Source organism: Crotalus tigris, unplaced genomic scaffold (assembly GCF_016545835.1).
Source record: "Crotalus tigris isolate CLP2741 ecotype Arizona unplaced genomic scaffold, ASM1654583v1 scf7180000024297.1652928, whole genome shotgun sequence".
Lineage (NCBI taxonomy): Eukaryota > Metazoa > Chordata > Lepidosauria > Squamata > Viperidae > Crotalus > Crotalus tigris.
Window position 1 is genome coordinate 1,398,621 of NW_024100470.1, and position 72,089 is coordinate 1,470,709.

General features: G+C 37.5%; 4 protein-coding genes and 2 pseudogenes across 4 annotated transcripts in view; all 6 read left to right on the plus strand.

Annotated features, from left to right (window-relative positions):
* Positions 1–4,076, plus strand: part of LOC120299477 (vomeronasal type-2 receptor 26-like) — an 8,786-nt gene extending 4,710 nt beyond the window's left edge. The window contains exons 4-6 of the mRNA XM_039324331.1: positions 1,241–1,468; positions 2,418–2,544; positions 3,172–4,076. Coding sequence (XP_039180265.1) covers positions 1,241–1,468; positions 2,418–2,544; positions 3,172–4,076 — 1,260 coding nt within the window. The remainder of the gene's footprint in view (positions 1–1,240; positions 1,469–2,417; positions 2,545–3,171) is intronic.
* Positions 4,077–7,768: 3,692 nt separating this feature from the next.
* Positions 7,769–18,963, plus strand: LOC120299479 (vomeronasal type-2 receptor 26-like). Its single transcript, XM_039324332.1, has 6 exons — positions 7,769–7,848; positions 7,921–8,212; positions 9,659–10,513; positions 12,820–13,047; positions 13,776–13,902; positions 18,062–18,963. The coding sequence occupies exons 1-6, from the start codon at positions 7,769–7,771 to the stop codon at positions 18,961–18,963; spliced, it is 2,484 nt and encodes an 827-aa protein (XP_039180266.1).
* A 2,910-nt stretch (positions 18,964–21,873) lies between these two features.
* Positions 21,874–29,209, plus strand: LOC120299480 (vomeronasal type-2 receptor 26-like). Its single transcript, XM_039324333.1, has 6 exons — positions 21,874–22,064; positions 22,609–22,900; positions 24,316–25,182; positions 26,387–26,614; positions 27,587–27,713; positions 28,305–29,209. The coding sequence occupies exons 1-6, from the start codon at positions 21,874–21,876 to the stop codon at positions 29,207–29,209; spliced, it is 2,610 nt and encodes an 869-aa protein (XP_039180267.1).
* Positions 29,210–31,964: 2,755 nt separating this feature from the next.
* Positions 31,965–40,787, plus strand: LOC120299481 (annotated as a pseudogene).
* Positions 40,788–43,418: 2,631 nt separating this feature from the next.
* LOC120299482 (vomeronasal type-2 receptor 26-like) lies at positions 43,419–53,878 on the plus strand. Its single transcript, XM_039324335.1, has 6 exons — positions 43,419–43,633; positions 44,891–45,182; positions 46,181–47,041; positions 48,522–48,749; positions 50,665–50,791; positions 52,968–53,878. The coding sequence occupies exons 1-6, from the start codon at positions 43,419–43,421 to the stop codon at positions 53,876–53,878; spliced, it is 2,634 nt and encodes an 877-aa protein (XP_039180269.1).
* A 13,287-nt stretch (positions 53,879–67,165) lies between these two features.
* LOC120299483 overlaps positions 67,166–72,089 on the plus strand; it is a 10,083-nt pseudogene continuing 5,159 nt past the window's right edge.

Sequence of the window (72,089 nt, forward strand, 5' to 3'; positions counted from 1 at the left end):
TTACTCAAGATAACATGAGGGAAATCATCTTGAGGGAGATATTCTTTTCCCTTTGCCATGTCATTATGAGGTTTCAGGTCTTTCAGCCTTTTGAGAGGGATCAGATTAGGGATAGGGTTATAAATATAATACTTTTATTTTAATGTTCCTGTAATAAAATCTTGCAAGTCTGAGTACATATCTTCCCCTGCACAGATTGTCCCTGTGACTATGTAGAGCAGACCAGGAGGAAGCTAACCACCAGATTGCGAGAACACAAGCAGGTGGTCAAACAAGCAGCCCCAAACTCATTGGTAGCCTCACACTGTAATGAACAAGGTCATACATTCAATTTAGCAGCAGCTACCAAGGTTGTTTGATAAGCAGGCACAAAAACATCCAGGGAGGTGATTGAAGCCTTCATCAGTCAACAGGAGTGCTATTTACCACAGGGTTATCAAGTACTTAGGAGACAAATGCTTGGCAGCACAAGCCAACAACTGCCAAAGATTTAATAGCCAGCCATCAAAACCCCAAATCAATAGCCACACACAACAGGCACTATACTGTATAAATAGCACACAGAGAACAACTCATAGTATATACTCTGCTAGAGAGAAATTCCCTCAAGATGAGCTTCAGCATGAGTCTGAAAGCTCAGAAAACCAAACTTCTGGTCCCGGTGACTGACCCAGATTGGATTCTGCAACATTATCCTGAGACTCTTATATTTCCCTTCATTCATTTCCTCCCATGCTCACTCCTTTTATCTTCAAGAGAGCCAGAGTCATGTCTGAAACACTTTCTTATATTATTATTTTTACCTCAAACTCAAATTTATTTTATCTAACCACTGTCTTGGTTTGGGCTCTTCCTCTGGTTCCTTCAGGATATTCCTACTGCCCATTATGAAGATATGGATATAAGTTAATGACAATCATCCTAGAAAGTCCTAATGTATAATGTATTCCTGCAAAAGTGTTTTAATTCATGCTTCATAGCCATTTCCTCTTTCATTGCAATACCATTCTGATTCGTGTTATTTGGCTTCTTCTTCTGTTTAACATGGAATAGATCTTCTTTAGGGAGATCAAATTCAAATGGGGAAAGATTAATGTCCTTTATTATATACTGATGAAATGCTTCCTTTTCTTTCTTTTCTTTTCTTTTCTTTTCTTTTCTTTTCTTTTCTTTTCTTTTCCTTTCCTTTCCTTTCCTTCCCTTCCCTTCCCTTCCCCTCCTTTCTGTTTCCCTTCTTCAGCTCAACTATTTTGTGAGACATATCTGCTTTAATAACAGTGTTGGGGAAACGCTTTACTTTAATGCAAATGGGGAACTGGAAACTGGATTTGATATTATCAACTGGGTTATATTCCCCAACCAATCCTTCTTTAGAGTCAAAGTTGGGGAGGTACAACCCCTGTCTTCTAACAAAGAAATGTTCACTATTTCAGAGAAAACCATAATGTGGACACACAGGTTTAATCAGGTAGGCTTATGTCACATATTGCCCTATTCCTCATATGCATGGTAATGTGCCTTCCACCTGCTTTTGATTTGGGAAGAAAGTACGTTAAAATAAAAAGTTGTGCTCCCACATTCTACATTTATTCTGACTTGGCAAAAGATAAGTGTTGCTTGACACATGAATTTTAAAGGGAACAACAAGTATTATCTCTTTCTTCTATCTCCCATCTTATTCATGGGAAAACTAATTTTCAGTTGCTCTGCTAGACAGGGATATGAAACATTAGTATATGCTGTAGTCAAAACAAGAGTTCTGCTAAACTGAGGTTATTACAGTGATTATCTCTCCTTTGACAGACTAAAACCAGTGAGCACAAAACTTTATAGCCGCATGAATACAATTTGAATCCTGCTGCTTCTCTTCTTCTGGAGGCAAAAATGTAAATCGTGTTGCATCTTTCAATGTTACTAGGAACAGATTTTTTTTTAAAAAAATAATTGTATAACTTCTATCCTCAAAGAAAAATGTGGTAATCAAAGAAGTATTTAGAAAAATCAGTCAGAGTTCCAGCAAGTGTTTCTGATTACATTCATAGCAAATTCATATAGATACAAATTCATTCCTTCTAAGGAAATTAGAATTTTTTTCTGATTTGGAAAAAAGAGTGATAGAATTGATAGAATCATATATGTGTGATTTTACATTGACTCATTAAAGTTTCCAGAAACATTTGAAAGAGATTTTAATTTTGTATACCAGTGGGATCAATATTTACATTAAATATTATTTATAACAATTCAATATATTCATGAAATTTTATTCTCAAAGACCTTAAATTTGATATTTGGACCTAGAAATTCTAAAAACAAATTCCTTATAAGAAACTACAGACAATGAGAACTAAAAATACAGTTGATGTAAACATTTATAAAAGAAGAAAAAAAAATGTTTTTATGTCTTTTCTGAATAGACACGGCCTTTTTCTCTTTGCAATCCCAGTTGTCATTCAGGCTATAGCAAGCTCAAGCAAAGAGGAAAGCCATTTTGCTGTTATCATTGTATATCTTGTCCAGAGGGGAAGATTTCTGACCACAAGGGTAAGTAATTCCATGGACAGAAATGACTTCTAGTATATGCTCCAGGCAAAAATAAGTTCAAACTTTGTAGACTAAAGATGTGGATATACACTTAGTGAATCTTTAGCACTTGCACAGTTCTCAGAAGTTTGAAACAATCTTAGTTTATCTTCAAATATCTTATTAGAAGAAGTCTATGGTGATTCTCAATCATCCAAGTCCTGGCTGTCCCAAAGGTGCTTTTCAAAAGACAATTGGACTTCTCACCAAGAAAGTCCAGTTGCCTTTTGAAAAGCATTTTGGGTTATGAGAAGAAGCTTTTAATGATAAATGACTAAAATGGAGAAGGAAAGGGGAAGAAAGTTGCTAGATTAACGTTAGATAATTTACCAATCCAAGTAAGGCCATTGATCTTCTTTTACTTATTTAAACTGGACATTCATTTGGTCTGACTGTGGAAGTTTATAAATAATTTGAAACAAAGAGACAAACAAATAAATATACAAATAAATTGCTCAGAATAGAAGAAGGAGGATCAGTTACTTTATTTGGCCCCACTTTGACGGTAAGTGGTATTCTTCAAGATTTTATAAAAATCTGTATTTGATTGGTCTAATACAATGTTCTAGATATGGATTTTTTTTCCAGACATGGACAACTGCTTTCAATGTCCACAAGATCATTATCCAAATGAGGAGCAAAATTTTTGCATTATAAAATATGTAACTTTTTTGTCCTATGAAGAACCTTTGGGGATCACCTTCACCAGTTTTATTATTATTTTTTCCCTCATTACTATTTTAGTGCTCTGGCTGTTCATTAAACACAATGACACCCCTATTGTGAAAGCCAACAATGAGACACTCACCTACATTCTTCTCATCTCCCTCCTGCTCTCGTTTCTCTGTGCTTTACTATTTATTGGTCGGCCTCATCAATGGACATGTCTTCTTCGACAAGTTCTATTTGGCATTATCTTTTCCATATCAGTTTCTAGCATTTTGGCAAAGACTATCATTGTAATTCTTGCTTTCATGGCTACCAACCCAGGGTCCAGAATTAGAAAATGGATGGGGAAGAAACTGGGTGTTTCTATTATTTTTTCTTGCTCTTTTATTCAAACCATTATTTGTATTGTATGGCTATCAACCTCTCCCCCATTCCTATATGTTGACATGTATTCCATGCCAAAAGAAATTATATTGATGTGTAACGAAGGCTCAACTATCATGTTCTATTCGGTTCTTGGTTTTATGGGTTTCCTGGCAACTATCAGCTTCATAGTGGCTTTCCGGGTCAGGAAGTTACCTGACACATTTAATGAAGCCAAATTCATCACCTTCAGCATGCTGGTATTCAGCAGTGTTTGGTTCACTTTTCTTCCAACATACTTGAGCAAAAAAGGGAAATATATGGTGGCCATGGAGATTTTTTCCATTTTGTCCTCCAGTGGTGGACTACTGGCTTGTATTTTCTTCCCCAAATGTTATATTTTAATTGGAAAACCAGAACTGAACAGTAAGGAACAGCTAAGAAGAATAACAATGGAGTAATTGAAAATCTTCTGATTGTATTTCTAAATTAGTGATGAATAAACAACTTGTAATAAAGGGATACAATTTGCAAATACTTTTGTCATTGTTGATGTGGATTTTTTTAAAAAATGATGTTTTATAATTAAATGTCATAAAAAACTAATTTATTTATTTAGAAAATTTATATGGCCACCACTCACTCTCCATGAATCTGAAAGTTTACAAAAAATAAAAATAAAAACTCAATATACAACTATAAGAAAAATAGCCTCCCCCACCAGCAACAACCATCAGTCAAACAAGTCACTTGATGGGCTCCATGCTACTCTGGCTTCCTCAGGTCCATTGGCAAAACCATGTCTTCAGGGCTTTGAGAAAGAGTGTCAAAGTGAGGTGCAGTGTAATCTCCGTGGGTTCCAAAGGAAGGGACCTACCACAGAGAAGGCTCTTCTTCTGGGTCCCTCCAGGTGTATCTTGTCTCTTTTTGAGACACAAGACTCACAACATTCCCTGCCTCCCCACTCTGGTGGATCAGGTGAATGCAACTAATGCCTAATAAAGTATGAGAAAATAGAAAAAAATAAAAGTTCAGAAGCTATAGATAAATAAAAACAAATAAAATAAAAAGTAGAAGAAAAACAACAAAGGCAATAATAAAGCGCTTTCTAACCTTCATTCTACTGAGCATAAGCTTCTATAAGAACTTTTCACCCTCTGTTAAAGCTACTTTTTAATGTAGCTTGCATAAATATTGTGAAGTTCATCCACAAATCCTAACCAGACAAGGTGATTTTTATTCAATTTTTCTTACATCTGTGTTCAAACAAATGTATACTACAAAACAATGTTCACTAGATAAATTCAAGGTAGGAAATATCAGTAAGGTGAGTCTGAGTTTACAGTGGAATGTAGGAGTCACCACAAGAAAGCCAGTTTTTCAGCTCTAAATGTATAGTGACAAAATTTGAGGTAATCTTAGAAGATGACTCACCTTATGCTGATTTCTAAATATGATAGTAACATAAACAAACAATGACACATGTTTTAAAAACAATTTTATTTTCATGGAAAAAGATTTCTGTTATTCAGTTCTGACTGATTAGCCTATAATATTATGTCAAATGTTTCTCAATAAAAAGAAAAGGATAGATGGAAAGATGACATAAAAAGAAAAGGATAGATGGAAAGATGGGAGGGAGTGTGGGTGGGAAGAAGGAAGGAAGGAAGGAAGGAAGGAAGGAAGGAAGGAAGGAAGGAAGGAAGGAAGGAAGGAAGGAAGGAAGGAAATATTATTTTACATATATTCAAAAAGAACCCATAACTACTCAGTGGTATAGACTAATTCTAGGAAGATTACTTTTATAATATCTGCATTAATCTCCCTAATTCCATTATGCTTCTTTTATATTATTTCTCTAGCTTTTTAGAAGTGAGGTACTCTAATACAGTGATGGCAAACCTTTTAGACACTGAGTGCCCCAAAACTCGCCCCACCCCCCCACTCCACTCCTCCACCCTGCCCCCGCTCTGCTCCCCCATCCGCTGCCCCACCTGCCCACAGGACCACTCATCGCCTCCAGGGCCCACCGCAGATTGCCCAGGCAGCCCAGCAGCGCTATGGCAGCCACACGGCCACACCCTCTATACTCTGCAGGATGGGGTGTGAGAGCAAAGTCTTGTCTACGCTTCCTGGCTGCCATGTCCTTGGCTGAACTGCTCCATGTAGGCCACGCTCGAGGGTGACTCTCCTTCAGGGGGGCTGCTGGAGAAGAGGGGGTCACAGGGGAAGGCAAGGCTGGGGCAATGGCACGTGTGCCCACAGAGAGGGCTCTGAGTGCTGTCTCTGGCACCCATGCCAACGGTTCACCACCACTGCTCTAGCATTTTCAAAATGAAATATCTTTGAAATGATCCCATCAGCAATTTCATTTTATAAATAGCTAAATTATTATTTTCGATTTTTTAGGTCACAGTTGGTAATTTGTTTTCTTTCTTTATTCAAATCTGTCAAGGAATCTCAGCCACATAATAATTAATTTTAAATCTTTATTTGAAAACCAAATATATGTACATATGAGTATAGACTAAGGATCATATTGCTAATAAACTAAATGCAGACTAACAACAGCAAATGAATTCTACATGATGATAAATATCCTGGTGATTTTTTTAAAAAAGAAACTTAAATCCTGGCTATATTCTCCAATTCCTTGTAGACTTGCTTTTGCAGGGGTATCAAACTCGCCACGTCACATGATGTGTCGCAATGTATTATAAATTTTTTTTCCCATTGCTGGGAAAAGGACCTATGGGCTTTTTGCTAATCCAGGGAACATGGATGGAGATGGTTTTTGATCAAAGATGATGAATATATTTCTGTGATATCTCATAGAACCTGTGATCTTGAGTAGGTTATTTTTCTGGCAATTATCAAATTAACCCCAATTACTTTTGCTTTATCTCCAAGTCTTAAGGGAATTTCATTAACCACCAGGAAAAATAAAACATTAAGAAAAAAGCAGCTTGTCATTATTTGCTCTATAATATAAAAAAGCGATGTATATGCTGTATATATGATGGTGTTGCCCTTTAACGTATGTTAAGGGTGCTGTAAACCAACCAAGTGGTCATTCACGTTAGGCTGTGCTATTCAGCCAAGTATTTATTACAAGAAAAAAATTGGGCAAATGAAAGACTGAAAACAAGGAATTCCATCATGCAAATTAATGAAGCTTTCTGTATTGTATTAATGCTTTTGTCTGGAGTACTCTCAGAGGTTCCTAACATGAACTGCATTGTTAGTGATCCTGTTCCAATTCTTCATAAATACTATCAATCAGGAGATGTCATTGTTGCTGGTATTTTGTCTCAAATCTATATATTTTCAAACACAATACACTTTCACGAAAAGCCTTCTACTGACCTTTTCTATGATACTGAGTAAGATGCTCATGTATCTAAAACTAATTGTTCAAATATGGGTTTGCTGGATTAGTATTGGTTCTCTATTGTATTAACCCTTTTTCTGTGAAGACTGAAAATGTTTAAGAACATGTTGGATGTAAAAGTCAGTTCAGCAATGCTGAACTGGGAATAATGGTACTATTCAATCTCATTCATATAGATGAATTCATAATTCTGATATATCAGGAGTCCCCTATTCATTAAAAATTATTGGAGCAAATCAGTTTCATGATTAAATACATTTTAATTTAATGAAATGCCTGTATATGTGTGAACATAACAATCTTCCCAAATATTTTAAAATATCTTTCATCTGGTCATTTATACTCAGCTATAAAGTTGCACTGATTTCATTGTTTCTAAAATGAACATCAACAGATTGAATTTATTATTAATAATTTCCTGGAAATTTAATTATTCATAACAATACACTACTTATTTAATTCAGATTTTGTAAGACTTCTATAGCTAGGAGAAATGTTGTTTAGGCACAGTCTTGATTATGATGGCGATGATGATGATAATAAATATTAATTCATGAACTTAATTAAGGGGAAGGGGAGACAATAGCCAGGTGCAGGTGACCACTGAATCTATCACTGAATATAGAATATAGAATATAGATCTAATTGCAGCATGAAGCAGAAAGGTAATAATGATATTGAATTGTGTATTCTTGCATTCTTGGCAATTTTCTGACGTTAAACAATGTTTTTTTAAAGTAGTATCAATATTGGGTGGTAAAAATGGATTTAGATATATTTAACAACATTCATCAGCAACCATATGAGGGAAATTATGAGTATAGCATGTTAAAAGCTGTGAGGTGAGTGACAATGTCCTACATCTCTTTTTCTGAAATCAATTTACTAAAATCAATATGTAATTTTCATTTCAGAGTAGTGACTCAGCTCTACCTACACATTTTGTCTATGGCATTTGCTGTAAAGGAGATTAATGAAAATCTCCAGATTTTGTCCAATCTCACCCTAGGCCTTCATATCTATAACAGCAATTTTATTGCAAGCTGGACATACCATGCCTCAATGGAACTCTTCTCAACACAAGGCAAGCTAATCCCTAACTATAAGTGTGAAACAGAAAAAAATCTGGTGTCAGTCATTGGAGGACCCGATTCTGAAGTCTGTATCCACATGGCAGCCATCCTGTCCATTTACAAGATTCCACAAGTAAGCGTTGCCTCCCAGATTTTAATTCAATCTATATGTTTAGTTACTATCTATCATCTACATATCTATCTTACACTGAAATATGCACAGAGATAGTTTTGTTAACTGGAAATTAAAAATGACATTTGAATAAATAGTTTTATAGAAATAAGGAGAAGTATCATGTTTTTAAAGGACATTTCAAATACACGTTTCTTTCTTTTGAGCCAAATTGTATAACATTATGCCTTTCCTTTAAGTTCAGGATAAATTCTTTCCCTTTTGGAATCAATAGGATAGAATAAAATACAGCAGTTCCATTTTGCTTTAACTATAAATTGGTAATGAAAACCTCTGAAGAACATAAAAACAAAACAAACAAAAAAAAAGAAAACCTCTGAAGAACATAGATTTTCCTTTATTGAGAAATAAGCAAATCTGTAAAACATTGGGGGATATTTTTGTTTGGCCTTAAATGAAACAAAAATATTGCACTATTCCTTTAGAGTATGTGCAATGTTATACTAACTGAACTCCTTCCCATGGCTAAAGGTGGGACCTGAACTCATGATTTTCTGCTTTCTAGCATGATGCCTTCTAACATTTTTTTCTACATTTCTGTCATGTGATCTCATTGATTACATTCAAGCAATCACCACTGTAATATGCAATTGTTCCTGAGACTCTGTATGAGTAAATCACTTTCACTCTCTAATCTCTCTAACCCATCCATGGAGAAAAACATCTGTACCTAAATTGCAGTCATTCAAAATGTTGCTCAATTTTCCACAATATATATATATTTGGTTATTATATTATGACCATTCACTGGACTTTTCACTGATATATGAATTGCTTTTTGGCATAAATCAATAATACCCTCAATGACACTAATTTATATATTCTGATATATTCATTCATTACATTTATGCCTTAATTTCCACAAATGTATCTATTAACTGGGCAAAACTGTCATTCATCTTCACTTTTTTCTTTTATTGTGACAAATAATATATTTATTTAATGTATTTCAGATATTAATTCATGCTCTAATCTTTCATCATAAGTTGGTCTTATATTGACTCTTGTTGGATTTGGTTAATCAATGTATTTTTGGGGTGCTTGTTGTTTGAAATCATGATAAAATGCATTTGCATTGAAGATCACTATAATTAAGCATTTTTATTTGAGGATGTTTTCTAAAAACTTAAAAACACCTAATATTCTCCTATGGCTTATGTAATGATACAAACACCATGAGGAGATAAAATGCCCATTATTCATTCAAGGACTTTTTCAGTAATGTTATTCACTCATAGCAAAACATCTCTGCATGTTTAACCTATAGGACTTTCATAATCTTTTTTATGTAAAAAATAAATTGCATCTCAATCACATTCATGTAAAAATAAAAATAAATATTTATCTAGATATAAATACTCAAATATATTTTTCTTATTTTTATAGTTCACTTATGGTTCTGCTTCTGAGACGAATAGGAAAACTCAAGCTGTTTTCCAGCACCAGCTCTTTCCAGATGTACAAAGACAATATAATGGGATTCTTCAGTTACTGTTGCATTTCCAGTGGACATGGATTGGAGTAGTATATGACAATGATAATAATGGAGAGAGATTTATCCAGGATGCTCTTCCTATATTTTCTCAGAGAGGAATCTGTTTTGATTATATTGAAAAATTCCCAGTAATTACATCAGTTAGTGACATTGATAAGATGGTGACAGAGGGGTTAAACCTGTATGGTGTTGTAATTGGAAGTATTGCTAACGTATCCGTTATTTATGGTGAAATTGAGACCATGATATTTGTCAGACTGTTTCCCATTATATTGAAATATGAGGATGTAACAATACATGCAACAGGAAGGGTTTACGTTATGACAGCTCAGATGGATTTCACATCATTCTCCTTTCAAAAGAATGAAGACATAGACTTTCTTCATGGTGCCCTGTCCTTAGCAGTTCATTCAAAGGAGGTCCTGAGATTCACTGACTTTCTTCAGTTGACAAATGCTACCTTTAAAGGAGAAGATGGTTTCATTCAGGCTTTTTGGGAAGAAGCCTTTGGATGTTTCTTTCCTGAGTCCATGATAAAGAGGCAAGGAAGGGTCTCCTGCACTGGTGAGGAGAAACTGGAGAATCTCCCAGCATCTATTTTTGAAATGAGCATGACCTCCCATAGCTACAGCATCTACAATGCAGTCTATGCTGTGACTTATGTTTTGCACAACATGCTTTCATTTCAATCAAAAAAGAGTGTCCATGAAGCAACCCAAAGCCTACTGGCTCAACACCTGTGGAAGGTAAAGTCCTGGACAATCTAATTTCATTTAGGTCAATTTGGTTCATAGAAGAGATTCTAGACTAACTAGAAAAGACTTATACTTCCACATTTCTTAAGACCGTTTTGTAAAGTAGCTCAAGTGGTTTGAAACTTCAAAAATATGAGGGCTGAGTGGACGCTGGTTCACAAATGTGGCTGGCATCTTCAAAGGCAAGGTAATCTGCCTCATAACAGTTGCCACTGAAACAATCTGTTGTCTAAACCATGGCCCTAATTTTATTAGTTAATTAATTAAATTATATGTCCAATGTCACTATCTCAGGTGACTCTCAGTGGCTTAAAATAGTATAAAAGCATTAATATGTAAACATTAAAAGCATCAATGTTAAGATGAACAAATAAAAGGTGAAAACCGAGAGGAGAGATGGTACAGGAATGGACCTTTTTTTCTCATTCAATCAACCACCTTCAGCATAGCACACCCCCATACCACACACCCCTGAAACCAATTGCCAGAACCAGTTTTTAAGGTTCTTCTGGAAGGCCAGAACAGATCTAACTTCAGGAGGCATGATATTCAAAAGGACAGGGAAATGGCAGAGAAGGCTCTTTCCTTTGACCCCACTAGCTGAAATTCTTTAAATGACAGGATCCAGAGAAGAACTCTTCTGCCAGCATGAGTAAGGTGGGAAATCTCATTAGAGCAAGATGGTGTCTCATGGAATCTAGTCTCATATCATGAAGGATTTAAAGGTGATAAATCAACATCTTGAATTGGACCTGGAAGCCAACCAACAACCAATGCAGCTTTCCTAACAGCATGTTGCATGTGCCACCCTAGGGGCTCCAGCTAGTGGTGGGATTCAAACTACCAGTTCTCTGCATGGATGCAGGCCTCCCAGGCCTAGAATGGATTTCCAGAAGTGACATCCATGCATTTCTGGCAGGCTGTTCTAGGCCTGGGAGGCCTCCTCCAGGCCTCTGAAGCCTAGAGCAGACTTCTGGAAGGGACATCCATGCATTTCCAATGGATTGTTCTAGGCCTGGGAAGCCTCCTCCAGGCCTCCCAGGCCTAGAACGGACTTTTGGAAGCAGTGTGGGTTCAGCCAGTTCTCCAAATTCTACAAAATTTAGCTACCGCTTCTCGCGAACCAGTGTGAACTGGCTCAATCCACCACTGGCTCCAGCTATAGTTTCTGAATACTCTTCACAGATAGCCCCATAATAGTAATCCAAATGGAAGATTACTAAAGCATGAGTTTCCATTTAAGTTTTTTTCAGGTATAACAAAATAGATATAGGCAGAAAACAGGAATTAGAATGGTGTTCTAGAGAAAAAGGAGAAATATCTCCAAGGTCCCTTCCAACTTTACTACTATTACTACTAGGGTCTGACCATGACAGAGGGGATACTGACACAACTCCAACAAATCATATCCAGGGTATGACCACTATCCTGAGTCTACTATGAATGATCTGAGATAGGTCCATGACCTCCATGGTGACCATACACTCCCGAGACTCTTCCAATGTCATCCCCAAGGTCATAAGGCTGGGGAACCTCACCACTCACCCGAAATTGCCCTCCAAGAGCTATGGCATAAAGGTTGCTATGCAGCAGGGAGTCTGGTACAACAGAAAAAGTCCCAACTGATTCTATGAGCCCAGATTGAGGAACAGGATCTCACATTTGGAAACTCTGAAAGCAGAATAAATTTCTAGATGACAACTGCTCTCCCTCCCCTGCCCTGTGTATTTTGCTAGTGCCCAACCACAAACCCTGAAGCCCAACATGACCCAACAGATACCAGCCATGAAAGCTAGTATTGCTTCACAGATTGTCATGTGAACGCTATTCTCACAGTGTATAACATGCTTTTCCTAAATAGGATGCATTCCTATTTAACTCTTCTATAGTAGTTCTATAGAGATTGAAATTGTGATTCCAAGCAGCTTCAGTTTTGAATGAAGAAATCTATCCGAACAGCCATAGAAAGACATTGATGCAGCTTCATTTTATCCAATACTGTACTTCTGATAAGCTATTTGCCTGAGAGGTCCTATGAATTGACACTTAACTATATTGGCACAATTCACATCCAATTATGTATATGCATGAGCTTGCATAGCAACATGTATGAAGCAATCAAAACTTGAGGCCTTTTCAGAAAATGAATTTATTCATCCTAATTTCTCCTTTTTCTCTAGAACACCATTCTAATTCCTGTTTTCTGCCTATATCTATTTTGTTATACATGAAACAAACTTAAATGGAAAAGAGCAATGTCATTAAATATGTCCTGATATCTCCTCTCCTCTCTTCAGCTCAACCATTTTGTGAAAATCATCTCATTTAACAACAGTGTTGGGGAAACTGTTTACTTTAATCAAAATGGAGAAATGGAAACTGGATTTGATATTTTCAACTGGGTAACATTTCCAAACCTTTCATTCCTTAGAGTCAAAGTTGGAGACATACAACCCTTGTCTCAGACAGAAAAAACATTTACTATTTCAGAGGAATCCATAATTTGGCCAAAGTGGTTTAATCAGGTAGGTTCTGTAATTCTTTGTCCTATTCGAGAGTTGTAAAACTTGAAAAGCTTTTAAAGTAACTCTTCTTCAACTATCTCAGAAAATTGTCTGAAAATACAGAGAAAATGTAGAAAGAAATGTCATATAACAAGATATAGGAGAAAGAATCCAACAAAACATGAAATGTTCAAATATATCCTTTTACATAGAATATCAGTATGGAGGAATCATATATTTCAGGATCAGAATGCCATCTCTTCTTGCTTAATACACCCATTCAGGAATGTCAGGTTTATTAGATTGCATTTATCATACCATGGTTTGTCTCCAAAATAATGATTTAGATGTAATTGGAAGCTGTATTCATTTGAGTCATTATCTACAATTGAAGAATTTCTAATAATAAACTTGTTAGAGGAAAAAACAATATTAAACAAAATATCACCAAGGAATGCTAAAAAAATTAAAACATGACATTTAAATGGCATTCAATTCATGCTGACATATGTCAGATTACTTATTTTGTCTCTGACTCACTCACTCACTATCTATCACTCTCTATATGAACTTTTGGATGGACAGAAATAGAAATTAATAAATCATTTTCCCTAAAAGATTCTGCAATAAGTTATCATATATGAAATCCTTCTGAATAATTAACCTATGAAAGCACTTACCACTATAGTCATTTATAGATATGCACATTTGCAATATGAAAAATATTCTTCTCTTTCTTTAATTTTTAGGCAAAGCCTTTTTCTCTCTGCAATGACAATTGTCATCCAGGTTATAGGAAGGCCAAAAAGGAAGGGAAACCATTTTGCTGCTATGATTGCCTTCTTTGTCCAGGAGGAAAGATTTCTAATCAGAAAGGTAAGTGATAATTTCCCCTTTATGGATTACTGCCTTGTCGTGGCGAAGGGGCTTGCGTAACTCAATGAAGCTATAAGCTATGCCGTGCAGGGCCACCCAAGATGGACAGGTTATAGCAGAGAGTTCTGACAAAATGTGATCCACTGGAGAAGGAAATGGCAAACCACTCCAGTATCTCTGCCATGAAAACCCCATGGACAGTACTAAAAGAAAAAAAGATATGACGCTGGAAGATGAGCCCCTCAGGTCAGAAGGTGTCCAATATGCTACTGGGGAAGAGCAGAGGGCTAGTACTAGTAGCGCCAGAAAGAATGAAGCGACTGGGCCAAAGCCGAAAGGACGCTCAGCTGTGGATATATCTGGTGGTGAAAGGAAAGTCCGATGCTGTAAAGATTTTTTCTCCATAGGAACCTGGAATGTAAGATCCATGAATCAAGGCAAGCTAGACGTAGTCAAAAAAGAGATGACAAGACTGAACATCGACATCTTAGGAATCAGCGAACTAAAATGGACAGGAATGGGTGAATTTAACTCAGATGACCATCAGGTATACTACTGTGGGCAAGAATCCCTCAGAAGAAATGGAGTAGCCTTCATAGTCAATAAAAGAATAGGAAAAGCAATACTGGGATACAATCCCCAAAATGACAGAATGATCTCAATTCGAATCCAAGGCAAACCATTCAATATCACAGTAGTCCAAATCTATGCCCCAACCACTGGTGCTGAAGAGGATGAAATTGACCGGTTCTATGAAGCCCTACAGCACCTTATAGAATTAACACCAAAAAATGATGTCCTTATCATCATGGGGGATTGGAATGCTAAGGTAGGAAGCCAAAAGATAACCGGAATAACAGGCAAGTTTGGCCTTGGAGTACAAAATGAAGCAGGGCACAGGCTAATAGAATTTTGTCTAGAGAATACGATGGTCATAACAAACACTCTTTTCCAACAACCCAAGAGACGACTCTACACATGGACATCACCAGACGGTCAATATAGAAATCAGATTGACTATGTGCTCTGCAGCCAAAGATGGAGAAGCTCTATACAGTCAGTAAAAACAAGACCAGGAGCTGACTGTGGCTCAGATCATGAGCTTCTCGTTGCAAAATTTAGGCTTAAATTGAAAAAAGTAGGGAAAAGCACTAGGCCACTCAGGTATGAACTAAATCATATTCCTGATGAATATACAGTAGAGGTGACAAATAGATTTAAGGAATTAGATCTGATAGACAGAGTGCCTGAAGAACTATGGATGGAAGTTCGCAACATTGTACAAGAGGTAGCAACTAAAACCATCCCAAAGAAAAAGAAATGCAAGAAAGCAAAATGGCTGTCTGAGGAAGCTTTGCAAATAGCTGAGGAAAGAAGGGAAGCAAAAGGCAAAGGAGAAAGAGAAAGATACACCCAATTGAATGCAGAATTCCAGAGAGTAGCTAGAAGAGATAAGAATGCCTTCTTAAATGAACAGTGCAAAGAAATAGAAGAAAACAACAGAATAGGGAGGACCAGAGATCTCTTCAAGAAAACTGGAGATATGAAGGGAATGTTTCATGCAAAGATGGGCATGATAAAGGACCAAAATGGCAGAGACCTAACAGAGGCAGAAGAGATTAAGAAGAGATGGCAAAACTACACAGAAGAACTATACAAGAATGAGCTTAACATCCCAGATAACCACAATGAGATGGTCATTGACCTCGAACCAGACATCCTAGAATGTGAAGTGAAATGGGCCTTAGAAAATCTGAGCAACAACAAAGCTAGTGGAGGTGACAGTATTCCAGCTGAGCTATTCAAAATCTTAAAAGACGATGCAGTAAAAGTGCTACACTCAATTTGCCAGCAAATTTGGAAAACTCAACAGTGGCCACAGGATTGGAAAAGGTCAGTTTACATTCCAATTCCAAAGAAAGGCAATGCCAAAGAATGTTCAAACTATCGCACCATTGCACTCATTTCACATGCTAGTAAAGTTATGCTTAAAATCCTACAAGCTAGACTCCAGCAGTATGTGGATCGAGAACTACCAGAAGTACAGGCAGGATTTCGAAGAGGCAGAGGAACTAGAGATCAAATTGCCAACATACGCTGGATCATGGAGAAAGCTAGGGAGTTCCAGAAAAACATCTACTTCTGCTTCATTGACTATGCAAAAGCCTTTGATTGTGTGGATCACAACAAATTGTGGCAAGTTCTTAAAGAGATGGGAGTACCAGACCATCTCATTTGTCTCTTGAGAAACCTATATGCGGGTCAAGAAGCAACAGTGAGAACCGAACACGGAACCACTGATTGGTTCAAAATTGGAAAAGGAGTCCGGCAAGGCTGTATACTGTCGCCCTGCCTATTTAACTTATATGCAGAGCACATCATGAGAAAGGCAGGGCTAGATGAATCAAAAGTTGGAATTAAGATTGCCGGGAGAAATATCAACAACCTAAGATATGCAGATGATACCACTCTAATGGCAGAAAGTGAAGAGGAACTAAAGAGCCTCTTGATGCGGGTGAAGAAGGAGAGTGCAAAAGTTGGCTTGAAACTCAACATTAAGAAAACCAAAATCATGGCATCCGGCCCTCTCAATTCCTGGCAAATAGATGGGGAAGAAATGGAGGTAGTGACAGATTTTATTTTTCTGGGCTCCAAGATCACCTCAGATGGGGACTGCAGCCAAGAAATTAAAAGACGCTTGCTCCTGGGGAGGAAAGCTATGGCAAATCTAGACAGCATACTAAAAAGCAGAGACATCACCCTGCCAACAAAAGTGCGTATAGTCCAGGCCATGGTTTTCCCAGTTGCAATGTATGGCTGTGAAAGTTGGACCATAAGAAAGGCTGAGCGCAAAAGAATTGAGGCCTTTGAACTATGGTGCTGGAGAAGACTCCTGCGAGTCCCTTGGACTGCAAGGCGTTCAAACCGGTCAGTCCTAGAAGAGATCAACCCCGACTGCTCTTTAGAAGGCCAGATCCTGAAGTTGAAACTCAAGTACTTTGGCCACCTAATGAGAAGGAAGGACTCACTGGAGAAGAGCCTAATGCTGGGAAAGATTGAGGGCAATAGAAGAAGGGGACGACAGAGAATGAGATGGCTGGATGGAGTCACTGAAGCAGTAGGTGTGAATTTGAATGGACTCCAGAAGATGGTAGAGGACAGGAAGACCTGGAGGAACGTTGTCCATGGGGTCACGATGGGTCGGACACGACTTCACAAGTAACAACAACAACAAAGTGATAATTTGTAGAGGAATAGTTGTTCACTTGTCATCTGTGATTACAACTGCTGAAGTACTCAGGTTGATTGATTGATTCAATTTTTATAGACACTCAACCCAGTGACTCTGGAAGGCTTACAATTATAAAATTATAAAATAATTTAGGAAACATTAAAATAATAAAAACATCCACAAGATAAACAATACAAAGAGCAGCTGTGATGATTAAACAACTAATGGTAAACCCAAGTAACAGGGCAGCTAACAGGGCCCTTAATAAATTCCACATATATAGTCAAGTGTTTAAAGCTTTACAAGAAGCCAACCGTGTTGGCCCATTCTAATCTCTGAAAGGAGAATATTCCATTAGGGGCTACAGTAGAAAATCTTCTATTATCTGCCAGTCAACACTCTTTGGCTCATGGGATCTGTACCATGCTCAATCTGTTGGATCAAATTGGATAGGTAGAAACCCTTGGAAAAAGACAGCACTTCAAGTAACCCTATCCCAAGCCATATAGGGCTTTAAAGGTAACAACCAGAGCCTTAAATTGCACTGGGAAACACACTGGCAGTCAATAGAACTCAATGAGTAGTGGTCTCACATGTGCCATGTAGCTGGTGCCATTAATTGCCCACATAGTTGCATTTCGTACTGTTGAGGTTTCCGAATGCTCTCCAAGGGCAGTAGAGCACATTATAGTAATCTAAGCAGGAAGTTACAAGGGAATGGCTGATGGCAAGCAAGGTCCAGGAATGGATGCAACTGGCATACCACCCTTAGGTGTGCAAAGGCTTTCCTAATCACAGCTTCCACCTGCTAGTTGCCCATCAAGCGGTTGTGTACATATTTAAATAATTAATTAGATTTCATTATTTCAGTATCATTTTCATAAAAGTTGTTAGTAGAATAGAAGCCTGTTTTTTTTTTTCTCACAGACATGGACAATTGCTTTCAGTGTCCACAACATCATTATCCCAATGAGGAGCAAAATTTTTGCATTCTAAAATATGTAACTTTTTTGTCCTATGGAGAACCTTTGGGGATCACCTTCACCAGTTTTATTATTATTTTTTCTATCATTACTATTTTGGTGCTCTGGCTCTTCATTAAACACAATGACACCCCTATTGTGAAAGCCAACAATGAGACCCTCACCTACATTCTTCTCATCTCTCTCCTGCTTTCATTTCTTTGTACCTTGCTTTTTATTGGTTGGACTCATCAATGGACATGTCTTCTTCGGCAAGTTACTTTTGGTATCATCTTCTCTGTGGCAGTTTCTAGCATTTTGGCAAAGACTATCATTGTAATTCTAGCTTTCATGGCTACCAAGCCAGGGTCCAGAATTAGAAAATGGATGGGAAACAGACTGGCTGTTTCTATGGTTGTTTCTTGTTCCTTTATTCAAACCATTATTTGCATTGTATGGCTATCAACCTCTCCCCCATTCCTAGATGTTGACATGAATTCCGTGCCAAAGGAAATAGTATTGATTTGTAATGAAGGGTCAATCGTCATGTTCTACTGTGTCCTTGGTTTTATGGGTTTCTTGGCAACTATCAGCTTCATAGTGGCTTTCCTGGTCAGGAAATTACCTGACACATTTAATGAAGCCAAATTTATTACCTTTAGCATGTTGATATTTTGTAGCATCTGGCTATCATTTGTTCCAACATACTTGAGCACAAAGGGGAAATATATGGTAGCTGTTGAGATCTTTTCTATTTTGTGCTCCAGTGCGGGGTTGCTGGCTTTTATTGTTTTCCCAAAATGTTACATTATTGTGGTGAGGCCTGATTTAAATAACAAGGAACAGCTAAGAAGGGGAAGAATTTAAGAATTTAACATTAGGTGTAAATAAATAGATTGCATTAAAGATATTTAATTTTCAAATAAACTTCTTATATTTTATAAAGCTTGGTTTATGTGTTCTCATTATATAATCTCCTACTCTAAAACTGAAATCAAATAAAATTTGTTAATTACATGAAAGACATGTCAGCGTTGTTTGGTTCCTTTCAACCATCTATCTGAAAAAAAAATGATAACTCTTCTGTTATCAGTTGACAAGCATCAGCACTTAATCATCAGCTTATGTAGCATAAGTTTCACATGTCCTAAATGACTTGCACCCATAACTGTCCACCCACAACTGTCCAAGTGGCATGAGCTGAAAATGTTTATACTTCCCAAAGATATAGATAGCATTGCAGTAATTCATTGAGGAAGTGACTAAGGCATAAACGACCATGAGCACGGCCTCCCAGTCCAGGAATAGGCATAATTGCTACAAAACACAAAGCACAACTGCCACCTGCTCATCAAATAGGAGCCACAAGTCCAGGTGGATCCCCAGAGTGTGCATAGGTTGTGTCTGGAGCCATTCAGAACAAGAGATGGAAGATTCCCATAGCCAGAGAATCTAAAAACCTCCAAGTTTCAACCTCCACCTCTGAGAATTCAGTACTTAATTCTTTGGAAAGCATATGTCTGTATTGTACACAACTTTATTAACTTTACACATGGGTGACTAGGTGGATTATAATGTTGAAATATCGAAGCTCGCAAAAATGTTCTGAAGAGTCCTCAGCATTTTCTCCCCCAGGGAAGGCTTCAAGCCATGATTTTAAAAAGAATCCCACATTCCATTTTTCACAATCTATCTTCTAGATATGCCAGATTATGGCTATAACTACCATCATGGTATAGCTGTGATAATCTTATTTACTGTACATGCAATAAACATAATTCCTGTTTATTGCCAATCTACATCTCTTTCCAAATGAAATCATTACAATATATACTGCTGATCATTAGTTCATTTCAAAACTGTAGGTTCTTCAAAATGATTGACACCACTAGAAATTTTTTATTTTCATAATGCTCCAATATGCTTCTGCTTCATTTGTACATAGACACATTCTCTTTCTTTGCATAATACATTAACCTCCTTATGGTAATATATTGCCCAACTTTTTTGGCTCTAGATTGTCATCTATGGAGTTTCTCAGTCATCCATGTCATAGTTATCCCAAAGATGCTTTTTCATGAGGCAAGAAGCGGAAGAAGCTTCTTGGATGAGAAGTGAAACATCTTCAAAGCATCTTTAGGATAACAATAACTTTGATGACTGAGAATCTCCATAGACATTTAGCTATGCACTAAAAGCTGAAGAAGCTCCTTGGATGAGAAGTGAAATGTCTTCAAAGAAAAGCAAGAAAGTCCAGTTGCCTCATGAAAAAACATCTTTGGGATTCTAGATTGTTGACTACCAAGCCTAAAATGACAAAATGAATGGAGGAAGTGAGGTCCATTGCATTTTGCTGCTCTCTTTTGAAGCCACCATTTGTGCCTCATAGCTGATCACATTCCCATCATTCCCACATTTTTATAACTACTCAATGTCTCAGGAAATTGTAGCAGAATGCAAAGAAAGATTTAGGACCACATTTTATTGTGTTTTGGGCTTGCTTCATAGACTTTTTGGCCATTGTTGACTTCTTATCTGCTTTTCTAGCCAGGAAATTACCTGATAGTTTCAACATATCTAAATTCATCACCCACAACATGTCTTTGTTCTGCAGTGTTTGGTTTTCCTTTATTTCAGCCTACTTTATCATTGTGTTTGGACCTGAACTAAGCAAGAAGCATTTACTAATGAAAAGAAAGTACTGAAAACTAAAAGGAAGAAACTGAAACTTCATAGTCATATTGAGAAAGGTTTTTAATATCATGAGGAAATTTTAGGCTGATGGTAACCAAAGAGAAACTCTATTCACAGATTTAGCCAGAGTCTTTTTTATTTTCTTTGGATTTCAGCTCAGCTAGATAGAACTGAGAAGATCATTGGGATCTTGTTTACTTTCAGAAAGGCTGAAAGCATCTTGTTAAGGATGCTTCACTAGGAAGGGTGACCTTCCTCACTTCTAAGAATGAAATAGAAGATAACTATTGCATCATCTTGTCTCTTCAATTGCCTCATGTTTGTCACATTTCAGAGTTTGAAATATTCTGGTTCCCCCTGCCTCAAATAACACAGAGTTCCAAATACAACTTTAATACCATTTAAAAATATGTAACATGAAAGTAAGTTTCTCACTTAGCATCTATTATTTGGATTATTTTTTATGGGAACCAACTTTTTATCTTTGTTCTTCCTTAGTCCATGCACAAAAACTGGCATTTGCTAAGGTAGAATAAACATGTTTTTTCTTTGATACATTTTTGCAAAATGTCTTATGCTAATCATAAGAAACATAATCATGATGTTTCTTGTCATTATTGAATTAACATCAAATTTAGTTCTCTCCTTGTCTCAAGAGAACTACCATAACCATCAAAACCAAATCAGAACTGAACTGTGTGCAATTCACAGTTAGACTTGGAGATATTGATACAATAAACATTTCTATGAGATCTGAGAGAATGTGTAATTATAAACAAATGAATTCAGGTAATTATCCAATTAATCCCAATTATTTCTGCTTCTTTTACAAGTCCCTGGGCAAGTGAGATATGTTAAACCAAATTGTAATCAAAGACAAAGGTGTACCATTCTGATCTGGATTGGAAGAAACATTTTCTATTAAAAATGCTTATTTGACTATAAAAGCCACATAAACCAGCAGAGTAGCCTTTCAAATGAGGGTATGCTATTTAGCAAAGAATTCAATAAGGGATAATGTGAAGTCAAAGAAAGTGATACAAAAAAGGAATTATGTCATGCAAGTTTTCTATCCTGGTGATAATGGTTTTGCCTGGTGTGCTCTGCAAAATTCCTCACTTGAATTGCATCACCAGTGATCCTCTTCTGATTCTTCATAAATACCATCAGTTAGGAGATATCATCATTGGTGGAATTATGTCTCAGATCTACATATTTTCAAATACAATAACCTTTCAGGAACAACCTTCTACTGACCTTTTTTATAAAAATGAGTAAGAGGCATATAAAATATATTAGAGAAAGTTTTGCTCTGTTCTGCCCGAACCTTCTTTTGCTAATCTTTCCTTCTACCATGTCTCTCTTATAAAGGCACAGATTGACTATCCAAGTCTCCATTCATAAACATTGCAATTGTTTAAGAATGTTTGGATTATGAGATTCAACCAAACATTTTGATGTAAAATTATGTGCAGTCTCACCATGTACATACAGTGTGATTAAGTTCATATTTGGGTATTTGTGGTTTGGATGGTGAATTTCTCTGCTCATTCTCAGGTATGGTTTAAAATGCTTTATATGTATGTAGCTGCTGAACGTTAATGAGAACTCAGGGTCTTCTTGAACCATGAGATCAGTGGCAAATAAATTTGATAAATAAATAAAATGAAAGCTATATGAATCAATATTTCTTTTATAGCTATTTAAATTGGATAAAATGACTACATGATACTTATGAGTCAGAAATGTTATTGCTTTGTAATATATGCCATCTTTTGAACAAACTCATTTCAAGTCAGCCTCTACACTTCATTTCAGGGTGGTGACTCAGCTCTACCAACACATTTTGTCTTTGGCATTTGCTGTAAAGGAGATCAATGAAAATCCTCAGATTTTGCCCAATTTCACTCTGGGCTTCCATATCTACAACAGTCATTTTATTGCAAGCTGGACGTATCATGCCTCAATGGAACTCTTCTCAACCCAAGGCAACTTCACCCCTAACTATAAGTGTGATACAAAAAACAATCCAGTATCAGTCATTGGAGGACCTAATTCAGAAATATTTATCAACATGGAAGCTATCCTGTCAATTTACAAGGTTCCACAAGTACAATATTTCTTCTCTTTTTAAACTTTATTTTCATACGCCATCGTTCATGAAGACACACATACCTATTTTTGGTGTTAATATAAGTTGTCATCCAAATAAGCATTCTAATTAAAATAATGAAACTTTGATTTTTTTAAAGCAATAAGCAAGTATTTATTAAAATATTTGCATATTAAAAATAGTTCAAAAGGAATAAAACATGATACCAAAAAATCCCTTAGTAGGGGCAGTCTAGAGCTTTTCTGTTTTAGCTCATAGTCTGATCAAAGCAAGATTAGTCCCTAATATTGGCTAACATGGCAAAACCAGAAATAACTTTAACTTGATCTCTAGGATTTCTCTGTAGGAAAAATGCATGTAATTTGATTATTTTAGGACAGAACTAAGTGATACAGACAGACAAGATTGCCACACCTTTATATATCAATTATTCTAATCTTAGAATAATTGATATATAAAGGTTTGAAAAAGATATAGAAATTATCCCTCTCCTGTGGAATGTTGTCTAAGGGTAGATGGAACCATGGTTTGATGAAACTAGCTAATTTATAAAAACAACCAGCAAGAGGAATATTATTTATAATCAGGATAAAACAACACTATTTAAAGATTTCTTGTTATTACAACATGCTGTACAAGCTAATGTTTGCTTATAGTAAATGTAAACTGAGTTATACCATGGCCAAAGAAGGTGGTCTTTGCTTATTCAGGCACAAAATCAGTGTCCATTCATTGATGCAACAATATTAACAAAAAACCATACCAGCTGAAGCATAATTCTTAACCTGATTTAGATAGACATTTTTCAACTTCTCCATATAGGGTTGAGAGAGAGCATCCAAATTTTTATCTGTTTTTATCTAAAGCAGAATTAAATTGCCATCCATAAAAGAGTATTTTGGCTTAAATGTTTGCAGTTTGACATTTTTGTAAGCTTTATACTGATTATTGATTGATTGATTGATTGATTGATTCCATATCTTCAAGTGATTCTTGACCTTTGGCAACTTTCTGGATAACTCCATACAGTTTTCTTGGCAAGTCTTTTCAAAGTAGTTTATCATTACCCTTTTTCTAGGATTGACAGAAAACAACCGGCCCATGGTCAATCAGATACATTGTGCCTAAGGCAAGACTACAACTGATGGCCTTCTGGTTTATAGCCTGATTATCTAGAATAATTTATAGACATTGCAAATGGAATAATGACCTTCATTACGAAATGGTATACTGTAGCTAGTAACCCTGATTCATCCATACTCACTGAATCTAATTAAAATTGAAACATTTAAACAATTTTCAGATCTCTTTCCCATGCCCTCATCTTTCTTTCTTTCTTTCTTTCTTTCTTTCTTTCTTTCTTTCTTTCTTTCTTTCTTTCTTTCTTTCTTTCTTTCTTTCTTTCTTTCTAGTTTACCTATGGTTCTGCTGCTGAGTTAAGTAGGAAAACTCAGATTGCTTTTTACCACCAGATGTTCTCTAATGTTAACAGACAATATAGAGGAATTCTCCAGTTACTTTTGCATTTCCAGTGGATGTGGATTGGAATATTGTACGACAATGATGACAATGGAGAGAGGTTTCTCCAGAATGTTGTTCCCATGTTTTCTCAGAAAGGAATCTGCTTTGATTTCATTGAAAGATTTCCAGTAATCACTTTTGTTGATAACATTGATAAGATGGTGACAGAAGGATTTCATATGTACTATGTTGTAACTGAAAGCACTGCTAATGTTTGTGTTATTTATGGTGATATTAAGACCATGGTATTTATAAGAATGTTTCCCACCATATTACAATATGAGAATGTTGCTGAAATGGCAGTAAATAAAGTTTTTGTTATGTCAGCTCAGATGGAGTTCACATCTCTTCCCTTTCAAAAGCATGAGAATATAGATTTCCTCCATGGTGTTCTCAGCTTTGCAATCCATTCAAAGGAGATATTAGGATTCCAGAAGTTTCTTCATATGAGAAAACCTATCTTGGAAAAGGAAGACGGAAATGGTTTTATTCAGCCCTTCTGGGAGGAAGCATTCAAATGTTCGTTTCCTGGATCCACACTGGACAGCCAAGCAACAGAGACCTGCACTGGTGTGGAGAAGCTGGAGACACTTCTTTCATCTGTTTTTGAATCAAGAATGACTGCCCATAGCTATAGTGTCTATAATTCAGTCTATGTTGTGGCACATGCTTTATATGCTATGCTTTCCTTGGGAGTCAAGAAGACAGCAAGGATCCATAAAGGAAGACAGATCCTTCTCAGTCAACTTATCTGGAAGGTAATAGTTTACTCAAGATGCCATGAGGGAAATCATCTTGAGGGAGATATTCTTTTCCTTTTAAGGGTGCAGGTCTTTCAGCCTTTTGAGAGGGATCAGATTAGGGTTAGGGTTATAAATCTAATACTTTTATTTTAATGTTCCAGTAACAGAATCTTGCAAGCCTGAGTACATATCTTCTCCTGCATAGATTGTCCCTGTGACTATGTAGAGCAGACCAGGAGGAAGCTAACCACCAGATTGCAAGAACACAAGCAAGCGATCAAACGAGGAGACCCAAACTCATTGGTAGCCTCACACTGTAATGAACAAGGTCATACATTCAATTTAGCAGCAGCTACTAAGTTTGTTCAATAAGCAGGCACAAAAACATCCAGGGAGGTGATTGAAGCCTTCATCAGTCAACAGGAGTGCTATTTACCACAGGGTTATCAAGTACTTAGGAGACAAATGCTTGGCAGCACAAGCCAACAACTGCCAAAGATTTAATAGCCAGCCATCAACACCCCAAATCAATAGCCACACACAACAGGCACTATGCTGTATAAATAACACACATAGAACAACTCATAGTATATACTCTGCTAGAGAGAAATTCCCTGAAGATGAGCTTCAGCATGATCTGAAAGTGCAGAAAACCAAACTTCTGGTCCCGGTGACTGACCCAGATTGGATTCTGCAACATTATCCTGAGACTCTTATATTTCCCTTCATTCATTTCCTCCCATGCTCACTCCTTTTATCTTCAAGAGAGCCAGAGTCATGTCTGAAACACTTTCTCATATTATTATTATTTTTACCTCAAACTCTCATTTATTTTATCTGACCACTGTCTTGGTTTTGGCTCTTCCTCTGGTTCCTTCAGGATATTCCTACTGCCCATTATAAAGATATGGATATAAGTTAATGACAATCATCCTAGAAAGTCCTAATGTATAATGTATTCCTGCAAAAGTGTTTTAATTCATGCTTCATAGCCATTTCCTCTTTCATTGCAATACCATTCTGATTCATTTTATTTGCCTTCTTCTTCTGTTTAACATGGAGTAGATCTTCTTTAGGGAGATCAAATTCAAATGGGAAAAGATTAATGCCCTTTATTATATACTGATGAAATACTTCCTTTCCTTTCCTTTCCTTTCCTTTCCTTTCCTTTCCTTTCCTTTCCTTCCCTTCCCTTCCCTTCCCTTCCCTCCTTCTTCAGCTCAACTATTTTGTGAGACATGTCTGCTTTAATAACAGTGTTGGGGAAACGCTTTACTTTAATGCAAATGGGGAACTGGAAACTGGATTTGATATTATCAACTGGGTTATATTCCCCAACCAATCCTTCTTTAGAGTCAAAGTTGGGGAGGTACAACTCCTGTCTTCTAACAAAGAAATGTTCACTATTTCAGAGAAAACCATAATGTGGACACACAGGTTTAATCAGGTAGGCTTATGTCACATATTGCCCTATTCTTCATATGCATGGCAATGTGCCTTCCACCTGCTTTTGATTTGGGAAGAAAGTACATTAATATAAAAATTGTGCTCCCACATTCTACATTTACTCTGACTTGGCAAAAGATAAGTGTTGCTTGACACATGAATTTTAAAGGGAACAACAAGTATTATATCTTTCTTCTATCTCCCATCTTATTCATGGGAAAACTAATTTTCAGTTGCTCTGCTAGACAGGGATATGAAACATTAGTATCTGTATGCTGTAGTCAAAACAAGAGTTTTGCTAAACTGAGGTTCTTACAGTGATTGTCTCTCCTTTGATAGACTAAAACCAGTCAGCACAAAACTTTAGAGCTGCATGAATACAATTTAAATCCTGCTGCTTCTCTTCTTCTGGAGGCAAAAAATGTAAATCGTGTTGTATTTTTCTAAGATGTTCAACATCTTTCAATGTTACTAGGAACATATTTTTTTTTAAAAAAAATTGCATAACTTCTATCCTCAAAGAAAAATGTGGTAATCAAAGAAGTATTTAGAAAAATCAGTCAGAGTTCCAGCAAGTGTTTCTGATTACATTCATAGCAAATTCATATAGATACAAATTCATTCCTTCTAAGGAAATTAGAATTTTTTTCTGATTTGGAAAAAAAAGTGATAGAATTGATAGAATCATATATGTGTGATTTTACATTGACTCATTAAAGTTTCCAGAAACATTGGAAAGAGATTTTAATTTTGTATACCAATGGGATCTATATTTACATTAAATATTATTTATAACAATTCAACATATTCATGAAATTTTATTCTCAAAGACCTTAAATTTGATATTTGGACCTAGAAATCCTAAAAAAAAAAATTCCTTATAAGAAACTACAGACAATGAGAACTAAAAATACAGTTGATGTAAACATTTATCAAAGGAGGAAAAAAATGTTTTTATGCCTTTTCTGAATAGACACGGCCTTCTTCTCTTTGCAATCCCAGTTGTCATTCAGGCTATAGCAAGCTCAAGCAAAGAGGAAAGCCATTTTGCTGTTATCATTGTATACCTTGTCCAGAGGGGAAGATTTCTGACCACAAGGGTAAGTAATTCCATGGACAGAAATGACTTCTAGTACATGCTCCAGGCAAAAATAAGTTCAAACTTCGTAGCATTTGCACAATTCTCAGAAGTTTAAAACAATCTTAGTTTATCTTCAAATATCTTATTAGAAGAAGTCTATGGTGATTCTCAATCATCCATGTCATGGCTGTCCCAAAGGTGCTTTTCAAAAGACAATTGGACTTCTCACCAAGAAAGTCCAGTTGCCTTTTGAAAAGCATTTTGGGTCATGAGAAGAAGCTTTTAACGATAAATGACTAAAATGGAAAAGGAAAGGGGAAGAAAGTTGCTAGATTAGACATTAGATAATTTACCAATCCAAGTAAGGCCATCTGATCTTCTTTTACTTATTTAAACTGGACATTCATTTGGTCTGACTGTGGAAGTTTATAAATAATTTGAAACAAAGAGACAAACAAATAAATATACAAATAAATTGCTCAGAATAGAAGCAGGATCAGTTTCTTTATTTGGCCCCACTTTGATGGTAAGTGGTATTCTTCAAGATTTTATAAAAATCTGTATTTGATTGGTCTAATACAATGTTCTAGATCTGGTTTTTTTTTTCCAGACATGGACAACTGCTTTCAATGTCCACAAGATCATTATCCAAATGAGGAGCAAAATTTTTGCATTATAAAATATGTAACTTTTTTGTCCTATGAAGAACCTTTGGGGATCACCTTCACCAGTTTTATTATTATTTTTTCCCTCATTACTATTTTGGTGCTCTGGCTGTTCATTAAACACAATGACACCCCTATTGTGAAAGCCAACAATGAGACTATTACCTACATTCTTCTCATCTCCCTCCTGCTCTCGTTTCTCTGTGCTTTACTATTTATTGGTCGGCCTCATCAATGGACATGTCTTCTTCGACAAGTTCTATTTGGCATTATCTTTTCCATATCAGTTTCTAGCATTTTGGCAAAGACTATCATTGTAATTCTTGCTTTCATGGCTACCAACCCAGGGTCTAGAATTAGAAAATGGATGGGGAAGAAACTGGGTGTTTCTATTATTCTTTCTTGCTCTTTTATTCAAACCATTATTTGTATTGTATGGCTATCAACCTCTCCCCCATTCCTAGACGTTGACATGTATTCCATGCCAAAGGAAATTGTATTGATGTGTAACGAAGGCTCAACCATCATGTTCTACTGGGTTCTTGGTTTTATGGGTTTCCTGGCAACTATCAGCTTCATAGTGGCTTTCCGTGTCAGGAAGTTACCTGACACATTTAATGAAGCCAAATTCATCACCTTCAGCATGCTGGTATTCAGCAGTGTTTGGTTCACCTTTCTTCCAACATACTTGAGCAAAAAAGGAAAATATATGGTGGCCATGGAGATTTTTTCCATTTTGTCCTCCAGTGGTGGACTACTGGCTTGTATTTTCTTCCCCAAATGTTATATTTTGATAGGAAAACCAGAACTGAACAGTAAGGAACAGCTAAGAAGAATAACAATGGAGTAATTGAAAAATTTCTGATTGTATTTCTAAATTAGTGATGAATAAACAACTTGTAATAAAGGGATAGAATTTGCAAATAATTTTGTTGATGTGGATTTTTTTTTTAAAAAAATGATGTTTTATAATTAAATGTCATAAAAGCTAATTTATTTATTTAGAAAATTTATATGGCCACCACTCATTCTCCATGAATCTGAAAGTTTACAAAAAATAAAAATAAAAACTCAATATACAACAATAAGAAAAATAGCCTCCTCCACCAGCAACAACCATCAGTCAAACAAGACACTTGATGGGCTCCATGCTGCTCTGGCTTCCTCAGGTCCATTGGCAAAACCATGTCTTCAGGGCTTTGATAAAAAGTCAAAGTGAGGTACAGTGTAATCTCCGTGGGTTCCAAAGGAAGGGACCTACCACAGAGAAGGCTCTTCTTCTGGGTCCCACCAGGTGTATCTTGTCTCTTTTTGAGACACAAGACTCACAACATTCCCTGCCTCCCCACTCTGGTGGATCAAGTGAATGCAACTAATGCCTAATAAAGTATGAGAAAATAGAAAAAAATAAAAGTTCAGAAGCTATAGATAAATGAAAACAAATAAAATAAAAAGTAGAACAAAAACAACAAAGGCAATAATAAAGTGCTTTCTAACCTTCATTCTACTGAGCATAAGCTACTATAAGAACTTTTCACCCTCTGTTAAAGCTACTTTTTAATGTAGCTTGCATAAATATTGTGAAGTTCATCCACAAATCCTAACCAGACAAGGTGATTTTTATTCAATGTTTCTTACATCTGTGTTCAAACAAATGTATACTACAAAACAATGTTCACTAGATAAATTCAAGGTAGGAAATATCAGTAAGGTGAGTCTGACTTTACAGTGGAATGTAGGAGTCAGCACAAGAAAGCCAGTTTTTCAGCTCTAAATGTATAGTGACAAAATTTGAGGTAATCTTAGAAGATGACTCACCTTATGCTGATTTCTAAATATGATATTAACATAAACAAACAATGACACACGTTTTAAAAACAATTTTATTTTCATGGAAAAAAGATTTGTGTTATTCAGTTCTGATTAGTGACTGATTAGCCTATAATATTATGTCAAATGTTTCTCAATTCCATTATCTGGAATAGGAATGGTTGACATAAAAAGAAAAGGAAAGATGGAAAGATGGGAGGGAGTGTGGGTGGGAGGAAGGAAGGAAGGAAGGAAGGAAGGAAGGAAGGAAGGAAGGAAGGAAGGAAATATTATTTTACATATATTCAAAAAGAACCCATAACTACTCAGTGGTACATTATGATAAAAGACTAATTCTAGGAAGATTACTTTTATAATATCTGCATTAATCTCACTAATTCCATTATGCTTCTTTTATATTATTTCTCTAGCTTTTTAGAAGTGAAGTACTCTAATACAGTCATGGCAAACCTTTTAGACACCGAGTGCCCCCAAACTGGCCCCACCCCCCACTCCACCCCTCCACCCTGCCCCCGCTCTGCTCCCCCATCCGCTGCCCAACCTGCCCACAGGACCACTCATCGCCTCCAGGGCCCACTGCAGATTGCCCAGGCAGCCCAGCAGCACTATGGCGGCCACACGGCCACACCCTCTATACTCTGCAGGATGGGGTGTAAGAGCAAAGTCTTGTCTACGCTTCCTGGCTGCCATGTTCTTGGCTGAACTGCTCCATGTAGGCCACGCTCGAGGGCGACTCTCCTTTAGGGGGGCTGCTGAAGAAGAGGGGGTCACAGGGGGAGGCAAGGCTGGGGCAATGGCACGTGTGCCCACAGAGAGGGCTCTGAGTGCTGTCTCTGGCACCCATGCCAACGGTTCACCACCACTGCTCTAGCATTTTCAAAATGAAATATCTTTGAAATGATCCCATCAGCAATTTCATTTTATAAATAGCTAAATTATTATTTTCGATTTTTTAGGTCACAGTTGGTAATTTGTTTTCTTTCTTTATTCAAATCTGTCAAGGAATCTCAGCCACATAATAATTAATTTTAAATCTTTATTTGAAAACCAAATATATGTACATATGAGTATAGACTAAGGATCATATTGCTAATAAACTAAATGCAGACTAACAACAGCAAATGAATTCTACATGATGATAAATATCCTGGTGATTTTTTTAAAAAAGAAACTTAAATCCTGGCTATATTCTCCAATTCCTTGTAGACTTGCTTTTGCAGGGGTATCAAACTCGCCACGTCACATGATGTGTCGCAATGTATTATAAATTTTTTTTCCCATTGCTGGGAAAAGGACCTATGGGCTTTTTGCTAATCCAGGGAACATGGAGGGAGATGGTTTTTGATCAAAGATGATGAATATATTTCTGTGATATCTCATAGAACCTGTGATCTTGAGTAGGTTATTTTTCTGGCAATTATCAAATTAACCCCAATTACTTTTGCTTTATCTCCAAGTCTTAAGGGAATTTCATTAACCACCAGGAAAAATAAAACATTAAGAAAAAAGCAGCTTGTCATTATTTGCTCTATAATATAAAAAAGCGATGTATATGCTGTATATATGATGGTGTTGCCCTTTAACGTATGTTAAGGGTGCTGTAAACCAACCAAGTGGTCATTCACGTTAGGCTGTGCTATTCAGCCAAGTATTTATTACAAGAAAAAAATTGGGCAAATGAAAGACTGAAAACAAGGAATTCCATCATGCAAATTAATGAAGCTTTCTGTATTGTATTAATGCTTTTGTCTGGAGTACTCTCAGAGGTTCCTAACATGAACTGCATTGTTAGTGATCCTGTTCCAATTCTTCATAAATACTATCAATCAGGAGATGTCATTGTTGCTGGTATTTTGTCTCAAATCTATATATTTTCAAACACAATACACTTTCACGAAAAGCCTTCTACTGACCTTTTCTATGATACTGAGTAAGATGCTCATGTATCTAAAACTAATTGTTCAAATATGGGTTTGCTGGATTAGTGTTGGTTCTCTATTGTATTAACCCTTTTTCTGTGAAGACTGAAAATGTTTAAGAACATGTTGGATGTAAAAGTCAGTTCAGCAATGCTGAACTGGGAATAATGGTTCTATTCAATCTCATTCATATAGATGAATTCATAATTCTGATATATCAGGAGTCCCCTATTCATTAAAAATTATTAGAGCAAATCAGTTTCATGATTAAATACATTTTAATTTAATGAAATGCCTGTATATGTGTGAACATAACAATCTTCCCAAATATTTTAAAATATCTTTCATCTGGTCATTTATACTCAGCTATAAAGTTGCACTGATTTCATTGTTTCTAAAATGAACATCAACAGATTGAATTTATTATTAATAATTTCCTGGAAATTTAATTATTCATAACAATACACTACTTATTTAATTCAGATTTTGTAAGACTTCTATAGCTAGGAGAAATGTTGTTTAGGCACAGTCTTGATTATGATGGCGATGATGATGATAATAAATATTAATTCATGAGCTTAATTAAGGGGAAGGGGAGACAATAGCCAGGTGCAGGTGACCACTGAATCTATCACTGAATATAGAATATAGAATATAGATCTAATTGCAGCATGAAGCAGAAAGGTAATAATGATATTGAATTGTGTATTCTTGCATTCTTGGCAATTTTCTGACGTTAAACAATGTTTTTTAAAGTAGTATTAATATTGGGTGGTAAAAATGGATTTAGATATATTTAACAACATTCATCAGCAACCATATGAGGGAAACTATGAGTATAGCATGTTAAAAGCTGTGAGGTGAATGACAATGTCCTACATCTCTTTTTCTAAAATCAATTTACTAAAATCAATATGTAATTTTCATTTCAGAGTAGTGACTCAGCTCTACCTACATATTTTGTCTATGGCATTTTCTGTAAAGGAGATTAATGAAAATCTCCAGATTTTGCCCAATCTCACCCTAGGCCTTCATATCTATAACAGCAATTTTATTGCAAGCTGGGCATACCATGCCTCAATGGAACTCTTCTCAACACAAGGCAAGCTAATCCCTAACTATAAGTGTGAAACAGAAAACAATCTAGTGTCAGTCATTGGAGGACCCGATTCTGAAGTCTGTATCCACATGGCAGCCATCCTGTCCATTTACAAGATTCCACAAGTAAGTGTTGCCTCCCAGATTTTAATTCAATCTATATGTTTAGTTACTATCTATCATCTACATATCTATCTCACACTGAAATATGCACAGATATAGTTTTGTTAACTGGAAATTAAAAATGACATTTGAATAAATAGTTTTATAGAAATAAGGAGAAGTATCATGTTTTTAAAGGACATTTCAAATACACGTTTCTTTCTTTTGAGCCAAATTGTATGACATTATGCCTTTCCTTTAAGTTCAGGATAAATTCTCTCCCTTTTGGAATCAATAGGATAGAAAAAAATACAGTAGTTCCATTTTGCTTTAACTATAAATTGGTAATGAAAACCTCTGAAGAACATAGATTTTCCTTTAGTGAGAAATAAGCAAATCTGTAAAACATTGGGAGATGTTTTTGTTTGGCCTTAAATGAAACAAAAATATTGCACTATTCCTTTAGAGTACACGCAATGTTATACTAACTGAACTCCTTCTCATGGCTAAAGGCGGGACCTGAACTCATGATTTTCTGCTTTCTAGCATGATGCCTTCTAGCATTTTTTTCTACATTTCTGTCATGTGATCTCATTGATTACATTCAAGCAATCACCACTGTAATATGCAATTGTTCCTGAGACTCTGTATGAGTAAATCACTTTCACTCTCTAATCTCTCTAACCCATCCATGGAGAAAAACATCTGTACCTAAATTGCAGTCATTCAAAATGTTGCTCAATTTTCCACAATATAGCAATTTTCACTGATATATGAATTGCTTTTTGGCATAAATCAATAATACCCTCAATGACACTAATTTATATATTCTGATATATTCATTCATTACATTTATGCCTTAATTTCCACAAACATATCTATTAACTGGGCAAAACTGTCATTCATCTTCACTTTTTTCTTTTATTGTGACAAATAATATATTTATTTAATGTATTTCAGATATTAATTCATGCTCTAATCTTTCATCATAAGTTGGTCTTATATTGACTCTTGTTGGATTTGGTTAATCAATGTATTTTTGGGGTGCTTGTTGTTTGAAATCATGATAAAATGCATTTGCATTGAAGATCACTATAATTAAGCATTTTTATTTGAGGATGTTTTCTAAAAACTTAAAAACACCTAATATTCTCCTATGGCTTATGTAATGATACAAACACCATGAGGAGATAAAATGCCCATTATTCATTCAAGGACTTTTTCAGTAATGTTATTCACTCATAGCAAAACATCTCTGCATGTTTAACCTATAGGACTTTCATAATCTTTTTTATGTAAAAAATAAATTGCATCTCAATCACATTCATGTAAAAATAAAAATAAATATTTATCTAGATATAAATACTCAAATATATTTTTCTTATTTTTATAGTTCACTTATGGTTCTGCTTCTGAGACGAATAGGAAAACTCAAGCTGTTTTCCAGCACCAGCTCTTTCCAGATGTACAAAGACAATATAATGGGATTCTTCAGTTACTGTTGCATTTCCAGTGGACATGGATTGGAGTAGTATATGACAATGATAATAATGGAGAGAGATTTATCCAGGATGCTCTTCCTATATTTTCTCAGAGAGGAATCTGTTTTGATTATATTGAAAAATTCCCAGTAATTACATCAGTTAGTGACATTGATAAGATGGTGACAGAGGGGTTAAACCTGTACGGTGTTGTAATTGGAAGCATTGCTAACATATCCATTATTTATGGTGAAATTGAGACCATGATATTTGTCAGACTGTTTCCCATTATATTGAAATATGAGGATGTAACAATACATGCAACAGGAAGGGTTTACGTTATGACAGCTCAGATGGATTTCACATCATTCTCCTTTCAAAAGAATGAAGACATAGACTTTCTTCATGGTGCCCTGTCCTTAGCAGTTCATTCAAAGGAGGTCCTGAGATTCACTGACTTTCTTCAGTTGACAAATGCTACCTTTAAAGGAGAAGATGGTTTCATTCAGGCTTTTTGGGAAGAAGCCTTTGGATGTTTCTTTCCTGAGTCCATGATAAAGAGGCAAGGAAGGGTCTCCTGCACTGGTGAGGAGAAACTGGAGAATCTCCCAGCATCTATTTTTGAAATGAGCATGACCTCCCATAGCTACAGCATCTACAATGCAGTCTATGCTGTGACATATGCTTTGCACAACATGCTTTCATTTCAATCAAAAAAGAGTGTCCATGAAGCAACCCAAAGCCTACTGGCTCAACACCTGTGGAAGGTAAAGTCCTGGACAATCTAATTTCATTTAGGTCAATTTGGTTCATAAAAGAGATTCTAGACTAACTAGAAAAGACTTATACTTCCACATTTCTTAAGACCGTTTTGTAAAGTAGCACAAGTGGTTTGAAACTTCAAAAATATGAGGGCTGAGTGGACACTGATTCACAAATGTGGCTGGCATCTTCAAAGGCAAGGTGATCTGCCTCATAACAGTTGCCAATGAAACAATCTGTTGTCTAAACCATGGCCCTAATTTTATTAGTTAATTAATTAAATTATATGTCCAATGTCACTATCTCAGGTGACTCTCAGTGGCTTAAAATAGTATAAAAGCATTAATATGTAAACATTAAAAGCATCAATGTTAAGATGAACAAATAAAAGGTGAAAACCGAGAGGAGAGATGGTACAGGAATGGACCTTTTTTTCTCATTCAATCAACCACCTTCAGCATAGCACACCCCCATACCACACACCCCTGAAACCAATTGCCAGAACCAGTTTTTAAGGTTCTTCTGGAAGGCCAGAAGCAGATCTAACTTCAGGAGGCATGATATTCAAAAGGACAGGGAAATGGCAGAGAAGGCTCTTTCCTTTGACCCCACTAGCTGAAATTCTTTAACTGACAGGATCCAGAGAAGATGTCTTCTGCCAGCATGAGTGAGGTGGGAAATCCCATTAGAGCAAGATGGTGTCTCATGGAATCTAGTCTCAAATCATGAAGGATTTAAAGGTGATTAATCAACATCTTGAATTGGACCTGGAAGCCAACCAACAACCAATGCAGCTTTCCTAACACCATGTTGCATGGCCACCCTAGGGGCTCCAGCTAGTGGTGGGATTCAAACTACCAGTTCTCTGCATGGATGCAGGCTTCCCAGGCCTAGAATGGATTTCCAGAAGTGACATCCATGCATTTCTGGCAGGCTGTTCTAGGCCTGGGAGGCCTCCTCCAGGCCTCTGAAGCCTAGAGCAGACTTCTGGAAGGGACATCCATGCATTTCCAATGGATTGTTCTAGGCCTGGGAAGCCTCCTCCAGGCCTCCCAGGCCTAGAACGGACTTTTGGAAGCAGTGTGGGTTCAGCCAGTTCTCCAAATTCTGCAAAATTTAGCTACCGGTTCTCCCGAACCAGTTTGAACTGGCTGAATCCACCATTGGCTCCAGCTATAGTTTCTGAGTACTCTTCACAGATAGCCCCATAATAGTAATCCAAATGGAAGATTACTAAAGCATGAGTTTCCATTTAAGTTTTTTTCAGGTATAACAAAATAGATATAGGCAGAAAACAGGAATTAGAATGATGTTCTAGAGAAAAAGGAGAAATATCTCCAAGGTCCCTTCCAACTTTACTACTATTACTACTAGGGTCTGACCATGACAGAGGGGATACTGACACAACTCCAACAAATCATATCCAGGGTAGGACCACTATCCTGAATCTACTATGAATGATCTGAGATAGGTCCATAACTTCCATGGTGACCATACACTCCCGAGACTCCTCCAATGTCATCCCCAAGTTCATAAGGCTGGGGAACCTCACCACTCACCCCAGATTGCCCTCCAAGAGCTATGGCATAAAGGTTGCTATGCAGCAGGGAGGCTGGTACAACAGAAAAAGTCCCAACTGATTCTATGAGCCCAGATTGAGGAACAGGATCTCACATTTGGAAACTCTTAAAGCAGAATAAATTTCTAGATGACAACTGCTCTCCCTCCTCTGCCCTGTGCATTTTGCTAGTGCCAAACCATAAACCCTGAAGCCCAACATGACCCAACAGATACCAGCCATGAAAGCTAGTATTGCTTCACAGATTTTCATGTGAACCCTATTCTCACAGTGTATAACATGCTTTTCTTAAATAGGATGCATTCCTATTTAACTCTTCTATAGTAGTTCTATAGAGATTGAAATTGTGATTCCAAGCAGCTTCAGTTTTGAATGGAGAAATCTATCCGATCAGCCATAGAAAGACATTGATGCAGCTTCATTTTATCCAATACTGTACTTCTGATAAGCTATTTGCCTGAGAGGTCCTATGAATTGACACTTAACCATATTGGCACAATTCACATCCAATTATGTATATGCATGAGCTTGCATAGCAACATGTATGAAGCAATCAAAACTTGAGGCCTTTTCAGAAAATGAATTTATTCATCCTAATTTCTCCTTTTTCTCTAGAACACCATTCTAATTCCTGTTTTCTGCCTATATCTATTTTGTTATACATGAAACAAACTTAAATGGAAAAGAGCAATGTCATTAAATATGTCCTGATATCTCCTCTCCTCTCTTCAGCTCAACCATTTTGTGAAAATCATCTCATTTAACAACAGTGTTGGGGAAACAGTTTACTTTAATCAAAATGGAGAAATGGAAACTGGATTTGATATTTTCAACTGGGTAACATTTCCAAACCTTTCATTCCTTAGAGTCAAAGTTGGAGACATACAACCCTTGTCTCAGACAGAAAAAACATTTACTATTTCAGAGGAATCCATAATTTGGCCAAAGTGGTTTAATTAGGTAGGTCCTGTAATTCTTTGTCCTATTTGAGAGTTGTAAAACTTGAAAAGCTTTTAAAGTAACTCTTCTTCAACTATCTCAGAAAATTGCGTGAAAATACAGAGAAAATGTAGAAAGAAATGTCATATAACAAGATATAGGAGAAAGAATCCAACAAAACATGAAATGTTCAAATATATCCTTTTACATAGAATATCAGTGTGGAGGAATCATATATTTCAGGATCAGAATGCCATCTCTTCTTGCTTAATACATCCATTCAGGAATGTCAGGTTTATTAGATTGCATTTATCATACCATGGTTTGTCTCCAAAATAATGATTTAGATGTAATTAGAAGCTGCATTCATTCATTTGAGTCATTATCTACAACTGAAGAATTTCTAATAATAAACTTGTTAGAGGAAAATCAATATTAAACAAAATATCACCAAGGAATGCTAAAAAAATTAAAACATGACATTTAAATGGCATTCGATTCATGCTGACATATGTCAGATTACTTATTTTGTCTCTGACTCACTCACTACCTATCTATCACTCTCTATATGAACTTTTGGATGGACAGAAACAATTAATAAATCATTTTCCCTAAAAGATTCTGCATTATAAGTTATCATATATGAAATCCTTCTGAATGATTCACCTATGAAAGCACTTACCACTATGGTTATTTATAGATATGCACATTTGCAATATGAAAAATATTCTTCTCTTTCTTTAATTTTTAGACAAAGCCTCTTTCTGTTTGCAATGACAATTGTCATCCAGGTTACAGGAAGGCCAAAAAGGAAGGGAAACCATTTTGCTGCTATGATTGCCTTCTTTGTCCAGGAGGAAAGATTTCTAATCAGAAAGGTAAGTGATAATTCGTAGAGGAATAGTTGTTCACTTGTCATCTGTGATTACAACTGCTGAAGTACTCGGGTTGATTGATTGATTGATTCAATTTTTATAGACACCCAACTCAACCAAGTGACTCTGGAAGGCTTACAATTATAAAATTATAAAACAATTTAGGAAACATTAAAATAATAAAGACATCCACAGAATAAACAATACAAAGAGCAGCTGTGATGATTAAACAACTAATGGTAAACCCAAGTAACAGGGCAGCTAATAGGGCCCTTAACAAATTCCACATACATAGTCAAGTTTTTAAAGCTTTACAAGAAGCCAACCATGTTGGCCCATTCTAATCTCTGAAAGGAGAATATTCCATAAGAGGCTACAGTAGAAAATCTTCTATTATCTACCAGTCAACACTTTTTGGCTCATGGGATCTGTAGCATGCTCAATCTGTTGGATCAAATTGGATAGGTAGAAACCCTTGGAAAAAGACAGTCCTTCAGGTAACCCTATCCCAAGCCATATAGGGCTTTAAAGATAACAACCAGAGCCTTAAATTGCACTGGGAAACACACTGGCAGTCAGTACAACTCAATGAGTAGTGGTCTCACATGTGCCATGTAGCTGGTGCCATTAATTGCCCACATAGTTGCATTTCGTACTGTTGAGGTTTCGGAATGCTCTTCAAGGGCAGTAGAGCACATTATAGTAATCTAAGCAGGAAGTTACAAGGGAATGGCTGATGGCAAGCAAGATCCAGGAATGGATGCAACTGGCATACCACCCTTAGGTGTGCAAAAGCTTTCCTAACCATAGCTTCCACCTGCTAGTTGTCCATCAAGCGGTTGTGTACATATTTAAATAATTAATTAGATTTCATTATTTCAGTATCATTTTCATGAAAGTTGTTAGTAGAATAGAAGCCTGTTTTTTTCTTTTTCTCACAGACATGGACAACTGCTTTCCGTGTCCACAAGATCATTATCCCAATGAGGGGCAAAATTTTTGCATTCTAAAATATGTAACTTTTTTGTCCTATGAAGAACCTTTGGGGATCACCTTTACCAGTTTTATTATTATTTTTTCTATCATTACTATTTTGGTGCTCTGGCTCTTCATTAAACACAATGACACCCCTATTGTGAAAGCCAACAATGAGACCCTCACCTACATTCTTCTCATCTCTCTCCTGCTTTCATTTCTTTGTACCTTGCTTTTTATTGGTTGGACTCATCAATGGACATGTCTTCTTCGGCAAGTTACTTTTGGTATCATCTTCTCTGTGGCAGTTTCTAGCATTTTGGCAAAGACTATCATTGTAATTCTAGCTTTCATGGCTACCAAGCCAGGGTCCAGAATTAGAAAATGGATGGGAAACAGACTGGCTGTTTCTATGGTTCTTTCTTGTTCCTTTGTTCAAATCATTATTTGCATTGTATGGCTATCAACCTCTCCCCCATTCCTAGATGTTGACATGAATTCCATGCCAAAGGAAATTGTATTGATTTGTAATGAAGGGTCAATTGTCATGTTCTACTGTGTCCTTGGTTTTATGGGTTTCTTGGCAACTATCAGCTTCATAGTGGCTTTCCTGGTCAGGAAATTACCTGACACATTTAATGAAGCCAAATTTATTACCTTTAGCATGTTGATATTTTGTAGCATCTGGCTATCATTTGTTCCAACATACTTGAGCACAAAGGGGAAATAAATGGTAGCTGTTGAGATCTTTTCTATTTTGTGCTCCAGTGCGGGGTTGCTGGCTTTTATTGTTTTTCCAAAATGTTACATTATTGTGGTGAGGCCTGATTTAAATAACAAGGAACAGCTAAGAAGGGGAAGAATTTAAGAATTTAACATTAGGTGTAAATAAATAGATATTTCATTTTCAAATAAATTTCTTATATTTTATAAAGCTTGGTTTATGTGTTCTCATTATATAATCTCCTACTCTAAAACTGAAATCAAATAAAATTTGTTAATTACATGAAAGACAATCTATGTCAGCGTTATTTGGTTCCTTTCAACCATCTATCTGAAAAGAAAATGATAACTTTTCTGTTATCAGTTGACAAGGAGCAGCACTTAATCATCAGCTTATGTAGTATAAGTTTCACATATCCTAAATGACTTGCACCCATAACTGTCCACCCACAACTGTCTAAGTGGCATGAGCTGAAAATGTTTATACTTCCCAAAGCAGTAATTCATTGAGGAAGTGACTAAGGTATAAATGACCATGAGCAGGGCCTCCCAGTCCAGGAATAGGCATAATTGTGTTAACAAAACACAAAGCACAACTGCCACCTGCTCATCAAACAGGAGCCACAAGTCCAGGTGGATCCCCAAAGTGTGCACAGGATGTGTCTGGAGCCATTCAGAACAAGAGATGGAAGGTTCCCATAGCCGGAGAATCTAAAAACCCAAATCCACTTCGATTATTAGGACTTTTGCTGAAGTCTGTTGTTGCCTCATCCAGAGTCTCACAAACTCCAGGGACCAAAACAGAAACTGGATGGGGATACATAATTGGGAACAAAAAGGCAACAACTAGATACCTCAACCTGAGAAACTTCATGTAAATGTTAAATAGGAGAACAGAGAGCATTGAACCTGCAGCACCCACCAGAGCAAAGACTGCTGGTTGGGCCATTTCTCCCCTATAATACTGTGTTTTCCTGAAAATAAGACCTACCCAGAAATTCATCCATAGCCTGATTTTTGGGATGGACTTAATATAAGCCCTATCCCCAAAAATAAGCCTGGGACAGTGGGCGTGGCCAGCACAAGAGGTAGCAAGCGTGTGGGGACTGACGGTGTCTGGTAGCAGCCACAGCCCATCAGACCCTTGGCACAGCACAGGTAAGTCTGAGTGTAGAGACAGACACATGGGGTTGAGGCAGGCAATTGTGATGCACTGCATGGCTGCCTACCCTGGGATGGCTGCAGGCAAGCCAAGAGACTGTGGGATGGAGTGGGTAACACATTGGGATTGCCTGCCTCCTCCCCATGCCTCTGCTTCTGCCTGCTGCTGGTGTCAGCACATGAACCTCCCACAAGCCAGGCAGTGCTACAGCATGCCCAGATCGCCTGCCTCCCCCCCCCATGCTTTTTCTTCTGCTTGGTTCCCCCATGTACTTTTGCCCAAGGGGAGGCTGAAAGCTTTGTCTGCTTACAAATACAGTGCTTGGAAACAGAGTACCCATTTGCAAGCAGACGAAGCTTCCAGTCTCCCTCTGGGCACCTATGGAATGCTTGGAAATTGAGCAATTTGCTCCATTTCCAAGAATGACATACACATCCAAACACTTTTTGCCCAGATGGAGAAATGACAGAGACTGCTTTCAAAAGGAAAGAGTGTGGCAGATAGAGGGTGGCAGCAGTGGAGGCATGCTCTGCCCAGTCCTTCAGCTTCCCCTGCCCATCTGCACCGCTCTCCTCATCATCTAAAGCCATGTTGTATTCTGCTGGCACTCTCCTCACCTTCTGAGTGTCTGCCCTGGGAAGCCCTGTAAGACATTGTGACTGCAGGCAAGCAGGCAGTGGGAAGGAGAGGGCAGGTGACCACAAACATCCCCTGAAAATAAGCCCTAATGGGTCTTTTGGTCCAAAAAAAATAGAAGACCTGGTCTTATTTTTGTGGAAAAACAGTATTAACAGGGACCAGCATATGTCCATGTCCTTGAAGTATATTTTAGGAAGAAAATTTAAACATTATTGATCTACATTCAAAATTATTATACTTCTTACTTTGGTAAGCCTTAATATTACAAATTAAAATAGCATTAAACAATTTGATAAAATAATTAATTTTAAAATTTAATATTAAGAGTCTGATCTCCAAATTTTTCTATAACATTAAAATATGCATGTCAATACATCCAATGTAATTTTTAAACTTATTCTTCCCACAATACACAGAGAACCTATTTTGTAACTCAGAGAAGAAATGTTATAGTGTTACATTTCTCTCTTAATTTCTTGCTCCTTTCTTGTTTCTTGATCATTTTGTTAAAAAATGGTAATATTTCCACTGTAATTACTAATTTAATTAGTTTTATTTCAATGCCATCTCTTAATTCCAAGAGAATTCTTGTACCCAATCAGATAGGTACAATGATCACCTTCTTCTCTGAAAAACAAAATAAAAGATATCTGTTGGGAAATATCCAAAGGATTTTTCTATTCATTATTTTGTTTTATCTATAGGTTCCCAGTTAGTGATTCTTTCCCTACAATTACCCATTTGAACATGACAATTTCTGAATTCCCCATAGACCTCAAATGAGTTGCAAGTACCACAAACACAGAAAAGCAATACAATAAAATAAAAAGATGATAAACACAAGGTGATATTCTAAACTGGGATTAAAGATAGAATTCTGAATTTTGACATTTGTGCCTACAAAGGGACCTTTAATGAAATACAGCCCTGAGTGGGATGAATTGGTTTAAAGAACGAACTACTTCATTCGGGATCATGGCATTTGAAGCATTAATTATAGTGCTTTTACCCCAAGTGGTGTGCATAATTTCTAATGCTAAATGCAGCATAAGTGAGCCTCTGCCCTTACTTCACCAGCACTATGAACCTGGAGACTTAATTGTTGTTGGCATTTTGTCTAAGATCTACATATTCTATACATTGATGGACTTCAGTGAACCACCGTCCAGTAATCTTTTTGATGAAATCCTGTAATTTTATTTGAAACACAGAGACATTTATTTATTTGTAATCTTACCTCAGATAGGCAACAAATAATATTCTATATAATGAGATGAAAAGATTATGTATAATGTTTATTTATTGAGCTGTGACTTTCCCTCACATTAACATTTTGTGGGTCCTAGAATGACTTTCAAAGGGGGGGGGATATAATATAGATAATAAATTATATTTTATGCAGTGCAAACCTATGTTCAAAGACATTTGGGCCAATTTTCATAGGGTTTTAAAAAGACTGGCTCCTTTATCAAATATCTTACTTACATGTTTCCATATTTTACTGTAATAATGGTAAGGATAAAATTAAAAACTGAAGAGATGAAATTAAAAAGTTTGGGTAAATTGTGTTTTCATAGTAGTGAGCAGAAAAATGAAAAAAGAAAAATATTTTAAGAAATTGCAAAAAACATTGTGATGGTATGTGCTTCAGTATCATTGATTTCAAATATTTCAGACTCCAAAGTCATAATAATATAAAAGAAATCATTCTTTTAACTAATATATTTATAATATATTTAGAGTACTGGGCTTGTAAAAACTGGTGAGAAATATCCAGGTGAAGTACATTTTTTATGTACTTTACAATATGTTGCAATAAACTCTATTAAATGTCTATGGAGATTCTCAGTCATCCAGATCATGGCTGACCCAACAGTCCTTTTTCAGGAGGCAACTGGACTTTCTTGTTTTTCTTTGAAGATACTTCTCATCTAATAAGATTGTTCAGCTCTAACTGGATGGTGGGAAATGGAAAGATTTATATTCCTTGCAAACAATTGGTCATTTGCCTTCTTTTAGAGAATTGTTGAGGCCTTTTGGAGATTTACCTGTGTCCTCAAAGTCATCTGAGTGGTGCAAATGGATGTGGAGCCTTCTTGGCTGCAGGATGTTTTCTGCCCCGTGTCCCTTCACTGTTGAAAACAGGCACAGGCTGTTGGGGATGAATCTGTGTCATCTGCCTCTCAAACTATATCACAAATGGTTCCTGTAGTCTGCAATGTTTTCTCAACAATTCTCTAAAAGAATGCAAGTGACCAGCTGTCTGCAAAGAATATAAATCCTTCCATTCTCCACCATCCAGTCAGAGCTGAAGAAGCTTCTTGGATGAGAAGTGAAATGTCTTCAAGAAAAACAAGAAAGTCCAGTTTCCTCCTGAAAAAGCACCTTTCAGTCTATTAAATGTTATATCTTGAACAATGTGAAAGAATATATAATCTTCCTTTCAGAGAGATGACATCAATCTATCAGCAATTCCTAGCTTTGCAATTTGCAGTCAAGGAGATCAATGATAATCCTCACATTTTACCCAATTACACTCTGGGCTTCCATATCTATAACAGTTATTTTACTGCAACATGGACTTATCGTGCCTCATTAGAACTGTTCTCTAGCAAGGAGAGATTCATCCCTAACTACAAGTGTGATATGAAGAAACGACCAATAGCTGTCATTGGGGGACCAACATCTGCAGTTGGAGCTCACATGACCACCATCCTGTCCCTCTACAGGATGACACAGGTACAATGGCTACATGGAAAACAGGCACTTTTGAAGTTTCTTATGTCTTCCTTCCAGTAGTGGGGTGCTTCTCATGGGATGAAGGAAGGATGAGAGGGTTAAGGAATAAATTGATCCATTGGACACTGCAAAGTCTTAAGCTATTTATTTTGCTTGATTTAATTAGTTACATTCTATTTAGTAGGTTTGTTTGATACACAACCACTTTTTTTTAGGGTTAGAGCTGCTGAGGCCTCTAATAGTCTGTCTTAATTGATATTCCCTTATTTTCACCTTTGCTTAAATTTCAATGTTTATGATTGTTGTCACTGTTGTTATTTTAATTTAAAAGACAGTACTTGCTCTTTAAAAAGGAAGAAAAAATAAATGAAAACATGTAAGGAGAAGAAGAAGAAGAAAAATGTCCTTTGTAAACTGAATTGTAGAGAAAGAAACCAGATAAAATTCACAGAATATTCATCATATCCATGAATTGTATCATCTTAGACCATAAAAATGTTGTTGTTGGTGAATATACTAGAACAAGCTGTGAGCAGAGCCAGTTGAGCTAGTTTGTTATTTCTGAAGGTAATTTTATTTTTCAGCATATATCACATTTGATACTAGAGGGTACAATGTAAGTTCTGCTTTATTAGTAAAATGCAGATATAGCTGTTCTATGAAATAAAAGGATGATCTGATGGAAAGATTACCATTTAATCAATTGCACCAAAGCAGCCCTACTTATGCAGGAACTGGCTGATTATTTCAACAAATAATGAAAATCTGGATACCTTCTGTTCATTTCTTCCCATTGAAAAATAGATAATTCATAGCATCTCAACTACAGTACTTTCCTTAATATTTTCTAAATTCATATGTAAACTATGGCTAGGAGGGAAGTTTGAAATCACAATTAATTCTTAATGTTTAATTCCTGAGCATTTTTTCCTCTAATATTTTCTTTATAAAATTGAAAAAAAAAATTCCCCATCCCATTTTTCCATCTATTTCTTCAGTTCATCTATGGCTCAACTCCAGAGATAAATGAAAAAACAGAAGTTGTTTTATACCAACAGATGTTCCCAAATGTGCACCACCAATACAGTGGAATTCTTCAATTAATGCTCCACTTCCAGTGGACTTGGATAGGGATGGTCTATACAAATTGTGAGAATGGTGAAAAATTTGTACAAAATGTGGTTCCCATGTTTTCCCTGAATGGCATTTGTTTTGCTTTTATTGAAACTTTGCCAGCCATTACTTATTCTAATAATATTTTCTCTTCTGTGGAAGCTGGGATTGAAACATTCAAAGTTATTATGAGAAGCTCTGCTAATGTAGTGTTAATCCATGGTGAAGCTGAAGATATGATTATTTTGAGGATAATTCCCACCATATCCCAAGTGGAAGATATACCATTATTGGTAAATGTTAAAGTGTGGGTGTTGACAGCTCAGATGCATTTCACATCACTTCCCTTCCAAAGGAATGATGACATAGACTTCCTCCATGGTGCTCTCTCCTTTGCAATTCACTCAAGGGAGGTTTTGGGATTCCGGGAATTTCTTCAGATGAGAAAGCCTAACATGAAAAAAGAAGATGCCATTATCAAGCTCTTCTGGAAAAATGCATTTGAATGTTCTTACTCCAACTCCATGAATGGGGAGAAAGACGCAGTCATCTGCACTGGTGAAGAAAAACTGGAAAATCTTCCTTCATCTGTATTTGAAATGGACATGACTAGCCACAGCTACAGTGTCTACAATGCTGTCTTTGCAGTGGCACATGCTTTGCAAGACATCCAAGCATCCATATTCAGATACCAAGCAGGAGATTGTGAAGCCAAACTAAACCTTCTGAAACAACATCCATGGAAGGTAAAGTTCTAAGCAAGTAATGTGTAAATTGCAGAGGGCTGATCATATTTGAAGGTAAACTAATAAAACTTAGATAGGGGAGGATGCTGTTCTACTAAGTTTTTTTAAAGCCTAGATATGAGCATTTATCTAGAGATAAGGTTCTTTCTAAGTGTAACTCTAACATTGTGATTGTGTGGGGTTTTGAAGATTTATTTCATTCCACCTTATATAATTAAATAAGCACACCACACTGTCATCATGTGAGATGAATTGCACTTCCCATTACTAATATGCCACAATTCCCAGGAATTACTAAGTTCCAAATTCTTTGAAATGAAATTCTTTAAAAAAAGAGAATGAAGAAAATGAGTACCACTTAATGCTAGAATGAAATTAAAATATGTATTTATCCTTAGCTGAACTCAAAAAAGGGATTGGACAGGAATTCCTAGGAAAAGCTAGTTTGGTCTAGGAATGAGGAGACAGTGAGTTCCAGTCTTCTTTAGAAAAGAAAGTCATCTGGGTGATCTTGAGTCAGCCCAACTCATCTCACAGGATTGTTGTCGGTAAAAAGAAAAAAGAAAAAAGGAGGAAGTAGTATTATGTATGTATGTCCTCTGCCTGGACTTATTTATAAAAATAATGAAGGCGGGATAAAAATAAGAAAACAAAAATAGGTGTTGTACACTGATTAGGAACTTGAAAAATAGCTTCTATATTAATAGCAATAGCTTCCATAGTGCTGCATAGCACTTTACAACACTCTCTGATTAGCTTACAACGTAGAAACATTATTTGCATATTGCCTGGACAATCTGGCTCTTTATTTTATTGACCTTGGAAGGATGGAAGGTTGAGTCAATCTTGAGCCCTGTTAAGATCAAACTCCAGACTGTGGACAGAGTTTGCCTGCAATACTGCACTTTAATCATTGCACTACCAAGATTCTTTATTTGACTGATCATATGTCATTGTTGTATTTACTGTAACTGAGTTCATAAACCTTGCTGGTGGTCTTCTCTTTCTTTCCACTTTATCTAACATTAGAACCTTATCGATGGAGCTTATCATTCATTTGAATGAATTATACATTCAAATAATGTCCAAATAATTGTCCACAAAAAGAAACAGTGATATTTATAAGGAGCTGAACTTCTCTTCAAGGAAATGCTTACTTTGTTTTTTTAATATATAGAAAATTGAGATATTTAAAGCTTCACTGCTGAATATAATGTAAATTATTCTCCTTACCAAAGTATGATTGAAACTAATCATTTTAATGTTTTCTGAAATAAATTGGAAATCAGGAGCTTTTTTATTCAGTTTTCATTCAATTATTCTTCATGGATGTAGATCTTTTATTAATTTGTTATATGTTTTATTCTGTCTTGAAAGTGATTATTGTTCCAAAGAAGACAAAGAGGAGGGGACATTATTTTTAATGTACTGGAATGTTTACTGTACTCTTTCTGATTTTTTTTTCTTTTTAAAAATTTAGCTCAATCAGTTTGTAAGGAGAGTGTCTTTCAATAACAGTGCAGGGGAAAAAGTTTCCTTCAATCAGAATGGAGAGTTGGAGGTTGGATTTGATATTATGAACTGGATTGTATTTCCAAATCAGTCTTTTGTGAGAGTCAGAATTGGAGGGATCAATGGCATGGATTCTCAAGAAATAATGTTTTCTTCTCCTGAAGAATCTATTGTGTGGCCTAGGAGATTTAATCAGGTATGGTCCAGTTGCAATTTAGATTATTTTCCATAATTATTCCATTGTTATTAATGTTTACAGATCCAACATCCCACCCTCCATTTACATTCAGAAATGAAACCTTCCAAGGCTTTTTTATACTCCCATATATTGCCTAGGCCAGGAGCCATTGTGTGTATGGGGAGATGTGAATATATGAAAAAGCATGGCGGCATATGTGAATTTGGTAAAAAAGATAGCTTGGGATTCCATAAGTCACATACATAATTTGTATGTGTTGTCCAAAGATCAAATACCAAGGAATAAAGATAATTAAAAAGTTCAGAATAACTTTTTATTCTAAAGGTTAAACAGTTTAACAGATAAAATAATTTCACAAAGATTACACAAAGTCTTAAGAGATAATAGAAAGCTCACTAGGAGTTCAACAATATCCATTTATATCTGCTTGTTTTTCCTTTTATATATGGCAACTCTGACATATTGAAATAAGTTACTGACATGGAGTATCATAGTCAAGCATCTAAAGATGATTCTGCCACTTTTATAAAACGTTGTGTTCCAAAGAAGGAAAAACAATGGAATAAAAAGACACAAAAATATTTTTCCAATCTGTTATGTCAGAGGAATACAGAGAGACTGTTTTCTATAGTGGTTCCCAGTGTGTAGAACTTCCTGTCCCAGAAAGTTTTGGAACATTTTAAATGAAATCTTTCATAGTGATTTATACTATGTTTTTTTCCTGTCTTGTTTTACTGATTTTTAGTTTATTATCCTTGCTTTGTTATTCCCATGGTACAGCATGGTTTTATACAGGTAGTCCTCTACTTACAACAGTTCACATAGTGACCATTCAAAGTTACAATGGCACTGGAAAAAATGACTTATGCCCATTTTTCACATTTATGAACATTGCTGCATACCCATAGTCATATGATTTACATTTACAATCAATGCTTGACAACTGGCTCACATTTATGATGGTTGCAGTGTCCCGGGGTCACATGATCACCTTTGGCAACCTTCTGACAAGCAAAGTGAATGGGAAAACCAGATTTACTTAACAACCAGGTTACTAATTTAACAACTGCAGTGGTTCCCTTAACAAACATAGGAAGAAAAGTTATAAAATGGGACAAAATTTACTTAACAAATTTCTTACTTAGCAACATAAATGTTGGGCTCAATTGTGCTCATAAGATAAGGACTGCCTGTACTTAGTAGATATTTTCATTGCAAACCACTAGAAGCTACTCTGATTGTGGCAATATAAAATATTGTACATTCAAAGGAAAAGATCACACCTTATTACAAGCCATGATCATTTGGTTCCAGTTCATAAGAGAAATGGGAACAGGAACAGAAGAATAGTAAAGACTTTGATAGGAGTTGTGACTTGGGGAGCAGCAAATTGTTGAGCTCTGATTTGCTGGTGGTTATCCAGGGCCTCAGAGGGTGGATCAAATTATTTTTATTTTATGGGGGCAGGAAAGCTATTGCTAAGGAGAAACCAGTGTTTGGAAATGGTCTGTCCATGCTAATGAATGATAGTAGATTTAGGTGCATGCTCTTAATCTAAAACTGGAAGGTCTCTGAATTTTCACCGAACTCCACTGTTGCAATTTCCTTAGTGGGTCTGCTGCTGAGTGCTTGCAAAGCTTGAGTCCTCATTATCTTTTTTTTATCTAGTGAGTCATACTTCTTTTCTTCTGGCCTGACCAGATTGAGGAGGACTTCTTTTAGGACAGAAATATCTGATTGGATTATTTAAATGAAGAAGGGTATTTGGGCATGAATCTGATCTTGTTGCTGAGGTCCTAGGAGGGAGCCTCTATTTCTGGTTTGTCACAAGAAAATGTAACAAATAAATCAAGATGGAAATAAAAAAAATGGAGATACAATCAAAAGCATTCTCTCTTTTCTTAATGGACAGATCCAGCCACTTTCTCTATGTAATAACAAGTGCCATCCAGGATACAGTAAGAAAAAGATAGAATCAAAGCCTTTTTGCTGCTATGATTGTATTCGATGTCCTGATGGGAAGATTGCTAACCAGGAAGGTAAGTGATGCTATATAGAAAGCTGAAAGAACTACTGACAGTAATACTCAAAGGCATTTCTTCTCTTATTATCCAAAAATAGATGATGATCTTGATGTTTTAATTCATCAAGGAATATCATGGTATTAAAAAAAAAACAGAAATAGAATCTCTGATGGGTTGTCTGAGTTTCCTTTGATTGCTGCAGATGTTTCATTACCAAACTAGATAACATTGTTAATGCATGGGGGAGCTGTAAACCACATATTTACTCTAGAAGCAATCAATAAACTTTGTCTCCCATGGAGTGATAATGCTACTCAGCTTGGTAATGAAATGTCTGCAGGAACAGAAGAAAGCTCAAAGACCCACAAGAACCCAACCACATATACAGCTAGAATAGTGAACTGGACTTAAACAGAATTAAAAGTCCTGAATAGGAAGACCAGAAAAATACTAGCAATGCATCATTCTCTTCATCCATGAGATGATATTAATAGTCTCTGCTTACCAGGAAAATAAGTGACTATATAATATACTGTGTATACCAATAATAATAGGTGGCGTGTGCACCTATCCCAAAATAACTGGAGCACCACTTAAACATCATTGACAAAAACACCAATGGTCAATTGCAAAAGGCAACTTTACTCAAAACAGCTTTACTTAGAACAGATTACAGGGGTTGCCAGAAAGAAGAGGGAGTCAAGCTATTATCCAAAACACCTGAAGGAAGGACAAGAAGTAATGGATGAAAACTAATCAAAGAGAGAAGCCATCTAGAACTAAGGAGAAATTTCCTGACAGTTAGAACAATTAATCAGTTGAACAAACTGCCTCCAGAAGTTATGAATGCTCCAACACTGTAAGTTTTTAAGAAGCAACTGGACAACCATTTATCTGAAATGGTATAGGGTTTCCTGCTTGAGCAGGGGGTTGGACTAGAAGACCGCCAAAATCCCTTCCAACTCTATTGTTGTTGTTGTTGTTATTCCTGTGACAATGCCTCTAATACCATCAAACAACATCTGCCTATCCCAGGTTCATGAAAAGTACCCCAAAATGGACAAAAATTCCAAATCCAATCAATATATGTGACTATGTGATTGTTATTAATGAAATTATTTGTAGTTCTTTTACACTGGTATAACAGAATAAAATAACTTTGTTTTCTCAACTGTTTTTAAAATAGGCATATAAAATTGGTTATGCAAATTAAAATAAAAGCATAGATCACACTGGATTTCTTGGTCTCTTTGTACTATTTAATCTTTCTGAACTCCCTGATGGTAAAATCACTCTTAATGTTATAATTGTTATTTTATGAGTTAAGACTAAAATTCAAATATATTTAGAGTTCACTTACTGTCCAGATTACCTGCATCTTATAGCCTCATCAGAAAGGGTCTGTATGCAAATGATCTCAATATGTCATAAGAGTCTTTAAGGTGCCTTTGAAAACTAATATGAACAGTGCTGGAAAATAGTTCATATTTATACAACAACAACAACAACAGGAAACCCTATACCATTTCAGACAAATGTCTCTTCTTAAAAACTTCTAGTATAGGAGCATTCACAATTTCTGGAGGCAGGTTGTTCCACTGATTAATTGTTCTAACTGTCAGGAAATTTCTCCTTAGTTCTAGGTTGCTTCTCTCCTTCATTAATTTCTACCCATTGCTTCCTGTCCTGCCTCCAGGTGCTTTGAAGAATGGGTTGACCCCCTCTTCTTTGTGGCAACCCCTGAGATATTGGAACACTGCTATCATTTGCAATAGTACTAATTCTAGGCTCTGTCTCCATGAACTCCAGCTGTCAATTAGTGATTTTTGTGTGTCTGTGTGATTTTCAACAGTCCAAGTGAGACTTCAAGCTAGAAAGCCACGCAAACAAATTAGAAAATAAAATTCCAGTTACTAATTCCAGCCCCAAATATTCCCAGTTCACAAACCATGGATACATCATGACTACTTTTTGATATACAAAAAGCAAATACAATAATTTTGTTTTGTTTTGTAGAAACATATACAACATATATCCTACCTTATTAATCATTTCTGATTATAGACTTTTATGCAAATTATAGAACATTATTTGGTTTTCAAATTCTAACTTAATAATTATCATTTGATGACTGTCATGTTCACATCCAAAAAGATTTCAGAACCTCCTAAACTAATCATTTCTTTTCCAGATATAGATGACTGTTTTCATTGTTCAGAAGATCAGTACTCAAACGACAACCAAGATCTGTGTCTCTCAAAAGCATTAACATTTTTGATGTATGAAGAACTTTTAGGAACCGTTTTAGCCAGCTGTGCTATTTTCTGTTCTTTCATTACAGCTGTAGTCTTCTGGGTTTTTATTAAACATCAGGATACTCCTCTAGTTAAAGCCAATAACCAGAATCTGACCTACATTCTCCTTGTTGCTCTCTTATTATCTTTTATTTGTGCTTTGCTATTTATTGGTCAACCATCCAAGATTACATGTGTCCTTCGTCAAACAGCTTTTGGAGCTGTCTTCTCAGTGGCCATGTCTTGTATTTTAGCCAAAACTATCATTGTGGTTCTGGCTTTTATGGCCACCAAGCCTGGGATCAAGATCACCAAGTGGGTAGGGAAAAAACTTGCCATGTCTGTAGTATTTGGCTGCTCCTTTGTTCAAGGGATTATATGCACTGTGTGGCTGATAACATCTCCCCCATTCCCTGATGCTAACATGAGTTCAATGGCAGAAGAAATAGTTCTGGAATGCAATGAAGGATCCAACTACATGTTCTACTGTGTCTTGGGCTACCTGGGTTTCCTTGCCTTTATTAGCTTCACACTGGCTTTTCTAGCAAGGAAATTGCCTGATGCTTTCAATGAAGCCAAGTTTATCACTTTCAGCATGTTGGTCTTCTGCACTGTCTGGTTGTCCTTTGTTCCAACATACCTGAGCACCAAGGGAAAATATATGGTTGCTGTGGAGATTTTCTCTATCATAGCCTCCAGCATTGGGATACTGATTTGCATCTTTTTCCCCAAATGTTTTATCATTATCTGGAGATCTGATCTAAACAAGAAACAAAAGCTAAGCCTAAAAAACTACACATGGATGTAAAGTTGGATGACCCCTAATCCTTCTGAATTAGTAAATAAAGCTTTAGCCAGGTATTTGGTATGTTTGTGTTAAGAATAGAATAGAATAGAATAGAATAGAATAGAATAGAATAGAATAGAATAGAATAGAATAGAATAGACCTTGGAGGTCTTCTAGTCCAGCCCCCTGCTCAAGCAGGAGAACCTATACCATCTCAGACAGATGATTGTCCAGTCTCTTCTTAAAAATCTCCAGTGATGGAGTGCCCACAATTTCTGGAGGCAAGCTGTTTCACTGGTTGATTGTCCTTGTTGAGTACGATTTGTCAGTCAGCTAGAGATGTATGTGTATTTATATCTGTGTGTGATCACAGGAGTCACAACCCTTAGTATTCCTACCACCACTGGGACTACTTTGCCTTTCACTTCCACATATTCTCTCATGCCTCCTTTGGGCCCTAGTAGTTTTTCAGCTTCTCATACTTCTTCTTGATACTGCTGTCTTTTGTGCTATTACATCTATCACTATCTCTATCTTTTTCTCTTTGTCATTTCCATGATCTCTAGTTGATTAGCTTAAACCTGCCATTCTATCTGGATCTGGAAGTCCAACAGGTTCTTAGCCCGATTATTCTCCATAACCCATGGTAGAGTCTCTTTTATGGTCTTGGGAGGGACTAGCCCATATATTGTATAGATGTTCCTGCACACAAGGTCAGCTACTTGATTATGCTGAGATAGATGGAAATATTATAAGAAATATATTTTAATTAACAAGAGTGATGTGATGTAAGCTTTAACTAATATTAATATTTAAGCAATATTAGGGCCTGGCTAAATGTAATAACCTGTGTGCTAATTCTATGAAGAAAACATTTTACAAGAAGTGTTACAAGAAGTGTCAACTGCAAGTCACAGATGGTGTAAGATATTACCAATGTAGGGCGGTGTGGTAAGATAATTGTTTGTGTGAACTTCTCCTTTTTCTTGTGTTTTAAACTTCTCCGTTTTAGTGTGTTAAAGGTAGATAAGAGTCATCCTAAGTGCAAAGTGTGGGTGATCAACTATATAAGAATAACTCCCTGGGAGTAACCCAGGGTTCAGAATTTGTCATATGAATACTCTGAACCATTGTGCACAAATAAACCTGTCTTCTCCAACTCTTCGTGGTCTTGTCTTCTGATGTAAGTATCATGGTTTTTCCACAACAATTATCTGGTGACCGCGGCAGGATGACAAGGAGTCTTGGGGCTCTCTGGAGGGCACACCCTGGTGCTAGGGGCCTGTAGTGTGGGGGAACATCCCAGGCACCACCAGACCTTTTATTCCAAAGGACTTCCCTGTGGCACAGGGCTCCAGCATCGGCGGTTGGCCACTCCAAGAACCACAGGTGAAGGGTAAGGAGACCAGGCATCTTTCCAGCCGGCTAGAGAACAAAGGATTCACTTGCAGGCAAGTATTGGATGGGAGAAAAATCCGTCCCTGTAAACAGGGAGGGAGGAGAGGACTGATCACCCTCTCTTTGGAATAAGGTGGGAGGACTGTTGTGTGTTTGCTGTGAAAGGCTACTGAGGTTCCCAAAGATGACCATGAGTGTACGGCACCCTGGGCCAGTAGTGAGTGAGTGGCCATTGGAGACCGTGATCTTCCGGCTCCCTGGGTTGAGCGTGCATAAGTGTAACCCCCAGTGTGATCCCAAGTGGAAGGACCCCTTACCTTCCTCTCACCCCCTTTCCTCATTTGTCTTGTCTGGTGCCCTGGGAGGGTCATTGGGGGTGGTGAAATTGTGCCCCTTACTCCATTGGGGTGTATGTTAAAGAATTTTAGCTCTGCCTATGGGACCCAGAGTTATGGTATTAAGTGGAGCAGGCATAAATTGAGGACCTTCTGTGAAGTAGGCTGGCCAAGCTTTAATGTAGGCTGGTCAGGCACAGGGACATGAGATCCATCTGTTGCCTTAAAAGTACACCAGCTAGTGTTCCATCCCACATAGGGCACCCAGACCAGGCACCCTACATTGATATGTGGCTCGGCTTGTTGCAAAGACCTCCACCATGGATCCAGAAGTGTAACACAGAAGAGTGTAGACTTCTAATATCACGTACCTTGCCACCCCAAAAGGCTAAGACGTCCATCCAGGTTCTACTGAGTTGCCCAGAAGAGCTGCCACATCCACCGCCGTATAGACCTCCACAGGGATTAAGGGGGACCCCAGGGTCTTCATCATCCTCAGAGTCCATGTGGCAGTTGGACCCTATGCTAAAGAGTTTTGAGGATAGAAAGAGCTGGGGACAAGCCATAATCCAACCAGATGTCCAGGATCAAGGAACCCAAGCTAGACCTTCACCTAAAGGAGCTGAAGGGAGCTCCGGGGCTGAGAAGAAGGAAGAACAGGAGAAACCCCAAACAGGGGACAGGGAGGTGGAGGAACCAATAGCCGAAAGGACCAGGGCAAAGACGGAGCAAGCTTCTTTGACCGCCCCCCCTCAGACAGGTTGATCAATTGGTTGTCAGTAAGGACAACCCGGCAGACACCACCATGGCTCCTCTATTCCAACATGTACCTTTTACTACATCAGACCTCCTTAATTGGAAATTCCATTATGGCCCCTTTAGTGAGAAACCACATGAAGTGGCAGATTTGGTGAAGACTATTGTGGACACCCTGGATGGATCTATAGCAGCTCATGGGAACTTTGTTTAATCCTGAGGAAAATGAAAAGATTAGGATGGCAGTAATAAAAATAGTAAAGCCCTCTCTCCCACTGATGTGTTCCCTTGATTAACACATTGAAAAATTGTTCCCTTCCACAAATCCCTCATGGGATCCATATCAGGACCTTAAGGATCTGCAGGCTTATCAACAGTTAGTGGTACAGGCAGTTCGTGCAGCAGGAAAACCAGATGTTAATATGTCTAAACCATCCTTAGTAGTGCAGGAAGCCACAGAGAGTCAAGAAGCATTTTATGCTCAATTGCTTGAAGCCTACCAAATGTATACACCTATCGATCCAACAGAGCCTACTCGCCATGGCCTTTATCTCACAAAGTGCCCCTGATATATGAAGAAAGCTGCAAAGACTGGAAGGAGCCCTGGGAAAGCCTATGAGTGAATTGATGGAAGTGGCCCGAAAGACTTTTGTGAATAGAGAAAAGAAGGAGGAGAAGAAAAAGGATCAGAAAATGCAAAGGAAGGCGGAATTGCTGGCTGTCACTATGATGGTGGTGTCAAGGAGAGGTGGCAGAGGTAGAGGACGTGGAATGGTGTTGGGATGAAACCAGTGTGCCATATGTAAGAAGGAAGGACACTGGAAGGGTGAATATCCAGAAAGAGAAAAGGAAGAAGAATAAGGAGGGGGAAGAGGCAGGTTTGCAAGGAGCTACAGAGGTGGCCCAGGGAGAAGCCAGGGAGGGAGAGGAAGAAGAGGAGGACTTTCAAGAACTCCCCTCATAGGACTGGCACAAGTGGACTGGGACTGAGACTGACCTGGTTTGGCCGCCTCCCAGAATCTATGGTCAGTTTAACAGTAGGAGGCAAACCTATCCCCTTCCTTGTGGATACCGGAGCTACCTGATCAGTCCTAACCCAACCCCTAAGCCAAGCCTCCCCCCACTCTATCAATATACAAGGAGCAACAGGAAAAATATTGCAGCGACCATTGGGGGAAGAACGATCACTCATCAGTTTGTATATATGCCAGACTGTCCAATACCTTTATTAGGAAGGGATCTGCTATGTAAACTAAGGACACAGATCTCCTTTGAAGAGGATGGTACAATGGCAATAAAATATGGCAAGGTAATGATGGAAGTATCCCGTGAAGAGGAATGGAGAATGGTAATGCTGGCACAAACAATAGAGACAAATACCAGGTGGGAAGAATTTGATGTACCGTACCTGTTGGCAGAAGACAACTCCCCCTGGCTTTGCAAGATATCATCCTCCAATCATAGTAGAAGAAATTCCAACAAAAGTACCCATCAGAATTAGGCAACACATGTATTCTAGACTCGTGCACAGGCTATCCAGGATGTGATAAACTTATATTTAGCCCATCACATTCTAGTCCCTATAGAATCCAAATAGAACACCTCAATTCTGCCAATACCTAAGGGAGAAGGTAAATTTAGGCCAGTTCAGGATCTTCATGTTGTGAACCAGGCCACAATCACTATTCATCCAGTGGTCCTGAATCCCTATGTCATTTTGGGGTTAATTCCCCAGACGGCTAAATGGTTCTCAGTAATTGACTTAAAAGATGTTTTCTTCACTATACCTATACATAAGAAGAGCCAACACTTGTTTGGTTTGAGTGGGAGAACCGTGTGTCTGAAAGAAAACACCAATATGCTTGGACAAGGTTGCCCCAGAGATTTAAGAACTCCCCAACTCTTTTCGGAGCTGCATTGGGAAAGGATTTAGAGGACCTGGACATCCCTCACCCAGATATTGTGTTACAGTATGTTGATGATTTATTAGTCACAGGCCAGGTGGAATATGACTGCTGGCAGAATACTTACGAGTTGCTTCATCTTCTGCAAGATCAGGGCTACAAGGCATCCCGGAAGAAAGCCCAATTAGTAGCAATGAAAGTCAGATATTTGGGATATGACATAGAAGAGGGTAGGAGAACACTTGGACATGAAAGGAAAGCTTCACATTGTTATTCCCTGGTGTGGGTTGCCATCTAGAATCTCTTCAAATAATGGTCCTGAATTCATCCATAAAGCCACCCAAAAGATAGCGGCTATGCTAGGAATAACATGGAAGCTTCACTGTAGTTTCCATGCTCAATCAGGAAGAAGGTTAGAGAGAATGAATAGAACCATTAAGGAAAAAGTGGCAAAAATATGTCAGGAAACTCAGCTTAGGTGGCCAGATGCTTTGAATATGGCCCTGGTTGCAGTAAGGTGTGCCCCACAATGGAGGCTCCTTGTGTCTCCTTTTAAATTATTGTATGGCAGAGTCCCTAATTTAATCAGGCCAAATGTCCAGAACTCTGGACATGTAGCAGATACTGTTAAACTGAAACAGCTGCAGGCAGTTAACATAGTAGTCCAGTGGCTACAACAGTATGTTTTAACCCAAAGACCTCATGTCTTGGTTACACCCACACATGATATACAACCGGGACAGGAGGTCTGGGTGAAGGACTGGAAAAGGGAAGCTTTAAGCCCAAAGTGGAAAGGGCCGTATACTGTTGTTATGTCTTCTCCCCTTGCTATTAAGGTGGCTGAAATCAAGTTGTGGATCCATCGAGTTAAATTGGCTGCCCCCACCCAGTGGAAAGTAAACAGTGACCCAACACACCCTCTTAAGCTAACCCTGCATCATAGGAGAAGGAGCCTCTCCTCTTCTGGTGACACTCTGGAAGCTGTCCCCCTGCGAATGGGAGAGGTGAAGAAAACCCCTGCAGGTGTTACTCCAGAAGCTAACACCCAGCGCAAGGGCAACAAAACTGCCCTACCCTGGAGGCTGCGATCACATCACTAGCATTAGGATTCTTTAGGCATGAAACCCAGTCAAAGGATGAGGGAAACTGCCTGTATTAGAAAGGGTTTCATGCCAACTATTTGGGTGGTAGTGGTGTTACTGCTGATTAGTATTGTCATTAACTCTCTATATCTGTATAAAGTAATCATTGCCAAGGGTAAGGGTGGTGGGGATATACCAGATGGATGGCAAACTGCGTTTGATGATCAGAATGTTAGTGATGTCTTCACCCCAACCCCCACTCTGCCAATAACTGAGGGAAAGGGCCCCTTCACACGTAAATGGGAAAATGAGAGAATGATTGGGGACTACCAACTTTTTGGAGACCCACACCTCTTTCCTTCAGACCTTTTTCCTCCATGTGATGAATGCTTTGTGGACCTACCCACAGGAAAGCATTTTATTTATAGCATCACACAACCTCCAAACTGCTCTACCTATAATCACCTTCCCTGTGAAAATGAAGGGACTTGATATTGGCAATGTGTACTTAATTCCACCGTAAGGTGCCATTGCCTACGTGCCCCTTGGGTCCCCACTGTAAAGTTCCATATTCCACACCATGTGACCAGGATGATTCACCAACTGAAACACGGGGAGGAACCCTGCACTCAATGTCTAGCCCTCGACGGGTCTATACTAGGTAGAATAGGGAAGCCTGAAACATGTAATCAGTTTGATTTGCCTCCCTGTATTTATGGCCAATGATGGGGAACAACCTACAAAAGATGTAATGGGACTGAGGGGGTCCTCTGCTACAGGGATTATCCACCCATTTCCTTCCATCGCTCTCAAAGAGCCCCGAAGGAAGCCGACAATTGCCACCAATGTATTACAAAAGCAACACAAGGTTTGGCTACAGTAACAACTCTAGTCTATCACACCCAAGCCCCAGAAGATTGTAAACAAACAGGAAAAACATTTATTTATTTATTTATTTATTTTTAATATTTATATGCCGCCCAATCCCGAAGGACTCAGGGCGGCGTACAAAGTTAAAAAACAGTCAAAAAACAATAAAATAATAAAATAATACAATCATACTGCGATCATACTGCGAGTCCGGTCATATCCCGGCCCCCCGGGGACATCAGCCCCAGGCCTGCCGGAACAGGAGGGTTTTAACAGCCTTCTTAAAGGCCGGCAGGGTGGGAGTAGTTCGAACCTCGGGGGGAAGTTGGTTCCACCAGGTCGGAGCCACCACGGAAAAGGCCCTTCCCCGAGGGCCCGCCAGCCGACATTGTCTGGCCGACGGGACCTGAAGGAAGCCCAATCTATGGGACCTCACCGGTCTCTGGGAGCTATGCGGCAGAATGCGGTCCTGTAAGTAACCTGGCCCTATGCCATGAAGGGCTTTAAAGGTGATAATCAACACCTTGAATTGCGTCCGGAGACCCACAGGAAGCCAGTGCAGCTCGCGGAGGATAGGTGACACGTGGGCGTACCTTGGCGCGCCCACAATCGCTCTCACGGCTGCGTTCTGAACCAACTGCAGCCTCCGAACGCTCTTCAAGGGTAGCCCCATGTAGAGCGCATTGCAGTAATCCAGTCTTGAGGTGACAAGGGCATGAGTGACTGTGAGTAAAGCCTCCCGGTCCAAATAAGGCCGCAACTGGTGCACTAGGCAAACCTGTGCAAAGGTCCCCCTGGCCACAGCCGATAGATGTTGTTCCAGATTTAGCTGTGAGTCTAGGAGGACACCCAAGTTGCGTGCCTGCACTGAGGGAGGTAAATTTGCCCCCCCCCAGGACTAAAGATGGACCATCCAGTTGGCCTTTGGGAGGCAGGACCCAGAGCCACTCGATCTTGTCAGGGTTGAGTCTAAGCCTGTTCACCCCCACATGTCAGAGTAATGGAACCATGTATACATTGTGTACCTTAGGGAGTAAGGAGGTTTGCTACAAACCTCAAACCATGGAAAAACTGAATGTTACAGGGTTCAGGCAAAGACATAATGGAAGAGTAATAGGTCTATATGCATATGTTAATCACACTACTGTCCTTAAACAGGGACAGGAAAAGACAGTGTTGGAGTTTGATGCATGTACAGCCATAGACAAACCAGGTAGATGAGGAAAAGTGGGATGTGGCTCTGACTCTTGGATAAACTCATAAACTCAACCATAAGTATTTGTGTAGCACAGACACGACCTGGATCACAGCTACATTTGACTGGATGCAGTGTGCAGCTTCAGTTAAGTGTTCAGGATGGGAGTGTGTGTGTGCATATACAGGTGGTGGATATCAGGGTTGTCCAGGATTGAGTGACTTTACATAGGTCATAAACAGTAATAAAAATGGAAATTGAAAGAACTCACCCATCATTAAAAGTTTATGGGTTTGGAATTGAAGGAACTGGAGAGGACCCTAAGACCTACAGTACCTCACTGTGCAAATAGAGAGAATCTATGATGGACAAATTAGGTTTTTGGGTTGGTCTGTATATGACAATTTAAGGAAACTAGATAATGACCCACTCCCTATAAGTACAAAACTTACTAATTTGTTCATTGAAATGGCCAAAGAGGTGGTTAAAACATTAACCATGAGAAATTGTTTTGTGTGTGGTGGTACTAATATGGGGAAACAATGGCCATGGGAAGCTTTGGAGGCAAGCCCTGAAATCTATAACAACATGTCTCAAGCAGGGAACCTCACAGCTAGGACTCGCTTCTCTGGTATTATATGGACATTAGCTACCAACCTAGGAGGAATTGCTTTATGAGAAATCACACTGTGCCAGTGGGGGACCTTATTTGCTTAGGATACTGGGATCAAGAATACTTAAGATGGACCTCCCCTAGTAACAGTACAGAACCCACCAAGTTTGAAGGTATTCTACTCCCTTATCTCAACAACATTCAAGGGGAGTGGATTGCCCCGGACAATATGTATTGGATTTGTGGTAATCTAGCATATGAAAGATTACCTAAAAACTGAACGGATAGTGTGTTCCTACAGACAGGCCACTTGGGCAGAGGATGGGTCATATGGATACAGAACCCCTATCTATATGTTAAACACGATTATCAGATTACAAGCAGTCCTGGATCTAGCAGGCCAACATTTGGATTAGGCCCTGAATATATTGTCTGACACTACTGACAAAATTAGAAGGGCTGTATATCAGAATAGGTTGGCCTTGGATTACATCTTAGCAAAGGAAGGAGGGGTTTGTGGAAAGTTTAACCTGTCTAATTGTTGTTTGCAAATTGATGCAACAGGGAAGGTTATTAAACAGTTGACCACTGAAATGAGGCAACTCACCCACAATGCTGACCAGGAATGGAAAGGACTTTACTCAGTGTTTAGCTCTTGGTTCCCAAAGCTTCCTGGCTTACAAGCTATTGTGGCCTTATTGGGTTAATAGCAGCTGGATGTATAATTTTACCATGTATTCTACCAATTGTTATACGTGCTATTTCCAATAGCCTCTCTATGCTTGTAGAAAAGAGAGCCATAGCCCAGGTTATGGCTTTGTGGGATGAGGGGGAGTATGTAAAACTGAGTGCTCCAGAAAAAGACCCCCCAATATATGAAACTCCCCAATAATCTCAAGATTTAAGTGAAGTTTCAAAGGGGGGAATGAGATAGATGGAAATATTATAAGAAATATATTTTAATTAGCAAGAGTGATGTGATGTAAGTTTTAACTAATATTAATCTTTAATCAATATTAGGGCCTGCCTCTCTCTCTCTCTCTCTCTCTCTCTCTCTCTATATATATATATATATATATATATATATATATATATATATATATATATATATATATATATATATATATATATTGTTGGTTCTCCTTATAAAGTCTTCAAATTGATAGAGTCTGGCTATTTGAGGAAGCGGTCATCTGTAGTAGTTTCTACCTGTCTAGTAAGATCAAGCAGAATGGGTGTGCTTCTGGTTTCTGCTGTTAAACATGGCCATTTATTGGAATGTATATAAGGATCCCACCCGATGCTATTCCACAAATCTTTGAAAACACAGTTTTCCAAAGCTTTATGTTTAGTTGGCTTGAACAATTGTTGCCTCTTCTTTAGTGATATATGTATCCTTTGTTATGGATGTACACTATTTCTTCTCTCTGTTTTATTGTTCTGTTTTCGTGAATTGATATAGAAAAGAGGACTAGGGGTGACATGATAGCAGTATTCCAGTATTTGAGAGGCTGCCACAAGGAGGAGGGGGTCAATTTATTTTCCAAAGCACCAGAAGGCAAGACAAGAATGAATGGAAACTAATAAAGGAGAGAAGCAACCTGGAATTAAGAAGAAATTTCCTAACAGTGAGGACAATTAATCAGTGGAACAGCTTGCCTTCAAACATTGTGGGTGCTTCATCACTGGAGGTTTTTAAGAAGAGACTGGACAACCACTTGTCTGAAATAATATAGATACTCCTGCTTGAGCAGGGGGCTGCACTAAAAGACCTCCAAGGTCTCTTCCAGCTCTATTCTGATTCTGAATCATTTTTATAATATTATTGAAAATGTTCTCAGAAAGAAAAATAAAGTAATATAGAAAATGGAATTAAAAAAGAAAAGAAGAAAGTGAAGGGATTTTTTTTTTTTGGCATGTGGCATACATGGGAAGGGAAGTCTACAATGCTTTTTATCAGTAGTTCTGGCAGCCTAAGATTGCTAGTTCATTTTGTTAATGCATGCATGTTATCTAGGGCAGGGCTTTTCAACCAGTGGTATGGGTACCACCTGTGGTACATTGGCACCTGGCAGGTGGTACACGACCATCCTAGAAAGGTGGTAGTGGGGGATGGGAATGAACTGAACCGACGCAGCATCGCACAAGCCTGAGCGAGAGATGGCTGGAGCTACAGGGCTGTCAGGGCTCAGAGAAAGCACCAGGATCAGCTGGAGCTTGGCGCTGATCCTGGTGCTTCTGCTGAGCCCTGAAGAAGCACCAATCAGCTGGAGCTCGGTGCTGATCCTGGTGCTTCTGCTGAGCCCAGACGAAGTGCCTATCAGCTGGAATGTTGCAGCATCTCCAGGGTCTTGTGATTTACATTCAGATGCTTGGCAACTGATTCATATTTATGATGGTCAGTGTCCCAGGGTCATGTGAAGTGACAAAAACCTGCTGCAACCACCCAGCAGATGGGGAGAATAAAATCCAAACACTCCCACCCCACCCCCGCTGCCAATCCTCAACAGAAATGCTCACAACAATGAAAACCTCGGACATGAGGAAGAGCGCAGCCAGGCGGGCAGGCAGGTGTCTTGCTTGGCTGTGGCTTGGGGGGCACCTTTTTCAGTGCCATTGTAACTTCGAACAGTCACTAAGAGAACTGTTGTAAGTCAAGGACTACCTGTACTTTATCACCTTTTTCCTTTTTTTTTTGGTCATCAAGTTTTTGACACCTTGCTAGGCGACTGGTGGTACTCGGATATTGCCATATCCTAAAAGTGGTACAATGGGTGAAAAGGTTGAAAAGCCCTGATCTAGGGCATATCCCAGTGGGTGAACTAGAACCAGGTGGCAGAGTGAGCTCCTGCCCACGTAGCAGTTCAAAAGAATGTAAAAATGCAAGTAGATAAATAGATACCACTCTGGTGGGAAAAGCTAGCAGTATTTTGTGTGGAAGCAGGAACTGGCACCGGATCTGCCAAGATACAAGATGACATTGGAGGAAGAAAGACCCTATGATCTGACATCCTTTGAACTCTGCTAGCCAGCTGATGCAAAGCTAGTTCACCCCCTTGCTGTTTTGAGACTTGCTCTCATCCTTTATAAATCCCTTTATTGCCTAGTGTCAGCCAGAGACAATTTCTTCCAAGAGATGACAAACAATATGCTCCTATCTGTTAAGAGTTTCCAGGGCCTGCTATTCTAAATTGGTGATTATTTCAAATGTAATAATAACAAATATAAAGACAGTAATAACACTAATCATGATTGTCAGGAGCCACACTTCAAGTGGATTGAGGACTGTTAACAGCCTTTGTACAGTTCCCATCTGCAGTTAAAGTTAGCCTAGGATTTTTATCTTAAAGTCTGAACTTTCCATCCTTTTCACACAAACACACAAGAACAAACTCCAGATAGTTCTTTAGGTCTTTAGCTAAGAATCTAGAAGGACAAGAAAATGTACAGAAAAGTTCCAGAATTAATTGGTTTCTTCTGTGTGGTGTGCCCATAACATTCTTATCAATGCTTTGGCCACAAGTAATAGGTAACATTTCTCATAGTAAATGCAGCATCACGGAACCTCTGCCTATTCTTCACAAGCAATATCAGTCAGGGAACATCAACATTGCTGGCATCATTTCTCAGCTCTACCTGTTTCATATGATAATGGACTTCAAGACAGCTCCTTCTAGTGACCTCTTTGAAGATAGTATGTAAGTACTCAGTCATGGCCAGAGAGATATGTGTAAAATAAACTGATTATGAATGAGTGTTAAGAACATTGTTTGAATGTTTATAGATGCCTAGAATAGAATGTGTCATTTGGTCTTGAGGTATCTTTGAATAAAAAAACTAATTGCTGGTTATTTGTGCAATATATTCATATGTACACTGCCTTTGCATGTGCATAATAATTTTATGGCTTTTGCACTTTTTACATATTTGTTGCATTTACCTGCTTTATTAATTGGGTGTCACCAAATGCCATTTTTTTTTTACTGAATGGATATTTATTTTTGTCCAATTGCTAGTCTCCCTGCTTTCCCTAAATGTCAGAATTTTTAGATTAGGCCTGTAGAAGCCAGGTCTCTTCTTTGGAGATATTATACCATATACTTAATTTAACTATATTATTGTACAATCAAAAGTATTCAAATGGTACTTCCTCTGTACAATGCAACAGCTATATGAAGGGAGATGAGAACCAGGTTTCCCTCCTTAGTATCATTCAATTTTGGTCACCACAGTACAAAAATTATGTTGAGACTTTGGAAAAAGTGCAAAGAAGAGTAACTAAGATAATTAAAGGCCTGGAGACAAAAATATATGAAGAACGGTTGCAGAAATTGGGTATGGCTAGCCTAGAGAAAAGAAGGGGGGTGACATGATAGCAGTATTCCAGTATTTGAGTGGCTGCCACAAAGAAGAGAGGGTCAATTTATTTTTTGCAAAGCAGGAGAAGGCAAGACAAGAAACAATTGAATGGAAACTAATCAAGGAGAGAAGCAACCTGGAATTAAGGAGAAACTTCCTAATAGTGAGAACAATTAACCAGTAGATCAGCTTTCCTTCAGAGGTTGTAGGTGCTTCATCACTGGAGGTTTTTAAGAAAAGACTGGACAGCCACCTGTCTGAGCAGGGAGTTGGACTAGAAGACCTCTAAGGTCCCTTCCAGTTCTATTCTGATTGATAGTAACATCTTTTGATGAACATCCTAACTTAATCTAGCATGGAACAGTGTTTTAGTCTTGCCCTGTAAATCTTTCCAGAGAAAAGATGGAATGATAAAGTACTTCACTACTTATCTCATTAGCAATAACCATAAAACACATGCTTCACAGCGTGCTACTTACTGTAACCTCCATGGTCAATAGTGAAGGCACCATTGACATACTAAACCCTTCCTAATATAGTTATAGAAGAAAAAGAATACTAAGCAGTGATAGGGGGGAAATTGATTCATATGACTGCTGCCAGTTCTTTCTGATAAATTGCTTTGTTTAGATTACTGACTAGTTTAAATAAGGAGTGTGAATCAGACTCATTATATATACTTAGAGAGAGAGAGTGGATCAACTCCACACATTATACTTGAAAGGAAGGCTGAAATAGTTACCATATTCTGTGTTAAATGTATTATAGCAGTTCATGTACCTCTCTTTTCAGAATCATGACTCAGATTTATCAACATATCCTGGCTTTAGCATTTGCAGTTGAGGAGATCAATACTAATCCCCAGATTTTATCCAACGTTACACTGGGCTTCAGAATCTATAACAGCCAGTTCACTTCAAAATGGATATACCATGCCTCAATGGAACTCCTTTCATCTAAAGACAGATTAATCCCTAATTACAACTGTGACATCCAGAAATATCCAGTAGCAATAATTGGAGGACCTGACACTGATGCATGTCTTCATGTGGCCATCATTCTGCATGTTTACAAGTTTCCTCAGGTAACCTATATCTATATAAGTTACATTTATATATGCAGTACATATACAATCTGGTTAAATATAATATTCCTTTTAGATAAGACTTGGTCCCTGGGATAAAGCAAAACAATTGAGTGAAATCAAGTGGCATATTTCTCTTTCAGCTTTATTTTGGAATCTGTGAAATGCACTTGTTAATGACCACTGATGCACCAATTGTTGCTGAATACATTCACAGAGCATATTTAAGAACTAAAGTAGTTCCTTTTCTGAGTTCACAAAATAGACGGAACCAAATGTCTGGATTTATAAAGCATAGAAAGAGACAAAGGAATGTAAGCAACCTTAAGACTAACAAAGCTTGATAACTTGTGTAAAATCAGTCCTTTTTTGTAAAAAAAAAAAAAAAAAAAAAAAAGGTGCTGGAACTCACACACGTCATACAACACGCCTTGCCTACCCTACAAGGTTCCATCCCAAAAAGGTGCCGGAACTCCATTCTGGGCGTTCTGTGACAAAAAAGGCCCTATGTAAAATTATTATTAAACTCTTAAAAAAGAGAATGTTGAAGGTACACTATTGTCAAATAATATGAAATGGAACTAAATTTTTACTTAAACACTACCAGTTTGAAAAATATATCAATATACCTTATATAAAAAAAATAAAATCTTAGTGTCACCTTTCTGAATCCTTCTGTATTTTCTATAGTTGACGTATGGCTCTGCTCCAATGACACATGAGGACAAACAGGCTGGGTTTTATCACCAAATGTTTCCAAATATGGACCATCAATATAAGGGGATTCTTCTGCTACTACAGCATTTTATGTGGACATGGATTGGAGCCTTGTGTGTGAATAATGGCAATGGGGAGAAGTTTGTACAAAATGTGGTTCCCATGTTTTCCAAAAGTGGAATCTGTTTTGACTTCATTGAAAGATTTCCATTAATTTCTTATTCTACTGACATTCTCACTATGGTGAAAGAAGGGATGAAAATGTACAGTATTGTGATGAACAGCACTGTCAATTCTGTGTTAATTCAAGGTGAAATTGAGATAATGATAATTTTGAGAATGTTTCCCAGTATGTCAAAATTTGAAGGGATAGTATTACAAGAAAATGATAAAATCTGGATTATGACAGCCCAGATGGATTTCACATCTCTTCCCTTTCAGAGATGGGAAGACTTAGATTTTCTCCATGGTGCTCTATCCTTTGCAGTTCATTCAAGGGAAGCCCTAGGGTTTCGGGAATTTCTTCAGATGAGAAAGCCAAACTTCAATCAAGAAGATGGCTTTATTAGGGTTTTCTGGAAGGAGGCATTTGGATGTGTGTTCTCAGGCTCCATGATGGATGAGAAACACAACTCTGTGATGGACAATCTACCAATCTGCACTGGTGAGGAGAAGCTAGAGACCCTCCCAGCATCTGTTTTTGAAATGGACATGACTAGCCACAGCTATAGCATCTACAATGCAGTATATATTTTGGCACAGGCAATACATGCTGTTCATACAACCACCTTCAAATATAGAGCAAGAATAGGCAGACAAGGACTTATTGAATTTCTCAAACTTCACCCATGGAAGGTAACATCTCAAGGACTCTGACAAGTGTCGAGTATGTAGATTTGTCTCCATGTCATCTAGCAGCTAAATTAAATGTTTAGTTTAATATCATTTTGCTTTTGGTCATAGTGTATTTCTCTTCCTATAAAACCTTTAATAGTTTTTTTTATAAAGGGAGAATGTAAAGAAAAAAAAAGATTTATATTCCAGAATATTTTCTACCTTTCTATTTATGTTAATATATCTCAGACACACTTGGAACACTATTGCAATCCCGCAATGCAGAAAACAGTCTGATATTTTTTTATTATTATTTCTGTTTCTTTTTTATGGATTTTGGAATATTTTTAAACTTATTTTAATTATTCAATAGTGTATTTCCTAATTAGTGATTGCATTAATCCTTCCAAATATAATTGCTTTCTCCAGTGATTCTTAACAATTAGCAAATGAAAAAAATAATGTGTTTTCCAATCCAGTCATCAACAAAAAGTCCAAAAAAGCTCTAAAATATTGATATTTATTAACATATATAACAATCAACATGCCTCATCTCAACTCTTATCAGTAAGCAAATCCCATTTAAATAAAATAATCCTGATAGCTTACTGTAAACAAAATTAAAGAAAATCAAATTTACTACCACAAAATAAGACCACTTCTCCCTTAGGGGAAAAAAAAAAAAAAACAACTTACAGATTTCTTTCCCATTCCAAATGCAAATGTTTCAAAATAAAACCACTCCAAACAGGAATTTATCCCATTCAAATAAACATTCCATATCTTAACTCTCAACTATGACACATCCACATTTTGTAAATATAAAGTAATGTCAGTATTCTGATATGAATAAATAAAATAAAATTTAGCATAACAAAGAGAAATAATTCACCTGACTTCCATGCTTTGAGCAAAAAGACAGTAGATAGAAAGCTGGTTTTCATTCTAAGAAGTTGGGAACCCCAAAATATTTATAGAAATATCTACATTTTGTTAAATGTAAGCAAATCCAATATATCATATAGAGCGACAAAAATAGTGGACCAGAGGAATGCTGCGGATATAATTTACATGGACTTCAGTAAAGCATTTGACAAAGTAGATCACAACCTACTACTTGATAAGATAGAAAAATGCGGGTTAGACAGCATCACCACCAGATGGATCTGTAGCTGTCTGACCGGCCATACTCTGCATGTAGTCCTCAATGGAACCACATCTACATGGAGGGAAGTGTGTAGTGGGGTGCTCCAGGGCTCTGTTCCAGGCCCAGTGCTCTTCAACATCTTCATCAATGATTTGGACGAGGTGATAGATGGGAAACTCATAAAATTTGCAGATGACACCAAGCTGGCAGGAATAGCCAACACTCCAGAAGACAGGCTTAGGATACAGGAGGATCTGGACACACTTGAACACTGGGCGCTATCTAACAAAATGAAATTCAATGGTGAAAAAAATAAGGTTCTACATTTAGGCAAGAAAAACCAAATGTATAGGTATAGTATAGGGGGTACCTTGCTCAATTGTAGTAACTGTGAGAGGGATTTCGGAGTCCTAGTGGACAATTACTTAAATATGAGCTAGCAGTGTGCTACAGCTGCCAAAAAAGCCAACATAGTGCTAGGCTGCATTATCAGAGGGATAGAATCAAGATCACACAAAGTATTAATACCACTCTTCATTGCCTTGGTAAGACCACACTTGGAATACTGCTTCCAGTTTTGGTCACTATGATGTAAAAAAGATGTTGAGACTCTAGAAAGAGTACAGAGAAGACTAACAAAGATGATTAGAGGACTGGAGGCTAAAGCATATAAGAAAAGACTGTTGGAATTGGGTATGTCTAGTTTAATGAAGAGTAGGACGAGGGGGGACATAATAGCAGTATTCTGATATCTCAAGGGCTGCCACAAAGAAGAGGCAATCAAGCTATTTTCCAAAGCGCCTGAAGGCAGGACAAGAAGCAACGGATGGAAACTAATCAAGGAGAGAAGCAACCTAGAACTAAGGAGAAACTTCCTGACAGTTAGAACAACTAACCAGTGGAAAAACCTGCCTCCAGAAGCGGTGAATGCGCCAACACTAGAAGCTTTTAAGAAGAGACTGGACAGCCATTTGTCTGAAATGGTGTAGGGTCTCTTGCCTGATGAGGGTGTTGGACTCGATGACTTACGAAGAAGATATTTTTTATAAATGTTTTATTAATTTTCTATTTTCTATTAAGTGCTCAATAGACAATGTGATCACTGAGTCTATTAAATATTCAGTGATACATATAAGTTTTTCCAACTAGGTCCAATGTTATACCCTCCAGTACATCCCCACTTTTTCTGGTAATAACAATTTTTCTGCATTAAGCAAATGCAGTTATTATTCATTCAATTTCCACTTATTAAATCCATATTCTATTTTTGCTTTATTTTCAATTTTAATTTCCCATCCATGTTCAAAGTGTCCCAATCATTTACAATTTCAAAACAAGTTGTATTTGGGCAATCAAAAGAATCCCTTATTCAAAATTCTTAACATATTCTTATTTCCCCTTTCCTACCAAAATATAATATTCTGATTACAAATCTGAGCTAATTATAAAAATGCTTCTATTTCTAACAATGTAATCTTAATCATATTCAAACCTCTAATCAATAATCCCTTATTCAAAGTTCTTAACATATTCTTATTTTCCTTTTCATACCAAGATATAATATTCTGGTTACAAATCCTAGCTATCTAGTTATAAAAATGTTTATTTCGAACTATTTATTCTTAACCATATTCAAACCTCAATAGTATAGTATCCCTTCTATTAAGTCAAAGCTTCTATTTCTTTCAATCTTACTCTAGCTTTCTTTCTTTGCTAACTAACTTTCCAAGTCAATGCATTTGGATCATCAAATAATTCAATTTTGTATATGTTATTTGGAACAATTTGGTTAAAATGTTTTTGGAAGAGCTAGCCCATTGATATTCATTAAACCACCTCCCTCCTTCTTCAATACCCCACAGTTCTAATAATGACTTTATCTTCCATTCCATCAGCTTTCCTTTATTGTCATCCAGTATGTTCTTGATTTATAAAATG

Bases quoted from the DNA above. Each gene is read 5' to 3' on its own strand.
- LOC120299479 (XM_039324332.1), top strand. From the start codon at position 7,769: ATGGATTTAGATATATTTAACAACATTCATCAGCAACCATATGAGGGA. The intron at 13,048-13,775 runs GTAGGTTCTGTA...TTTAATTTTTAG, and splicing joins GGCCAAAGTGGTTTAATCAG to GCAAAGCCTTTTTCTCTCTG. The intron at 13,903-18,061 runs GTAAGTGATAAT...TTTTTCTCACAG, and splicing joins AAAGATTTCTAATCAGAAAG to ACATGGACAATTGCTTTCAG.
- LOC120299480 (XM_039324333.1), top strand. From the start codon at position 21,874: ATGGTTTTGCCTGGTGTGCTCTGCAAAATTCCTCACTTGAATTGCATC. The intron at 22,065-22,608 runs GTAAGAGGCATA...ACTTCATTTCAG, and splicing joins GACCTTTTTTATAAAAATGA to GGTGGTGACTCAGCTCTACC. The intron at 26,615-27,586 runs GTAGGCTTATGT...TTTTCTGAATAG, and splicing joins GGACACACAGGTTTAATCAG to ACACGGCCTTCTTCTCTTTG.
- LOC120299482 (XM_039324335.1), top strand. From the start codon at position 43,419: ATGGCATTTGAAGCATTAATTATAGTGCTTTTACCCCAAGTGGTGTGC. The intron at 43,634-44,890 runs GTAATTTTATTT...TCTTCCTTTCAG, and splicing joins AATCTTTTTGATGAAATCCT to AGAGATGACATCAATCTATC. The intron at 45,183-46,180 runs GTACAATGGCTA...CTATTTCTTCAG, and splicing joins CCCTCTACAGGATGACACAG to TTCATCTATGGCTCAACTCC.